The 72,089-nt window shown below is 43.3% G+C and overlaps 1 protein-coding gene across 2 annotated transcripts; it reads right to left on the reverse strand.

Moving 5' to 3' along the window:
* Positions 1–9,140: 9,140 nt before the first annotated feature.
* Positions 9,141–43,635, reverse strand: LANCL1 (LanC like glutathione S-transferase 1). Of its 2 annotated transcripts, none has more exons than XM_089477877.1 (10): positions 43,567–43,635; positions 36,549–36,639; positions 27,922–28,039; positions 20,913–21,120; positions 16,853–16,988; positions 15,984–16,130; positions 13,638–13,820; positions 13,003–13,179; positions 11,683–11,755; positions 9,141–10,694 (listed from the first exon to the last, which is right to left on the reverse strand). In XM_089477877.1, the coding sequence occupies exons 2-10, from the start codon at positions 36,627–36,629 to the stop codon at positions 10,618–10,620; spliced, it is 1,200 nt and encodes a 399-aa protein (XP_089334003.1). In that variant the 5' UTR covers positions 36,630–36,639; positions 43,567–43,635; the 3' UTR covers positions 9,141–10,617. The 2 variants fall into 2 exon arrangements, with proteins under 2 accessions (XP_089334003.1, XP_089334002.1); XM_089477876.1 differs by lacking the exon at positions 43,567–43,635 and adding an exon at positions 41,497–41,543.
* Between the last annotated feature and the right edge of the window lie 28,454 nt (positions 43,636–72,089).

The raw sequence follows: 72,089 nt of genomic DNA on the forward strand, positions 1-72,089 counted from the left end.
CCTTTCTATAAGTTTAACGTTCTTCTGTAAGCTTGATATCTAGAAATGGTGTCTATTCTTAAAAACAAATAAATTAAAAACTCTGAAGAGACCTTTCAAGCATCTGTTGCTCAAAATTTGTCCATTCATTCCTTAGAAAGACTGTGGTTTCTCACAATGACAGGCAATGGATGGGGTAAAGAGATATTGGCAACCTGATATGAAATGTGTATGTATGCTGCAGTTTAGCAAGAGAAACTGCACCTGCCTGCTCCTCTGATGACATAGAAAATCTGGCTTGAAATGTGAATGGAATAAAGAGTGACAGCATTCTTTTACTGTTTGCTTTTTTATTGTCATTTGAACCTTGGCTGCTTCATTTTTGAATTTTTAATGGCATCTCATTGTTGTTAACTGTCTGGTCTCTTTTTTGTGGGAAGGCATTTTCTTTTCTATTTTTTTTAAAGAAAGTATTGGAATGATGCTCACTCTTTATAGGTTTTTTTTTCTATTTGGAAGATCAATAATGTCAATATAAATGCTCAGATATCTTTATTTGGAATTGTCGATTTATAGAAAATGAATATATATTTGTAATATAGAAAGATGTACATATGTACATTGTTTTATATATATAGAAATATTGGAAAAGTCCCAGGTGGAGATGCTGTTGAGAAGGGTAAATTGCTAGGTATGGTAGAAGCATCACAGGGTTGAACTGTAAGGCTGAAGGACACCACACATGTTGGCATCCTTTCCTCCACCTAGCAGTTGCTTTAGCTCTTACGTGAACATCTGAGTCAGGAATGCAGGGCTGAGCTGAATCCAGTCCAGGCACCATCTTCTTTCCAGCCAATCACTGCCTCCAGGAGGAGGAAGAAAGTAGTGGTATGGATTCCTCACTCTCTAAATAAATGTACACTTCCCTTGATCAGTGGGAGAATGAACCTGCTCCTCTCTCCATCGTTCTTCATGGACATATCTGCTGATTGCCTACAATTTCTGGGAAATATGGGAATGGAACAATTCAGGTTTATAAACCTAAATCCAACAGCTAATCTCAGTTTGATCAAACTCTCTGGACTAATTGATGAATGCAAAGTCAACACTTATGTATATCTAGTTGATTCACTTATTCTACTCTAGTTGGGACTAACAATTGGATTTAGTCCCATGAACTGAAATGTTCCATAAGACTGAGTTTTTTTAAAATCCCCTTTCATTCCTTAACAGATGCCTGTTCTCATGTAGATCTAGTAGCCATCCTTAAATGCCCACTCCCTAATACCCAAGGCCTTATTTAGCAACAGAATCAAGTTGACATGAAGCTAAAGAATGTCATTCTGCTTCTCATGTGTCCCAGTGATCAGAGGTTGTTAGCAAGCAGTATATATCAGCTTCCAACGAAATACAGATCTATAAATCTTAGAGAATAGGGCAGCATTTCAGAACAGAATGAAGGCACTCATAGACTGGATCCAACAATAATTTTCACAACACTCCCCAACAGATTGACCATGTATTCAGTGTAAAAGGATGTATATCCCTTGCAGTAATTGTACTTATTTACTATAATGATTTTAGTTTATATATAATTGGATATGACTTCAAGTGGTTAGCAACATGTTAATTATCCTCTTCTAGTCTGAATAAAGTGGCTATTGGAAGGAACATACAATTTCTAGCGGAAACAATTCAAAAGTTGAAGAGCATCCACCAAAAACATTTCTCCTCAAGTCCTTATACTCTGCATTTGGTGCTTTGATGGTTTACTCAAGTGAACTTTACAGGCTCATATCAGTAGGCATTCTGGAACCTGCAAGTTTGTTAAAAACGTCTGCCAACCTCTAAACTCACTCATTTTAGCATGCCAGGTTTTGACTGTACCAGGAACATTTTTAGTGCACTACATCTCTTGAACAGTCAGCACCATTTTCGTAAGATTTCTTTTTTTTAGACTTTGTGATTCCTATTCACATTCTAGGAATTGAATCATATTTATTGCAGTAAAGTTAAAAGTTACTATTAAATGCGCTTAATAATGAATTGCCATAGTAGGTTAGGAAAATAGTCTGTTTACCTCTGTGCAAGTGGTGGACAACTTTTGACCTTTTACATGTCATTGACTACCTGTTCCATCATTCCTCACCATTGGCTAAACTACAGTCGGGGTGCTGAGGGTTACAGTCCAATAAAATCAGGAGAGCCAGAAGTTGCCCACCCCATTCCATACTAGCAATTACCAGAAAGTGGTTTAATGAAAACACATAACAAGGCCAGAATTGCTCTATCCATTCCAGAGATTAGATAAATTGCTTCTTTGAACCATACCTCCCAGCCAGTGGGAGACTATGGCATTTGTAACCCAAAGCCTAAATCCAATCTAGAGTTGGTGGAATGAAAATCCCTGCTAGTATAACTGTGCTAGATTCCAATTTTGCACAAACAGTTGTGCAGAAGAATTGCACAAGAGATTGTTCAATTAATTATGCAATGGGTTGCACACCCACTTGCGTATTAAAATTATATTGGACACCATTCTTCAGCTAACACTGAAAATAGGCAGCACCTACCACAACAGGCTCCAGTACAATGACATACATTTGGATTCAGGGCATGAGAAATACCTAGTCAATGTCATATTGCTACTCTTCAGAACCCACTAAGTAGCTGTACATTTTGCTGCTATGTCTAAAATGGCAATTTTCTTTGCATATTTATAATTCAGAGGACAACACACTGCCACTGACCAATGAGAGCAAGGTTTAGCTTCACATTTCAATGCATCCTTGGAATGGCATTTAATGCTTGTGATACGAATAAGATTACCAGTTATACTGCATGTTTAATGGCAAGGTAACTAAATAAAGTAACTACGTGCTTAATTCAAACAAATCACCTACAAAGCCTATTTGTATTCACTCCTGTGGTTTTAATTCCGTTTGCCTTTCACCTCCAAATAATTTTATAGCATGCACCATAAAGGCACACTGGGGAGTAATTCCAGAATAAATCCAAGGCAAATGTGGGCAGTGTTTTGTATCAGAGGTTCCTAAGATAATTTTAAACTTGGAATAGTATGCTATTCTATTGGACTAGTAAAGTATTTCCTGTGGAACTAATTTTTGTTGAAGAGTGAAAAAATTGAAAAAGGCTCAGAATGGTTAAAAATCTTTATAATATAGTAATGATAATGTGAAATATTGAAAAGGCCAACACCTTTCAGTTGATGACATCTTCAGGGACACATCAGCAAGTCTCTCCTGTCAAGATAAGATACTGGGATTTTCCTTGTTTTACAAGGACCATTACTATTGGATACTCGTTTTTCATTACAATTTTTAGGGTTTGTTCTTGTGTGCATGAGTATGGGCGCCTGTCTTTTGGTGCATCTGTTAAGAGAGCCAGTGTTGGACTAGGAATCTGGAGACCTAGTTTTAAATCACCACTTGGACATGGAGACCCATTGGGTGAGCTTGGGCAAGTCACACTTTCTCAGTTCAGAGGAAGGCAAATCTTGCCACCATCAAACACCCCCCCGCCGCCAATAATAGGTTTGCCTTAGTGTTGCCGTAATTTTCCTTCTGTGACAAATCTGACTCATTATGATTTATATATATCTGACAAAAAAAAGATGCTAAAATGAGATGCTTTTTCTTGTGAGAGACTTCTGTTATCGTTATAGGTCGCACAGCTTAAAGGTAAAAATATTCTTCCTTTCCTATTAATTTCTCTGTCTTTGGTGACATAATACTGTCATGTGTTTTATGTTGGACATGCTTCCCAGTATCCCAACATCCCCTTCTCAGCAGTGTGCTATAAACCAGTACTTCTTAAGCCGTCTGATATGAGGGATTCTTTTCCAACAAGTCAGGGACTGGTGTCATATTTGTGCCCATTGGCTACAATTGCTTATTTCTCCCTGGAAAATTCACCAGGGATGAAGGCAATGGCTCATGGACTCTTACCAGTCCATGGACCACTACTTTGAATAGGATGCCCTAAACCACATCTTCTCAAGCTTAATCAGAATTCAGTCTTTGGTCTCTGCCAGAAGCTTCCATAGTTTTCGTTAGATTTCTGTGACATGATTTGAAGTGACTTTCTCGTTTACTTCAAATTTATAATTGGGCAAGATATTGTTATCTGCCTTCAAATCATTTCCAATTTATGGTGACCCTAAGGGTTGTCACAAGGTTTTCTTGGCATGTTTCTTCAGAGGGGGTTTGCCATTGCCATCCTCTAGGGCTGAGAGAGTGTGACTAGCCCAGGATCACCCAGTGAGTTTCCATGGTGAAGCCAGGATTATAGTCCAGTGCTCAAATCACTACACCACACTGATATATAATATAATATAATATAATATAATATAATATAATATAATATAATAATATAATGTGTGTGTGTGTGTGTGTGTGTGTATGAAAATGATGCAGCCACTCAACGCTTTTGAGGCAAGATGATTAAAATCCTAATGAAAGTATTATAGTAAAATCCTATTTACCCAAAAGGACTACCTATTGTGCTCAGTGAGCTTTTGTTGTTGTTGTTGTACTTGTGTGCCTTCCTATTGTTTCCAACTAATGGAGACCGTAAGATGAATCTATCATGGGGTTTTCTTGGCAATTTTCTTAGAGGGAGATTGTCATTGCCATCCTCTGAGGCTCAGAGAGTGTGACTTGCCCAAGGTCACCCATTGGGTTTACATGACCAAACAAGGATCTGAACCCTGGTCTCCCGAGTCATAGTCCAATGCTCAAACCACTGTATCACACTGGCTCAGCAAGGCTTACTCCTAAGTAAATGTGCAGAGCATTACAAACCTTAGCCATTAATTCTTTAATACAGATAATCGCTGCTGCGATTGAAACCTTGATAATAATAAACATTAAATTTTGGACAGATCCAATAAATCAGAACTAGCATATGCAAACTTTTGGGGAGTCTTTTGCTTAATGGAGAATTCTGTGCCACTCAAGCTGTGTACTGGGATGCCTATACAAATGGGACCAATTAAAAGATATCACCTTGCCTGCTAAGTATATATATTAATTTCAGAGAGGGAGCAAGTGAGGTCACACTGCCTCTTCCAGGCTCATAAAGCTTCTCTGCAGGGATGTCTGGAAAGCTCACTTTCTGACGCACAAGAACTTGTCCTATAGTCTTCAAGTGTCGTCATTGACCTGGTGATGGACAAGTATTCTGCACATGTTCAGAGGCACTTGTTGATTCCAAGGGTTGAACATTGATAAGGGAAGTAGGTGTGGAAAGCAAACATGCTGTATCAAACGCAGGACAATGTCACTGTAAAAAGAAGCAGTGCTTGGGGCGAACCCCTATTAAATTAAAAATCCCCACAATGGAATGCATTTGGTGTAGGGAATTATGCAGCAGAAATGATGTTCTCTCCCCACTCCCACTGCCCAAGGCTACTTGACAGAAAGTGTTTGGAGACGATAATAAAATGAAGCCAATTGCTGGAAATATGATAAATGACTCAATTAATCAGATTAGAGCCAACAGTCGTTATGTGAAACACATGTTCCAGTTCTGCATTCTCTTGCCTGCTGAAGGGCAACTATTTATGGGCCTGGCTCCAATTTGGATTTACGGATGAGGAGGAGGGTGAACCACCCTGGCTTTAGTTACAGGGACCACAAGAATGGCGACAAAACTGGCTGCTGTGAACCACTAGCGCAAACGCTGCCCAATCAAAATTTCTGCCCCTAGCCTGAAATTTCCGAGCCACTTTGGCAGAAAACCTGGGTCTCCTGCCTTTGCTCTGCCCAACCACAAGAAACTTCCTTAGCGATAAAGGAGACTCCTGACACTTTGTTCCTACTGTTTCACTGATCCTTAAGGTGAATTAAGGTCCAAACAGCCAAGCTAAGGTCAGAGTCCCTCGTTCAGAGGTGAAATGGCTACCTCATAGACTCATCATTTTAGCCGGCTGGACCAGTGTTATGGCTCTTCATTTTACCTTAGATGTTTAAATTGAAATTATCCTTATTGTAGTATATGCTATTATTTTCAGGTGGCTTTCAATATACTGTGCTGCAATCCTCTTGGGGAATGAAGACATAGTTTCTCTCTATATATTTAAAAAAAAAAAAGGAGTCAATAAGCATAATGGGAAAAGTTGTGGCAAGGACTGTTCAATTTACCTCTAAGTATGTTGCAGCTTAAGGTTAAAAAGACATGCAAGATACCAAGCTCCATGAGAGCATGTGAGAGCATTCTGGTATAAATTAATTTTTTTGTCTAAAAAAAGCAGCAGATGATAACTTTAGAAACTGCCATGTATGGGAAACTGCTGCCAGTTTTTGCTCTGTCTTTGCAGCTGTTGGTAATAAGCACTTGCAGTACGAGGGGAATGTGGAGTGCTCAATAGGCCACACAAACCATCTCAGCCTCCTGAGGTTTAATAGGGGTGGGAGGTAAAAGATTTTCTTTAAAAAGCTGGTTGAAAGGGGTATTAAGGCATAACAGCTGTTAGGAGACAAAGGGTTAACTAAGCCAGTTAAAACAGCTGAAGACAGGCGTCTCTTACAAGCACCAGCTCTTTGTGTGTGTGTGTTTTTTAATAATGCCTCATACTTTATTGGGGTGCAGTATGGTGTAGCTGCTTGAGTGTTGGACAACAGCTCTGGAGATCAGGTTTCAATTCCCAGCTCAGCCATGAAACCCACTGTGCAACCTTGGGCTTGTCACACTCTCTCAGGAGTTTATCACACAGGAGGCAAAGTGTCCAAATCCCATGCATAAACGGGGTTTAAATTCTGTGAAAATCCCGCAAAAGCAAGATTGTTTTCACACACATTGGGCTCATGGAGCATTAACACGATATTAACATGTGCAGAAAGTGGGGAAAATCACACTGCTTTTTACTTTTGGGATTTTCCTGGATATAAACCCCATTTTTGCATGGGATTTGGCTGCTTCCCTCCCACGTGATAAACTCCTCAACCTCAGGGGAAGGCAATGGCAAACCTCCTCTGAACAAATCTTGCCAAGCAAACCCCATGATAGGTTTGCCTTAGGGTCTCTGTAGGTCAGAAACAATGTGAAGTCACACAACACACACATTGGGAGGGTGGGCTTCCCCTTGGCTACTGTAACATAAGACAAGAAGAATCTCACTCTAAATATCAGTGTGATAATGGCCAAAGTCTCCAAAAGAGTGCCACATCCCACTAGGAGTGGCTGGTGTTCCTACATAAGTCTCTCAAATGACTGAACTCCTTGCACATTCCAGCAGCCACCAGGAGCCCACGTTTTGAGGAATGATGCTTTTCAGCATCAGCAGCTATACAACTTTATGAATGTACATTGTGAACTCCAGTTGTGTTTTCCACCTACCTATGAAGGACTTCTACTGGCAAAAACAATAGTGCCTTCTGCTCTTCCTCCATCCCCACTGTCCTGTTTCAGAACCTTTCAAACTGTTACACAGAAATGGAGCAGATTTTCCTGTCCTTCAATCAAAAGCTTCACTTTTGACTTTTAAAAATTTTCTTTATGCCAGACTGTCCCTAAACACAGAGAAACAGGAAGATTTGTTTTAAAGAATGACAGCAGTAAAAAACCAAAACCAGGGAGCTTTGACATTCTGAAAGGGACAGGATCATTGAAAGACAAATGGCTTCATTGTCACATGTCTGAAGAACTTTGCAGGAGGTGCTATATGCCAATTTTTACTATAATGGACAATGAGAACTGGAATCTAGCAGCTTTACCAATTTACATCGTTCTTGATCAGCATTCTAGAGGTTGCCTATAACTTAAAAGCCATTGAACTTCACTGCCACCTGCTGGAGGGGAAGCCTCTCTTTCCTATAATTATTCCAGCAAATATTTTAACATGGGACACCATTTAATGGTACACTAAATCTATAACAAATAACAAATGCAGCAACTCAGAGAAAGAATAATTTATCCCAAACATCATGCTATTAGCCTGTAAAAGGTTTGACACCTTAATGGAGAGCTGTAAATCCAAGGTGTGTTTCAAATTTACTAGTTTTATGATTGAAACTAAAATACAAATTTTATTTTGCCTTTTCTTGTTTATTAATTGGTAGTCTGTTGACACAGAATGTTTTATATCTCACTAAGTACTGCATTAAGCACTCACAGCTTAAAAGCTACGTACTATTTCTACCTGCCATTTTCAAACATATTTAAAATGCATGCTGACACAAATGGTTTTGTATGAGAGTAGTTGTAGCTTCATCTTAATTAAAAAAAAGAGTCCTAATGATAAAGTATGGCACAGACTGTAAAAAGCAGATATAGGGCCTGTACAGACAAGCCAAAATAAAGCTGCTTCAGGTCTTTTTTGGAGGTATGCTGTTTAAATGATGCATGCGTCCAAACAGGTCAGAAGCTGCGCCAAAGCTGCACTCCAGTCCTTAGGACTGGAGCATGGCTTTGGCACGGCTTCTGGCCTCTTAGGACGCATGCATCATTTAAACAGCATACTTCCAAAGTGACCCGAAGCAGCTTTATTTTGGCCTGTCTGTATAGGCCTACAGTTATCTTCTCTGGCTAAAGAAGGTGATGACCCTATCATGGGGTTTTCTTGGCAACTTTCTTCAAAGGGGCTTTGCCATTGCCATCCTCTGAGGCTGACAGAATGTGACTTGCCCAAGGTCACCCAGTCAGTTTATATGGTTGAGACAGTGTTCGAACTCTGGTCTCAAGAGTCATACTCCAGTGTTCAAAGCACTACACCATGTGGTAACTGAAGAGAAGTATGAACTAGCAGTGCTTGTTCACATTGTGAGACATCATGAAAGAGACCCAAGGATGTGTCCATCCCCACCCTCCAAAACACTGAAAGCACTATTTACTTACCCTGGAACAACTGCATTTGAAGATGATGAAAGTATATCTCACCAAGGCTCATACTGGGACAGAAGAGGGAACCACTCCCCTTAGCAATTTTCTGTGTCTTTCTAGGCAAGTTCCACTTCATACTTTGGAAATAATGACCTTTTATGTTTAAAGGTGAGATGCAAACCAACACACTGCAGGATTAATTTACACAGCACATTCTCACCCTGGATGTTAACCCTTGCATTCTCTATCCCTCAAAGCAACACTGATGTTTATTGACCACATGTATAGTGCAGAGGAAATAAAAAAAGTAAAACCAAGTATTTGTCCAAAGCAGGTTTAATTGCTACAATCATAACATTTGGTAAGGTAGATTAGCCACACTGTATTTCAAGGGCTTCACGTTAATCGTCCAAACAATGAATGCTGAAATATTTTGTCAATGACACTGCAACACTTTCATAGTGCCTGCCTCATACAGCATATACTCAGTGTTTAATGTTGCTGTCTAAAAGACATGGTTTACATTCTGGTAGCAGTGTCCTTTTTGTAGCTGCTCATTATAAAAAAAACACTGGAAAATCTAAAGTCACTTCTGCTGAAATGGGATTGGGGAAACTGCAAAACTAATAGTGCCTTCTGGTAATAAAGGAGCAGAGCAGTCAGTTGCCAAGGCCATTTAGGTCTGGATATAACTAACTAACTTGTCCTGAATCATGTCTGGTGCCTGTATAAACAGGCATGAGAAGGATATGTTCAAGTTTTCGGTCATATTCAGAACATCTGCAGCCTGGGTTAAGTTAACATCAGGCTGCTGACAAACAGGGAATGATGGATAGCCATTTACCACAACATCCCACAGTACACTGCTGTGCTAGGGAGGATGCAGCTGTTTTGCAGATAAAAGAGCACAGGGTGATAAGTCAGGATGCCCCATAGGCTTGTTGCATATGGGTTGCCACAGAGCTTGGAGTATTTGTTCAAGAAACACAGTAGTTCAAGTGTGAGAAGCTTGCTTAGTCCAGTTGCTGAAGCAAGCACTAGTTCAGTGGAACTTTTGCATAGAAAGCAAGACGATTAGAGATTAAGATAAGACTTTGGTACATTCCTGTCAAAGTGGCTGTTGCAGTCTTTTGAAGAGACAACGAGGGAAGCATTCTGTTGAGATCTATAAGTTTCCTAAGGTGAATATGTTCTATAGCTACTACTAAATAAAGCCAAAACAACCGGACTCCCATTTATTTCGCCTTTGTACCTTCCACTCCTTTCCCCCAAATTAACCAAACCAGAGCTATGAAAGTGGCAGCACTAACAAAAATTGACAAAGCGGTATTTAATAGAAGAAAAAAACAAAAACACATACTTTTCATCCCTCAAATTCAGATACATAAAATAGCAATACTCTTGAGATTTTTTTTAAATGCTCCAACAAAATATAGTACATTTCCCTGTGAGAAGAGCCCGTTTCTTCTTCTGTACACCATGAACAGAAATTCTGAGACCCTCCAGATAGTGCTGCAAATCTCACTGATAATTTTGCTAGGTATCAGGATGCTGGAATTTGCAATCCAACACTACCTAGAGGGTCATGTGATTCCCACCTCTCCTGTAACCTTAAACAACCCTTAGAAATAAAACAGAGGCTACTCACTTTTAATGGTACAATAAAACCAGAAACTAATGTAAAACAATGAGAACTCCAAAGATTTGGCTTTGCTAACTAAGACATGAGATGATGGCCCATTTCACTTGAAAGGTGAGGTGCAACAAGCTTCATGCCAGTAACTGTTGGTATGAAATTTATAGTTCAAAAGCTGGGAACTTGGCCTTGGTTGGTACCAGAAGGTCAGCAAGAAAATATATCGTTCCAGCCATTCCTAAGAGAGAGAAGGCAGAAAATAGAAACAGTGTACAGCAAAAGATGACTATATAGTTATCTCCATGGACTAAGAATAGCAGACAACATGGATCTGGCAAATTCTCTTTCTGTAGTCTTCCCCTTAACCTGGCCATAGATGAATAAAAGCAAACAAAAAGTCAAGCTGCTGCTCAAGACAGGAGGATGTTTACAGAAAACTCTAATAAAGGGCAATGTAACAGAGTGGCTAAGAGTTAACTGTAAAACAATCCCTGTCTTGTGCCACCCTTCTGCTATGAACTCACTAAACATGGCCTTTAGAAAAAACACTCTCTTTCAAATCTGCAGTGTGGGCGCCATAAGGGATGTTACAGGAAAGATAGCTGAGAGTCTATGTGTTTTATAATGTGGTAGCATTTGTGGTATAGTAAGAGAAATGGATTGGAAGACAAACCTAATCTAACCGTGTCAGATTAATACTCAGGAGAAGAACAAATGTTTACATCTGCCTTCCCCTGCTTATTTCAGCTCTGCATGAGTGTGAATTGAAGAGTCAAATGAATCTCTGAGGGATGCTTCAGCCTAAAGCAGTGGAGGAAATGAAGCTGGGCCTGCCGCAACTAAGGTTGACAGATGTTCTTGCTCTATAGCAGGGCTGGCAATCATACAACCCTTCAGTGTCTGTTGGACTGCAACACCCAGCATTTCTCGCTTCAGAACAAGCTGGCTATGGCTGCTGGGAGTTGCAGTCCAATAACGTCCTAATGGCCACATTTTGCTTATACCTGTTCTACAGTGTTTTGTATGAAGAACCATCCTGAATTACAGTTCTGCAACTGATGTGACCAGCCCCTCTGCATGTTTCTTTTCCATTCTCAGGAGCTGGTGCAGAATTTTCAGCTAGGAAAACGTATTCCACCTTTCCATTATTACTCATTTGTTGCCCAAGAGGAACATTCATATTCTTCAACAACACATCAACGAGGAGAAAGCAAAACAGAGATTACCTTCAAAGAGAGAAAATGGAGTATCTGGCGTTCGACATCCATGCTGTCCATAACTCAAACACCATTCTGCAAACTAAACAAGGGAAAAATGAAACAAAATTGTTGGACACATTATGAGAAGACTTCCTAAGGAAATTTACCTATAGATCCACAGATCACCATTCTTTATCATCCACTATTAGCTGTGTTCCATTTCATTAAGAAATATTTTAAGGGTAGTTCATTCCTCAGCTTCAAACTTTCAGGACAAACTGAGAAAATCTGAGGGGTAAGGTGATACTGAAGAGGTTCAAGCTGTATAACAATTTCCTCAGCTGCTGGCTTGTCACAGAAATATCTACAAATAAAATAACTCTGGAAGTCATCAAACAATGAGTGTCCAGACACTATCACTACTGCTGTGACATGGTGCCAACAGTCCAAGAAAAAAGATAATCCATTTTAATCCCCATGATCTGTATGTGAATGACATATTAACAGAGATGCTGAATGGAAATTTGGCAACATAAAAGTAGGCAACTTTCCCAATGTTATTTAAAACTCGGGAGATCACCCCAAAATAATAATAATAAAAAAAAAAAAAACAGGAAAAAACCCTAAAACCATCCCTAGAAAGTCCCAAACGTTCTTGATTTTGAAGAGAAAAAAGTATTATGGCTTTGATCCATAGCTTTCTGTATGGGCCAACTCAGACTCTGGATTCCATAGGAGAGGCTCCCCTTTCAGGCTCACTACCTTCATAGGTTTGGTTGGGAGGAGCTTGCAAGGAACCTCTGAGAGGAAGCCCCTAAATTTTGGAATTACTGTCCTAGAGAGGCTAGAATGCCTCCTTCTTGCTGTCCTTCCACCTGCAGCCACTTTTTCTTTTTTAAAATTAAGGCTTTTAAGGAAAGGGCTGTAAGAGCATACTGTATTGTTTACAACTGTACTGTTTTAGCTGTTTAATTTTTTTAAGAGTATGTTTTAAATTGTTTCAATATGGCTAATAAGTTTATTAATTATATTGTAATATTTAATTTTGTAAGATGCCTTGAGTCCCAGTTTGGGGGGAAAGGCCATGTGACAACAATAACAACTATTATTGTTGATGTTATTTTTGTTCTTATTATTATTCACATTTCACTTTTTCTATTATTATTATTATTATTATTATTATTATTAGTCATCTGCCACTTGCAATAATCAAAAATTTGTACCCAATATTTATTTTAATGACTTAAATGACTTATCAGAAAATAAAGCCTGTTCTGCACATTTCACACAAAGTTCTTCTTGCCTTTCTTAATGTGTGCTTCTCTCTCCCTCTCAGCTATTTCTCACCTTGCAAGCTCTGTAAAGATATTTCATGTCTTGAGTGAAGTTGTAGAGAGTCAGGAAGGCATATGCATTGCCAGCTGTACCATGACACAGACCGTAACCTTTCTTCAGCAACCCCCACTGCCATATCACTTCAGCACACTGCAAGGCATCGCTGAGGTACTTCTGTTCCCCAAATACCTGTAGGGAGAAGAAGCCCTGCTGTATTAACAACTGTCCCTTGCATCAGCAAAGGTTGGGACAGAGAAGTCTCAGGCATACTTTTGGTAATTAGCTCTTTTATCAAGGAGTGGCCTCTCTCCCTCACTTGGACAAGAACACAATGACTTTGCCATTTACCTTCAAAGATTTTTGGAGTGATAAATGGAAGGAGCACTGCCATTATTTAAGTCACAATGGGCTGTCACCATTAGTCAGCTGCCACAGAACAGGACACATGGCCAATTCTCTGAGCAATAAGAATGTCCCACACTCAGGATGCATGACGGGGACATCTTTGGGAATCATTTGTAAAAGTCTAATTTCCATTTTAGCTGGGGCGGATATTTAAATATTATAACCTCCTTGTAGGGACGGATAAGTGTTGCCTAGTTTTCTTTGCTGGGGCTACTCACCTCTGTCTTTGGTGAGCCACCTACCTTATAGGCCTGAAGGAGCATGTAGATAACACCAGGTGCACCATGGCACCAATGAACAAGCAGGTCTCTGTTGTCTCCAATACAAGGAGGGTAATTACCAGATGGGAACTTGAGCTGGCAGACATAATCCACGCTTGGCTTGACCATGTTATGCAGCTTTGCTTGACTTACACCAAGGCCTGGCTGAGAGAGAGAAATACATAGACACTCTATACAACAGTGATAAACTGATACTTTGCTCAACAATTGGGACTGGTTATAAAGATATCAAAGATGCCACTTCTTTCCCAACTCCTTCAGCCTTCAGACAATACCAGGCTGCTCCATACATTAAAGATGTTGAAATATAGTTTGCATGTACCATATGCCTACTTCTCAAAAATATTTATACATGACTTGTTAATTACAGGGATGTGTAAGGTACCTAACAAAGCCAACAAGTAAAACAATATTTTAGAAATTCAGAATTTCTAGAAATTCACTAGAAATTCAGAATTTAGCACTAGAAATTCAGAACAGTAGCATCGGAAGGCTAAAAATAAATTCTCAAACAAATTTCTAAGATGTCAGCAGCAGGGGAACCTGGTGAACAGAGAGTGTGGACATGCCACAACCAAGGAGTTCCTGCTCTTTGGTGTCAAGAACCTCACTCTAGAAAATGGCTGTATATTGAGCAGAGCATCTGAAAATTCTAAAGCAGGTATTTCAGGTACTCTGATCCATTCTGTATGTTGCATCTTCCTGTCTATCATATATAATTGCAAGTACCTCTAAAGTGACTGGAGGAAACTCAGTATCACCTGTAATTTGGCATAGTGTATTCTGGAAAAGGAAACTTTAGTGAAGATTGTTACAGAACTATAGAATGGATATTGCAGAATGGCTAGAAATATGGGATTCATCTATTCCACAGCCAGGAAGTAACTAGACCTGGTGTTAACTTGGTCTTAAAGTAGCGTGAGTGTTGAACCTGGAAGAACACCGAATTATCTGGAAATGAGAGCCAATAAAGAAACCAAATCCAGACAAGAGAGATGCACTGGTAGTGAATGGTTTATCCGCTGAAATGAGTGATGTTCATCCATTCCAGTTCAAATGAAATAACAGGTTAAAAGACTAAGGCCTGTTACAGACAGCCAAAATAAAGCTGCTTCGAGTCACAGTGGAGGTATGGTGTTTCAATGATGCATGCGTCCTAAGAGATCAGAAGCCACACCAAAGCCATGTTCCAGTCCATCATTGAAACACCATACCTCCACTGTGACTCAAAGCAGCTTTATTTTGGCTGTCTGTAACAGGCCAAAGGGTGTTCTTTGAGCCAAATTTGGCACTTAAGGTACAGTTGCTTCTGAGGATTATTGTCTTAATCTTAGGATGGTGTGTATAACCCATCTTGACCAGAAATACCTTGCTTCCAGTTATGAATGCTTTGGTACCAGATCAGACTACTCCAATGTATCATACATGAGGCTGAGCTAACTGCAGTCAATGCAAACACAGGCATAATGTTGCTAACTGGAAGGATATTATGATCTCAATAAACCAGTCCTTTGCCAATTTCATCAACATCCAGCCCATTTTGAGCCCTGGTGCTGGTTTGCTTGGGACCACAATAGCTGTAGGATAGTCTTTCTCCTCATATGTCTGGTACCCCACTCAGAGGCCCTTCCTCAAGACCTCCTGCTAACTGTGAAAGTGTCTTTCCAATAGTCTTGCATCAGTTGTGGAATTCTGTCCCCAAACTTAGAATCACAAAGTTGGAAGAGACCACAAGGGCCATCCAGTTGAACCCCCTGCCATGCAGGACTGCACAGTCAAAGCAGGTGGCCATCCAGCCCCTGTTTAAAACCTCCAAAGAAGGAGACTCCACAACAGAGGCAGCATATCCCACCATTGAACAGCTCTCACCATCAGGATGTTTTTCCTAATGCTTAAGTTTAATCTCTTTCCCTTGCTTGCCTCTTGCCTAAATTTATGCCATTTTGGCACCATGAGAAACCCTTTTCATTCCTGCCCTCCTTCCTGCCCAAGCTTTTTAGTCTAAATAGCAAAGTTATTCTGCAGTTCATTTTAGATGCTGGCTTTTGCTGTTTTATTCTAAACCTGTTTTAAAAGATTTTTATTGCACTTTTTGGTTTGGAGTTATAACCAGAACCTATCTGAAAGACAAGATATCAATTCCTAGAATATACCACAACATCTAGTTTGGATATGCAAATACTCATGTGATGCATACGGTCATATTGAAGGATTTGTGCCACCTTCATGTTCAGCTAAGAAACAGACATGAGACCTCCCACCCTCGCAGCTGAGTCAGAATGGAGCCTTCCCAGTTCAGCTCCTCACCTGCATGAGATAGTAATAAATCCCTGCCAGGCCATGGGCTGCTCCTACATAGTATTCCTGGTACCACTCATACATCAGTGGGCTCTTTGCTGTGAAGTTCCGCCTTTTAGCCAGGCTCTCACCAGATGCCAGAACTGCCTCACAGACCTGCAAAGCAGGAGGCAGAGATCAGAAACAACAATAACATTAGTTTATAATCCATCTTTTTTCTCAACACTGGGACTTAAGGTGGCTTACAAAGAATAAACCAAAAATCTGCATGGGAAAGTGGTAAAACTGAAATAAATGCCCCCTCTGAAGATCTAAGAGCCTAGGTAGGTTCATACAAGAAGATATAAATATGTTCCTTCAGCTAGCCAGGACATGATCCATATACATCTTTATGGATCATAACTAGCACCTTGATTTGTTCCAGAAATAAACTTTGGTGACAAAGGAGTTACATACTCCTTTTAACCAGTCTATGGCCCGGTACATACCGGTCTTTCAGGCGCCCTCATCACATGCAAGCTACTCGCTGGCTAGAACAGGAAATGCTGTGTTATGCATTCCCCTTCAAAGGTGTGAAGGATGTTTAGTGTAATTTTTAAAATGTATGCATATCCATAGTGCACTTGAGTCTTGCACAGATTTTAGCTCAGTGATTCCTACCACTCCTATGTAAGGGAAGTTCATATGTTCATTAAGTGGGCAGAAGCATAAAGGTATGGCATGTGGCATTAAGGCTGACCAGCAAGCTCATGGCTGAAACACTTTGGCTCACACTCTCCATTTTACATGCTCACTAGTACACTGTGTAGCAAACTAAAGGACACTGAGGATGGATAACCACAGTAGTTCAGTATACATGAAAAAAACTGGCACAGTACCTGTTGGATATAGTTCTGTGGGATCTTTTCCTCTCCAAAATGTTTATTCACAAAGAGCAAAGCATACAAGTACCCCATGCGTCCATACAGCATCTCATCAGGAACTCGCGGGTCAAGTTTGGGCAGGTGTAACAAGCTTGAAACAGAAACACGTATATGAGCCATGTGCGACTTCTAAAAAATGTGCTACAAATTCAGTGATAGGCGTGTTTTTCAATTTGTGGGTTTCTATCCTGAACCAAGAACTGTGAAATGCTAGAGTATGCTATCTAACCTTCAGCTAACTAATAAATTTGGGATCTGATCCACTTGGAGACAATTAAATTGGTACTGTCTGCATAGTCATGACTGCGCAATTCATAAGAGAGCCAAAAACAAAACAGAGCCACAAAAGAAAACCACGTTACTTTCAGTTTTCTTCAAGTGCTGAAGGACAGATGTGATCCCACTCCCCAACCCTGTTTCAAAGAGACAGCAATGTGGAGACCTTAAATGAGGAGGTAGCTTTGCTATAAGTTTAACAATTTTAAACAGAATACTGCAAGGACAGCTCTCAGCTACAGCTGTATGGGGAGGGAGAACACCTATGGGAAAAGAACCACACTTTTGAAAAATTTGTAAAATAGCATGGGAATGAGTGAGAAGTGGGAAGAAGTAGGTCCCTGTGGCATTCATTCATACAAGCATACTCCACACAAAAATGAACATACCACTGGGATGTTTTGTAAGATACTGAACACCTTCTGTCTCATGCATGCATTTTTCTATTGACATCTTACTTAAAATTGCATTTTGATGAAAATAGTTGTTTTTAAAAATCCCAAAATGTTGGTAAATCCGGTAGCTGCTAAGTCAAACCAGTCAAACTGGAAGCAGCGTGAAAGCTGGATGTAATTGAATATAACTCTGAACAACTGAGAGAAAGAGAAAGAACAAAGCAAGGTAGTCAAAATGGTAAATAATGTTCATAAGATAAAGATAACGTTTAAGATGAATGTCTAAAACTTTAGGTGATACTTAGAGTGACTCAATTGCTTGATTTATAACATATTAAGGTAATACACCATGAAGCTTCAGAGATGAAATGATTAAAAGTAGTAGAAAACTGACAACTCATATTGGAAAGAGACAGAGTAGTTGTGCAGGAATTTTATGGCCATCCAAATATTGTGCTGTAATTTCATCACACATAGCCAGCACTGTCAATGGAGAAAGATTATGGAGGTTGAAATCCAACCAGACGTTTTCAATTCCTGAGACAGAGAACTAGACATGCTTTGATTAGAAAAAGAGATTTAAAATTGAGGCCATAACAGCAGTTTTCACAATTGTAATAAATACAATTTATTACTCTCCAACACTGGAAAGTTAGAGAGACTGGAATGGGATAAGAGGTAACAAATACACACTGGATAAAATATATTTATGTGAATGTTAACAAACAGATGTCAAAAGAAGATAGACCAGTTTGTTCAATGATTTTTTTTCTTTCTTACGAGACTTTAAAGATTCGTATTGTAAGTGCCAGACCAAGATGGTTTAGGCCTCAGAAATTTTTACCTCTGTCAGTGCTGTATGCTCACAATACCCATTAGATGGCAGCATGAGATTAGGCTGACTTAGATTGTAGAAGAGAGATAGAGGGGAAGGAACAAAGGAATGATTTCCAAAATGAAACAAAGAATGAGATTGCTTCAGTAATATCAGGCTCATGCTTTTTGTAAAAAGCTAGATTCACATGAGCACAACAATATGCAAAGTGCCTTCTGATGTTCTTGCTGATATTAAGATGTGGTATTACAAGATGACAGACTGAATATACTTTATTGCAGACAAAAATAAACAGGGGAAGCTGGAGTTCCTGTTTTAAAAAAATATGGATAAATAAATTATACACTGGGAAATATTTAAATGTATGTGGATAACTGTAAAACAGGAAATATGAATGTGGGAAATACATAAAGAAGGTTCACAATACGTTGCCCAATTCGAAATCAATTCAAAGGGATGTTCAGGAACGTTTTATTTATAAAATGAATTGATTTTTGTAAAAGGCAGGAACACAATCAATGAAGTATAGCTACTATGCATCTTCTATTTTTACCAGTGATTCTTAGGCAAACCCTTTTATGCAAGTAAAATGAAAGTGCAGCAGTTGTATTTGGTGGGCTGTGGCCTAGCCTTGCAGCACATTACAAAAGCTCATGTTTGTATACTTATGGTCCATCTGGTATGAGCCCAGTTCAGAGAGGATAAATTAAAATTGTGGTTAGTTGAAACCACATGCACATAATCACAGCCAATTGCACAGCATCCCAATTGTGTATACTAAAAGGATAAGGAGTTCAAAGCACATGAGCAGCTAGAGGAAGAGGGAAGCACAGGAAGGTCCATCTTAGCAGCTTGGCTGACACCAACTACAATTTACATTATTCCTCTTTGAATTATACTCATTCCACCCAATCACTGTAACAGTTTTGTGGTGTTATATGACAACTGGTGACTCTAAATGTGTTCATTTTCCTTTACCTTCCAACCCCCCCCCCCCCCCCCCGCTTTCTTTCTATACCCTATTATGTCTGCTAGAGAGTGTGCCATTATTTTAAACCATACATTTGTTTTTCATTGTATAGAATCTGAAAATCCAAAATGTGCAAAATCCAAATGTCCTTTTCATGGCTGGCTGGGAGAGTGACACCATTGCATTCTGATGGTTCAATCTACATAGACTGGTTTCATGCACAATATTTTTAAAAATACTGTATAAAATTATCTTCAGGCTATGTGTGTAAGGTATATATGAAACATAAATGAATTTGTGTACATATTTGGGTCCCATTTCCAGAATGTCTCATTATCTATATATGCCAATATCCCCCCCCCCCAAAAAAAAAAAAAATCAACACACTTCTGGTCCCAAGCCTTTCAGATAAGGGATACTTGAACTGTAGTTACTGTCAAATCCACCTTATACCAACCCTATCATGGGGTTTTCTTGGTAAGATTTATTTCCTTCCTATAAGGTGGAAAGGGGGTGATTGGTTCAAGGTGACCCAGTACATTTCCATGGCTGAGGAAGGATTCAAACCCAGGTCTCCCAAAGTCCTAGTTCAACTCTCACACCACTACACCACACTGATTCTCCAATCATAAACTACTCTGAATATATTGTCAGAAAGGCAATATATAAAAGTAGTGAATGAATAGATCTATGCAGTATCTATATCTAACCAAATGGACAAAGATACCAAAGACACTTTAGGCATGGATATGATTTAAAAACAACAAAACAAAACACAATTTTTGCAATGCTTAGCTCAGCCCATCCCAGAATTGGCCATACAGTTTTTAAAAATGGGGACTTTGAAAGATATTTTACAACTGAGTATACATTCAGTTATACACTGGAAACTATAAATTACATTTTATATTTCCATGAATAAATTGCATTTGATAAATATAAACTATACATTTTGAGTGTATATTCAGTTATACACTGAAACTGTAAATTATATTTTATAGTTTCATAAATAAATTATATTTTACAAGTATACATTTATACAAATATAAAACTCAAAAGTGTTTTTAAAAATACGGCTCTCCACACCACAAATAAGCTTAGATGAGCATCAGCTACACAGGCAACAGAGTATATTGGGTTCCTTCCAAGCTGACACAACAGAATGCCGCATTGCCTACAAATGCCTGCGCTCCCTTGAAAACAGCATTATAGTGGCCTCTTTGTCTTCTTTCCAGATATTCACCATGCCTACCATGGATGAGATGCTGGCCTAAATCCAACACCACATGGATGCTGCAGCACCAGCTCAACTAATCTTTCTTCTCCTCCCTGCAGCTCTCCTTGCAACCCAAGAACTGACTACAGAGGCTTTTGGAGGAGGTCCTGAGGGATGGGGTGAATGGGGAGTGCAGAGGGAAGGAAAGACCACCTCCCCTCCAGATTTCTCTGATGGAACATGTTCCATCTGTGGATGTCCCCCAATGAGTTCACACGGCTAAATTTATAGTACAAAAAGCTCGCATATTCTGGAGACATTACCGAGCAATGCAATCTTCTGCTTGTTTGTCACTGTGCAGCTTGCGGTACACTACAGCAGCCACTGCCAAAGGTCCAGCATCCCCACATAAAAAGGTGATGGATCGCTTGGTCAGGCAGCTAAGGCTCTTCTTTACATACTCGTGAGCCATCTGAAGGTAGGATGAGTCGCCATATACATCATACAGGTGCAAGTATAGCAAAGCAATGCCTGCAAAGAGATTTAGGAAAAGAAAAAGACCATTCATATTGATATTTTACAACTTATTTAAATTGTTGTTGTTTTGTTGTTGTTGTTGTTATTTATTTCCCTCCCTTTCCCCAGATTGGGACTCAAGGCAGCTTACAACAATAAAAAAATTGTTAAAATCCACAAAATACAAAAGTTAAAACACCATTAAACAATCAGACAAATTAAAAATATATCATTATAAATCCTCGTGGAGACTTTACAAACAAGAACTGGGCTACAGAGAGAAACTCAGGCACACCCAAGAAACATAGGCATGCCCAACGGGATGCTTGACTTTGTTTCTCTAAATATCAGACTTTTACCACTTTACAAACATTGGTTCTGAGATGTTTCTTTAAACACCAGACTTTTACCCCTTTACAAACATTGATTCTGAGACGATCCTCACTTTCCAATTTCAGCTTCAGCCGTCAAACTGCTGGGTGACCTTGACTTCAAGGTTACATTTCAGAAATAAAATCACTGTTATTTTCATATACTACAAAAAATAATGAAAGTGCCATACAAAATTATATGTGATAAAACTCAAAAGTGCAGGATTTCTCTGGCCTGTTACAGACTGCCAAAATAAAGCTGCTTCGGGTCTCTTTGGAGGTATGCTATTTAAATGATGCATGCGTCCTAAGAGTCCGGAGGTCGCGCCAAAGCCACACTCCATTCCTAAGCACTGGAGGGCAGTTTTGGTGCAGCTTCCAGATTCTTAGGATGCATGCATCATTTAAATAGCATACTTCCAAGAAGACCTGAAGCAGCTTTATTTTGGCAGTCTGTTTTTTCAGCTAACAGCCCTTCTTGTGAGCCATGAATATGGCAATAGCCATACAGGAAAAGTTAACGGTAGCAGGAACTATGGCCTGAGATTTAAACTGTAATGTCGACACTAAGTTTAATTGTGCCAAAAATGGGTTCAGTACTAACATTTGGCTCAATCATGAGCTGAATGTATGACAAAACAATCATAGGATTATCAAAACCCTTCAAGATTTCACTGGCTTTATAGTTCCAGTATGGTGGCTTTATCGTATCAGTTTGGCGCAAGAGGAAAGACAGATCTAAATTCAAATCCTGTCTCTTGTTATGGACTGGATAGGCTTTGGGAAAGTTATCTTCCTCATCCTAATTAATGAGAAAGAAACACCGTATCCAGTTCTCTCCCCTGCCATCAGGAATCAGCCACAGGAAATGTAGCTCACAATTCATGGTATCATTCAATAGGGATTCTTAAAATATTCCCCAAAGCCCAGACAGGAACGTTGATTTACCTGGGGTGAGTATTAGAAAATAGGGACGATCCTTCGTAAATAGAGATAGCTGGAGCGTACATTATGTTCAGTCGAAAGGCCATTAGCATAACTTTATTCAAAATGTCTGTCACAGTAGACAAAGCATTGTCTGCTGGAAAACTGATCCAAAGACATCATTGAAAAGATGTGTGGTCTGGGGGCACCCTCAAAGAAGATCATGGAACCCAGTGGCCTGCATCATTTCCAGATTTCTCATTTTATCCCTTCAGTGCATTTCCATCTCATTAACCATTTCTAAGACGACACAGGTCTCTGTATTTAAGGCTAAATTAATAGAGTCAGTGTTGGCAGATTTCAATGCAGTTAAAAGAATGAAAGAAATCGGAGCAGCCTTCAAAATTACTTTCCACTGTACTGGGGGGAGTTTTAAATTTAGATCATTTTCTCATTTTGCATGGGTAATCTCCAAAGCTTCACACCACAGACAATTCAATTCTGCATGTATATTAAGGGCAAATTTCCATTTCCTGCTGAAGTTAATAACCTTGTCCATTCTCTAGGCATTTACAGTTTTAGCATTTCCAATGAGGGCAGTGCAGAGGCATGTTAGCATCAGCCACATCTTCAAGAGATGTGTACCTGAAACTATTTTTATGCAGAGAAAGCCTTATTGTAGATGGCAGCATTTCCCTAGCACTTGGTTAATACACACACTGCCATGCTGGAGTGTGTAAACAGACCAGAGGTCCACAGAAGATGATAACTGCTTGCACAGGAAGTGTGAGAATTGCTCTTGAGCAAATATATCTGTATTCAAATCACTTTTCCCAGCCAAAGCAAGTGCTATGGTGATGCTGCAATCACATTTCCTGGCACTTTAAAGAGACTGAGAGAAGAGAGTGTGATAAGTCTACACTTCCTTATAAGTAAAGACTGGGCCACAATCTCAGTGAACCTTCCCAACACTTTAAAAGAAGCAGTTATACTGGAGTGGTGTTTATGTCCTGGGCTCTGTGTGACTGATCATCAGCTGTGAAGAACACTCTCTTCCTTCTGTCTTAAAAGGTTTTGAAAAAGGTAACCAGAACAGCTCCATACAAGTCTACAAGCATGCATCTTGGGTTTTCTAAGAATATAAGAATAAAGATTAGGGATGTGGATTGGGACACAGAGGAAAATGGGGAGAAAGGAGATGTGTAAAGGCAGGGGAATAGAAAGAGGGACCCACAGAAAAGACTGAAAATGTTCACACACCTAATAAATGAAGTTGGTACACTGCCCAGAAACTCTGGTTAGCAGGTTTTAACCGTGTAATAACTAATGCCTTGCATAACATCCATAAAGTTATTCAGCCTCCAGCAGCGCATAAGGTATTGTGCTTGACTTTTCTTAAGAGAACAGTGTGTTTCCTTTCCCAGGTTGCTTGTTTGTTGTTGTTTTTTGTATGGGAATATATGCATAGACATTTTGGTTATTTGTTATACATGTGCACAGTGATATTGTCCAGCTAATTTTTGGGCTTTCCTGTTTTAAAACTGAACCTTGCACATAAAAATGAAATAAATAATATATTCACCTCAATTTTCTCCTGTTTTCAGAGTCAGCAGCTGAAACCTTTTGGGCTTTTCTTTGAAAAGCACAAAGGCTAAAAACTCTATTTTAAAACGAAGGCTCAGATTTTATGATTCTACAGATGGCACTGCAAGCTGCACAAGAGTCAGTCAATCGTGACTACAGTCAAACTTTGTGAATTTTAATTGTGCCTGATTTAGTTGATAAGACATTACATACTGCCTTAGCAGTCCCAATAATTATGTTTAGGGACTTGATTTTTTCTATCCTATGTATTTAAACACCCTTGTTCTCTTGTTTTGGCATAGATCTATGCAGCATGCACACAAAAAGAACTACGTTGGATTTTCCCCACAGTAATAGCGTCAAAAGAGGACTTACCCAAATGTGCCTCTGCCCCCTTTGAGCAGAAGCTTACTAACTGGTTTAAGTCAAAAGTAGCATATATAAAAGGAGGTACAGTACACAATAATTTAGTGAAACACAGCAAGTTCCAGCTTTAATTTAATATTTTGCCAAGAGAAAAGAGCAACAGATAAAAATCACCACTTAATACAAGACACCAAGCATATCATTTAAGGTGCACTGCAAATAGGATTTGCAACCTTTGATCTTATTTTGGCAGCAAACCATGCAGAAGAAACAATTTTGTATGTAAATATTTGGGGTTTTGGGGTTTTTTTCAGGCTATGAAGCTGTGTTTTAGAAGAGTTTATTCCTGATGTTTCATATTTGGGTTTCTTCCCTAAAGTAAATCTTCAGTTTGCTGCTTTATATACAAAAAGTCATCTAGTCTAATAATTCCTGATCTTTGAAGAAAGCTATGATAATACAAGGTAATACAGCTTGTTTTACTGCAGCCAACAAAAAGAAAGGATCAGACATGGATCTTTTTACAACTACCTTCTTAGAGTCAGCATAGTTTGAGGCCTTAGATGTTTCAAGCATCTTAATTAAAAGAAAGATATGAGAGCAGATGTTCTTAGTAGACTACAGCTCAGTTCTTACAAGAGCCTCTTATCTTTCTTCTCTGGGACTAAAAGAAACTTGAGAAAGGGGAAGAGTGAAGGAAATTAGCGCCAAAGAAAAGAGGTAACAGAGAAACAGATGACTAAAGAAAACCAGGCCTTCCTGAAAAAAGGAAAGCAGATACAATTTTGGTCCTAGTTTTTCTTGGGTTTTTTTATTCTCAACAGCAATCTTAACTGGTGCGTGTCATGTGTATTTCTGCAACACACAGCTTAAACACATAGCTTCCTCCTTTACTGGTTAAGATCCTAAGGAGGGTGGACAGACTCAGTAAGCCAAAAGCCAAGGCTACTATCATTGGTTCTTCTTAGTGACAGATTCTCCCTTCAGCTAAGACCTGAACACTTAACAAGAAGGTAACAGGACTTTTCCAGCATGCAGGACACAACAAGACTGAGAAGCTAACAGACGCAGAAGTTGGTACTGCTTTACACCTCCATCATCAGAGTGTGGGAGAAGATACTTGCAAATGGTGAGGCATGCCTATCTGCACAAAGGATGGTAATATGAATCTTCTGTAGTTATGGCTGACAGCATGTGAGGACAAGGCACCCAAATGCCTGGTGCTGACAACAGTGCAAGTATAATGAAAGACTAAGCCAGAAGAAAACACACTTCCAAAACTCAACACCAGCAGACACCAAAACTTTACTATGATCCTTCAGCCTTGTAATGGAATTGCGAGGGAAAGAGCTGTGACCATTCCTTCCCAATTTCTCTTATTAGCTGCCACATGAGTGGCAATTGATTTCAGATTGCCAGGAGATTATCTACATGAGGAGATGCTCAACAAGCCTTTCCTGCAGAAGCAATTAAGATGGAATGCTGTTGCATTGGCCCGATTAATTTCTTCTAACCTGAAACACACTGAATAAATTAAGCAAGCTAGGATATAGAGGGGAGGGGAGGGGAGAAGGAGGCAAGTCCTGTAATAGCCGCACATCCCATTTCTCTGGCTGTGACCCAAAGAAATCCTTCAGGGACTTAGTCTCATTTTCCAGTCATGTAAGACAAGCTTGTAAAACCTGGAACTGATAAGGAAAGAATAAAAAAAAGGCAACATTTAGACACATTTCTGCCCCACATAAATAGGTTGAGGTTGAATTCTAGTTCTGCTAGGCAAACAATACCCTTACAGGAGATGCAACAGGTGTAGCAATCATTCTACGGGCTTTTTTCTAAATAAATAAATAAATAAATAAAATAACGAAGACCTATTCCATTCTAAAAATTCTGCCTTCAGAATTAGCTCTATACATAGGTACGTTTTGTTAACTTTGCACAGACTCCTCGAATTCATTTCACCCTATGATGTTTTAGAGGCCAGGTCTGTCTAATTTAAATTCCTTTTGACTGATTTAAAGAAAAAAGGATGACCAGCTAATTAAGAGACAGATGTTTAAAAATGATTTCAAATAGAAGGACTAACAATATTTTCATCCATATAAATTTATTTATGAGGTTTTAGCTAACTGTCTACAATTTAGAAAGAACTCCCTGTCGGTAAGTTTGACAGTGGAACACACTTCCACAGAGAGTGGTGGAGACTCCTTCCTTGGAGGTCTTTAAATAGAGGCTGGATGTCCATCTGTCACAGGGCGTGCTTTGACTGTGTATTACTGTATGGCAGGGGACTGGATGGCACTTGTGGTTTCTTCCAATTCTATGATTCTATGAAAATGGAGATAAGAATATCTTATGTTTTTAGGCCAGAGACAATCTATTTGTTATGTTCATGTTCAGCACAAGGAATTTTGTTGCCTATAGCAAAGAGCAAAAGTGTAACCCCATTCCGTGTACAAAAGTTGACTAGACTGGCCAAGACAATTCTTGGTAGTTTTGTTTCTCTCAAGTAGAACATATAACAGAATTCAACCCATATCTGTTTTAAATGCACCAAGGAAATCTACTTTCTGGAGGACAAGTGCTGTGCACTCTGAGCAAAGCCAAGCAGCATTTCTGAGCAGGTACATCTGTAAAATGAGGAAATCCTGCCCAAGATTTATAATGATATTCTACAGTACCTTTTAGAAGCTCAATACAACTTACTATTCCTGGGAACCTGGTGAAGCATAGAATATAAATCCTTTAATAAAATACATGGAGTCTTCCAGAGCAATGCCTGTCCAGGCATCAATGAGACCAAGAACATAACAAGACCCTGTGTCCTCTAACCATTACCTAGATCAAGGATGGCGAATGTGTGACTCTCTGGCAGTTGTTGGATTGCAACTCTCCTCTGCCCAATATTAAAGGATGGTATTGTTGTTGTTTTTGTTGTTAACTGACCTCAAGTTGATCTTGACCATGGCAATCCTGTGGGTGAGACATCTCCAAGATTCCCTGTCTTTTACTGCTCTGCTTACTTCCTGCAAACTCATACCTGTGACCTCCCTAATAGAGTCCATCCATCTAGCATGTGGCCTTCCTTTGGCTCTACTTGCCTCCACTTTCCTAGCATTATTGTTTTTTCCAATGAGTCGTGCCTTCTCATGATGTGTTTGAAATACAACAGCCTCAGTTTTGCCATCTTGGCTTCCAAGAAGATTTCTAGCTTGATCTGCTCTAGGACCCATTTGTTTTTCTTTTTAGCTGCCCATGGTATCCTCAGCACTCTTCTCCAGCACCACATCTGAAATGATTTGATTTTCCTCCTTTCTTTACTGTCCAGCTCCGACATCTATACATGGTAATAGGGAAAACAATGGCTTGCACGATTCTGACTTTTGTGCTCAGTTATATATCTTTGCATTTTAGAATCTTTTCTAGTTCTTTCATAGAACTAGAGGATGATGCAGCCCAACAACATCTGGAGGACCACAAATTCCCCATCACCGATCTAGATCTTTGCATGTGGTTTAGCTGAATGGCAGATGTATTAAATTCACACATTTTTGCAGATCTGCTGTCCTACCTGCCCAGCCAGTGTAGCCAGTGCAATCCCTGGGGTCTGCAGATTTGAGCCCCCTTTCCATCTGTTGGAGAAGCTCTCTGATTTTGTTGTTCAGGTGCTGAGTGAACTGAGGAGTCAGCTGTGGGTGGCAATGGAAACACCGTTATTATGCTTCAGATGACAACACAGTGCAGAAAAAGAGCCTGGTATACTCTGCTTCAAAACATTCAGCACTTTTAGAAAAGCAAGTTGGGTGTCCTTCAGATATCTCAAGAAAACAAAGAGTTGCTTGCTCAGGAAGAAATAACTGAAAGGGGGGAAAGAAATCACAATTCCTAATCCTGATTACCCTTAGTCAGGGCTCGAACCATAATTGATTTAAGTGAATTTTTCTTTCAGTTAACTATGTTTATGAACCGGATTTTAAAATATTTAAGGCTGCATTCCCTCCCCCAAGGGTACCCTGGTTATCTATACCTTTATTTCCCCCAGGCTACAGCACTGCTGTTCTTTTCCCTGAGGGGACCTCAGAGGCTACTCAAATTTTCAGTGGTAGTTTCTGCTAGTTGGCTGCAGTTTGACAAAAAGGATGGAAATAGCACATTACGATGCTACTTGACAGCCCATGCTGACTCACCAGAAATGTACTGCAAGATAAATCTACTGCAAGACAGAGGCATAATGGGGCACACCTGTGTTTGCTCTAGTAAATGTGGAAAGCTTTAAGAGTGTGTGTGTGTGTAGCGTGTCCAAATTCTGGCAAGCATGGCCCAAGGGACAGGGGCCTGCCACTGTGAAAGCTAACTAATATGTTTAAGTATTTAGGAACATTTTTCTGGTCTTCATACTATAAGTGTTTACCCTAGCAAACACCGAAGCAAACCTGTGCTGCTGTGTAAGATAGTTTGAAAAATAGACTTATCACTCTACAGGGGTTTAAAAGAGTGGGAGCTTCATGCAGAAACTGAAAGGGACAAGAGGTACCCAAAAGCCTGTTAGAGAGCTGCACTTAACAGAAAAACATTTGCAAAATGTTTTGAGAGGCATGGGGCACTGCAGATGCTTGGCTTCCCATCAGTACTAACTTTTAATTTCAAGGAGCACAGCTGATGTGGAAATAGATTGTCTGGATGGTCTAAATGCACACACATACACACACACACACACACACACCTTCCCAAAATGGAGAAAAGTCAAGCAAAAACCCACATCACATGCAGATGCCACAGCATGAAAGGCACCCTATGATCTGTATTAAAATCCACCTACCAGTTTGGGGATGCAGAGTTTGGCTGCTTTAACTTTCATGATTCCATCCTATGGAATCTTAGGATTTGTAGTTTGTTGTAGCACTAGAGCTCTCTGACAGAGAAGGCTGAATATCTTACAAAACTACAAATCCTAGAGTTCCACAGCAGTGAGCCATGACAGTTAAAGTTGTATCAAACTGCATTATTTCTGCAGTGTAGATGCAGACCTTGTCTAATTTAATAAGGAGACGCTGGAATTGAGCTGTTGATTAGACTACCAGGCCAAATCAATTGGATTCCTCAAGTCTTTATACAATGTCCCCAAGATCTGTTGTTGCTAGGTGCCTTCCAGCTGACTCCTATTCATGGTAACCATATCATAGGGTTTTCTTGTAAAGATTTATTCAGATGACCTCTTAAGACTGAGAGAGTGTGACTTGCCCAAGGGTTACCCAGTGGGATTCCATGGTTGAGTGGGATTTGAATTTGAATCCTGGTCTCCACATGTCCTAGTCCGACACTCAAACCACTATACCACACTGGCTCATCCCCAAGATGCCATCTTTCAAACTCAGGGCCATGTTTCAAATCACTATGATGTCCTGTACAGCTAAAACCATAATCTAATACAGTGATTATTAATTTAAAAAGTGTTTGGCAACAGCATATGATAAGTGTATTACCATCTATAAACTGTTGTTGTGTGCCTTTGAGCCATTTCTGACTTATGGCGACCCTAAAATGAAGTTATCATGGGGTTTTCTTAGCAAGATTTCTTCAGATGAGGGTTGCCATTGCCTTCCTTTGAGGCTGAGAGCATGTGACTTGCCCAGGGTCACCCAGTGGGTTTTATGGCCATCCTGGCAATCAAACCCTGGTCTCCAGAGTCACAGTCCAACACTCAAACCACTACACCACTCAGACTCTTTTGCTATTTAAACATACCATGGAACTTGGCTCCGATTTGCCTTTTACACTTTGCTTGAGCTCCCACATGGCATTTTGGGGAGTGGATGAAACCCTTTGTGCATATTGGAGACCATACTTTTTACATAATATGCAAGCAAAGTCAAGCTCTTTCAATATTATCTTGGAGAGCACTGGAGTCATTGGAGAGGCAGCACTGACTTGGGAAGACATCTTTTGGAGAGGGCCTCCTTGGTGGCTGCTCCTGGGGTATGAAACTCCCTCCCACTTCAGGCTTGGCTGGGCCCCTCTCTGCACTCCTTCTGCCAACACACAAATATCTTTTTGTTTATGCATGCTTTTTAGCTCTTAACTGTTTCCTGTGGAAGAATCTTTTAATGGAGGATTGATGAGTTGTAGACTTGCATCCATTGTTATCTTTCTAACACTTTTAAATTGTTTTAAATCAGTTCTGTTTTCCCCCCAGAGAGTTGTTTGTTTCCCAGGATAGTTTGTAATTAAAAAAATATTATGACTGGTTTTAGTTTTATTTTCTTTTAACTTATATTAGGCTAACATATGGTCCCACACCAAAAGAAAGGTAAGAGAGAATAAATAAATAATAAATCAGATTTAAAGTCGTGCCACTTTATTTAGGATTTCTGATAGTACTGGAGCGCATAAACAGAACACATTGCAGTAGTAGCTTCCACATTAGTAATACTGGAATAATACTTTGAAAAACTTAGTTGCTAAGTACTAAGCTAGATATAACTGGGACAGCGACATTTTTCTATTTTCCTTCGTCGCTTTTACATTGTGCATTATATATCACTTGGGTGGGAGTGGAAATGGGAATCCTACTTTTGATAAAAGGTATTTGGTGGAAGGGGGACTAAACCTGTCCCAACTTTGATTGATGTATTACTCCACCCCTTCATCATCCAGCTTTCTTTCTGGAATGGACCTGGCCTGGAGAAAAGTGCAGCAGAATGGCTTACAACAGTTCTACTTCCTTCAGTACACATATTTTGAGTGCTCCTTTATTTCGGCAGACATGTCTCAGCCTATCTCATTTGGCCCTTATGTGTTATATAAGAAGAACTTTATGTGTTTTGGGAAACACTGTGAAAAGGAGTGTGCATGGGTTTCCACACTGTGATTACTACAGAAACAATGACACTCTCCTTTGCATCCCAGTTTCTTATCTCCTGCACTTAATCCTATTGCCTGAGATTAGGCTATGTAACCATTTCATTTTACTTTACTTTCGAATAAAGTGGGTATTAATCAAGAGTTTGCCATGGTTTCGCCAGTTTATTACTTAAACCACTACGTTGTTTATTCCCCTATAGACACATTTAAATTGCTCTACAAAAAACAAACAAGTATGGCAATGAAGCTCATCAGCAGGAAATAAATTAATTTGCATGCTGGGGTAAGATGCTTTCAGACCATTCCATCCCAATGGCGTCATCCTCTCAGCTGCACCCTACTTAGGTAGCTCTGCAACCTGCTGGAGCAGACTACATACAAACTGTCAAAGCTGAGACTTTAAATTGGTACCTGTTACATATATTGCTAAGAGTTGATGGATTGGACCATCCTTGTAGTTGTTGCCTACCCTTCCAAAAATCTTTGGAGAATCCTCTGAGCTCCAGAGGTTCAATCTCTCTGAGAGCACATGGCCTCATCATTTTCTGTGTGTGTGTGTGTGTGTGTGTGTGTGTGTGTAGTGTACCTTCAAATCATTTTGGACTTGATCCTTAGACGAACCTATCACAGGGTTTTCTTGGGAGGTTTCTTCAGAGGGGGTTTCCCATTGCCATCCTCTGAGGCTGAGAGAGTGTAACTTGTCCAAGGTCACCCAGTAGGTTTTCATGGGCAACCTATTAGGAGGCACTGTTGTAGGAGAAAGCATGCATGTCATGTGTGAAAGTATGTTTGAATCTGACTTATATTAGGGATCAGATGCACTAATACTGTAAGGACACTTATGCTCAGCTAGAACAGATTTCCCATTCAACTCTAGTCTGCAAAATAAGAACTGCCCAAACCTAAGGGCTTCTTCTGCATCCACTTTCAGTGTCTGTTATATGTCAAGACACAGGATTCCTGGTCATTGATCCAACAACAATATGCCCAATGTGCAATGACCATTGGTCAAAAGCAATAAAATTTGATTTGATTTGAATATGCCCAATGAAAGTATTTCTCTATGGCTTTGGAATATGCGACGTCAAAATATGCCATTCCGCATAAAGAATATGCCACTCTGAATAAAGGCAATACAGTGCTGTCAAGCTGCATATGAGCGTACATGTGTGGGATTCATAAAGACTTAGCATGGCTATTTTTATAAATATTCACCGAGCCAAAAAGACATAAAATTATCTTAGGGGGAAAAATTGATGAGTGATACTGAACGCGTCTTGCCCTAGGGAAGATCCTAGCTTTCCTGGGTGTGTTTTTACACCACACCTTTCTCCAAAGAGAAAGGTGTGGCATAAAAGAAAGTGAAAGGTGTGGCATAAAAAACAAACCTCAGTTCTTTTCATCTTAGCTTTTTAGTCATTACTGTACACCTAAGATTCAAAAGTGAATAGTCCTTATGCTCAGATGGGCCTGTGGGCACTTCAACGAGGAAATGCTACTTTCCCCTGTTTTTCCCTAGTCTCATCACATTTTTGTGTGTGCATCTATTGGCATGAGATGGGAAGGGAGAGAAAAGGCTATTTTTATTTCCATGCAGTCCTAGGGAGCTATGGACAGGAGGAGTTTTAAGCAAAACTTCTCAATCCTACAGGAAAGCCGGGTCTGTGGCACTGCTTCTCAGGACCCTTCCACACTTCTCAATTGTAGCCCTATGATTCCACTTTAACTGTCATGGCAACATCCTATGGAATATGAAGTCTGGTGGTGTTGATGATGGTGGTGGGGTCCAAAGGCCCTTCCCTTCACTGGCAAGACCAGGTTGTTACCATAAAGTAGAATCAGAGTGGTATAAGAGAGTAGTGTGGAAGGGACTGCAGTAGGCAAACCTATCTTTTCCCTCTTTCCTTTACTTTCCCTTTAAAGTAGAGCATGGCCTGTTACAGACTGCCAAAATAAAGCTGCTTTGGGTCTCTTTGGAGGTATGCTATTTAAATGATGCATGCATCCTAAGAATCTGGAAGCTGCACCAAAGCTGCACTCTAGTGCTTAGGAATGGAGTGTGGCTTTGGCGCAACCTCCGGACTCTTAGGACCCATGCATCATTTAAATAGCATACCTCCAAAGAGACCCGAAGCAGCTTTATTTTGGTCGTCTGTAACAGGCCCATGCAACCAAAACACATGCAGAAATAATCCCATTTGAGACCGGTTTAATAGTCCTGGTTCAGTGCTAGAGAATCCCGGGAACTGTAGTTTATTGTGGCACCAGGGCTGTCTGGGAGAGAAAGCTAAATGTCTCACAAAACTACAGTTCCCAGAATGATTGAGCCAAGGCAGTTAAAGTGGTCTCGAACTGGATTATTTCTGCAGTGTGTTTTGGACCATAGAATTTCACTTCTCTCATCTAGCAGCTGAGCATTAGCTTCATTAACCAAAGAGGTCTTTGAGCTTAAGCCATGTATCTCACAATACTCCCTCGCCTCCTTCTACCTTGTGATGAATCCCATTTGGGGAGAAAGGTGGGATAAAAACTCTTAAATAAAATTTAAAAATAAATAAATTAAGAGTTTGAAAACTCTTTTCTGTCCATTTCTGAAGACACTGAGCATCCCCACTCTCTCTCCAAACGCAGATTGGGAGTTAAATGATGCTGGTGGTGGATAGAGATAGTCTCAGAAGGCAGGCAGATAGGCTTCCATTTCTAATATGAAGGAAACTGGGAAACCCATAGGGAAACCATATTTGCCCATAGAGAATCATTGGGGATACTTGCCCACAGAGATTCTTAGGAAAATACTTGACTATGGGGAAACATAGGGGAATACCTGGCCATAGAGATACACAGGAGAATACTTGGCCATAGGGAATAATAGAATACTTGCCCATAGAGATAACATATGGGAATACTTCACCATAGGGAAACATAGAGGAATACTTGCCCCTAGGCAATAATAGAATACTTGCCCATAGAAAATAACAGGAGAATGCTTGTCCATAAAGAATAATAGGGAATGCTTGCCCATAGAGAATAATAGTGCAGTGCTTGCCCATAGAGAATAATAGGGCAATGCTTGCCCATAGAGAATAATAGGGCAATGCTTGCCCATAGAGAATAATAGGGCAATGCTTGCCCATAGAGAATAATAGGGCAATGCTTGCCCATAGAGGATAATAGGGCAATGCTTGCCCATAGAGAATAATAGGGCAATGCTTGCCCATAGAGAATAATAGGGCAATGCTTGCCCATAGAGAATAATAGGGCAATGCTTGCCCATAGAGAATAATAGGGCAATGCTTGCCCATAGAGGATAATAGGGCAGTGCTTCCCCATAAAGAATAATAGGGCAATGCTTGCCCATAGAGAATAATAGTGCAGTGCTTCCCCATAGAGAATAATAGGGCAATGCTTGCCCATAGAGAATAATAGGGCAATGCTTGCCCATGGAGATACATGGGGGAATACTTGCCCATAGGGAAACATAGGGAAATATTTGGGCAAGTATTCTGTAATGTTTCCCTATAGGCAAATGTTCTCCAATGATTCTCTACTGGCAAGTATGTTTTCTCTGTGGGCAAGTCCTGTCATACGTTTTAGAATCTCCTCCTTAAAAACACAAAACCCAGGCTGGACATCCTTAGGGGCCTGTTTGCATAGATATCTCTCCACAGCATCCCAACACCAGCAATACCTTGACAAAATACAGGCCTGTGACTAACATCATCATGTTTTTATTTCTATTTTTTAATCCTGCATGCTTCTTTATAAACCCCTTTGCCTGATGCAGAAGCCTTTGAAAGCTTGCCACATTTATTCTGTGCATTCTTAGCTGTCCCAGGTATGACTATCTTGTGGATTTGGGGTGTTACCGTACTTTGATATAAGCCTTGGTAGAGAGACAATGTGGTGTAGTGGCTTGAGTGTTGGACTATGACTCCGGAGACCTGGGTTCGAATCTTGGCTCGGCCATGGAAACTCACTGGGCGGCCTTGGGCAAGCCACACTCTCTCAGCCTCGGAGGATGGCCATGGCGAACCTACTCTAAATGAGCCAAGGAAACCCCATGATAGGTTCACCTTAGGGTTGCCATAAATTGGAAGTGTCTTGAAGGAACACAACAACAACAACAACAACAACAACAGTAAACCTTGGATTATGAGCTTGGGTTTGAATCCTGGCTCAGCCATGAAACTTATGGGGTGACTACGGGCAAGTCACACACTCTCAGCCTCAGGATAAGGCAATGGCAAACCTCCTTTAAACCAGGATGAAACCTCCTCACCTGTCCTCCATTTCAGCCTTCTGTCCAGGAGGGATTCCAAAATGTCCTCCATTACATTTATATGGATGTGTTGTGGGTTTTTTTTTAAATTAAACCTTTTCTTTTGTAATGCCCTCCATTTTTCTTGACTATCATACATTTTGTGGTACCTGGTCTCCCTCTGTCTTTCAAACAGCCTGTCTATAACTCTGGGGACCCTGGGTTCGAATCCTGGCTCAGCCATAGAAACCCAGTGGGGTAAAGCTTGGCGTAGTGGTTTGCATGTTGGACTATGACTCTGGAGACCAGGGTTCAAATCCCTGCTCAGCCATGGAAAAGCCATTGGGTGACTTTGGGTAAGTCACACTCTCTCAGCCTCAGAGGGAGACAATGGCAAACCCCCTCTGAACAAATATTGCCAGGATAGGTTTACCTTAGTGTCGCCTAAATAACTGGAAGGCAGACGACAAACAAAACATGGCCAACACACAACAAACAACTAACAGCAAAACATGGCCAACACACAACACACAAACAAACATGGCCAACACACAACACACAAACAAACATGGCCAACACACAACACACAAACAAGCATGGCCAACACACAACACACAAACAAACATGGCCAACACACAACACACAAACAAGCATGGCCAACACACAACACACAAACAAACATGGCCAACACACAACACACAAACAAGCATGGCCAACACACAACACACAAACAAACATGGCCAACACACAACACACAAACAAGCATGGCCAACACACAACACACAAACAAGCATGGCCAACACACAACACACAAACAAGCATGGCCAACACACAACACACAAACAAGCATGGCCAACACACAACAAAACATGGGCAACACAGCTGTCCCCTGTGACAACCTGCCATGTTTGGAAACACTTCTGCATTTAGACAGATTACTTATTTCATTTCATTTGTAGGCCGCCTTTCTCCCAAGGCGGGACCCAAGGCGGCTTACAGATAGAAACAAGGCACTCAGAGAGTGGGAGGCTGGGCATTATAATGGAAGCCTTTACTGGGGGCCACTCATCACCACTCACCCTCCCGGCGGCGTCGAAGTATCCCGTGGCCAAGGACTTGTCATAGTCGGCGAAGGGGTTCGGGAAGGCCCGCTGGGCCATGGTGGCCAACCTGTCCGGGAAGAAAAGCCGGGGAGGAGGAGAATTAAAGGCCGCCGGGGAGGAAGCCCAGCCTGGAAAGAAGAGGCCACCCTCGACTCCTTCTCCTCCCGCTAGGTAGCAAAGGCCCAAACGCAGCCCGCCGTATCGCGTCCCGAAGAGACAAAGAGCCGTTTACTATGAAAGACTAGATACACTCGCGTCGTTGTAGCTCTATGGGCTCAACGTAGAGATAAGAAAGGGAAGAGATTGTTTGGAACGCAACGCCCGTCCATAGAGAGAGAGAGAGGAGGAGTGGCCCTTCTCCGCCCCTTTCCTTCCTACCACCTCAACCAATCCCTGCCTCGCCTCTCTCTCTTGGCACCGCCCCCTCGGCGCCTTAAAGGCACAGGCAGCGTTTGGACTTTTGCACAGCTATACGCACCTTTTGTGGGCGGCTGGGAAGCGATGATGATGATGATGATGATGATGATGATGATGATGATGATGATGATGATGATGATGATGATGATGGTGTGTTTTATATTATTATTATTATTATTATATACACTACATAATATATTTTATATGATACAATATGTATATAATAAATGATAATAATGTTAATAAATTAATAAAATAATAAATATTGCTATATGAAATAATAATAATATCTATAAAAATAAATATATAATATATATCTATAATATTATATAATATAATATAGGTAAGTAATAAATGATAATATTAATAAAATAATAAAAATAAATATTGTTATATGAAATAATAGTATCTATAATACTAAATATTATAGATATATATAAAATATATAATATATTTTGAATAATATGTGTATAATAAATGATAATAATCTCTATAAAAATATTATTTTATATATAATATATAATATATTTATATGATATATGTGTATAATAAATGATAATAATATTAATAAAATAATAAGGTAATAAATAATTATAATAATAATAATGTTTATTTATATACGGCTTTTACAAATATTGTTATATAAAAGAGTAATATCTACAATAATAAATATTATTTTGTTATTATTTTATATAATAATAAAATCTATAATAATAAATAAGCACCTTTTGTTGGCAGCTGGGAAGCGATGATGATGATGATGATAGTGTGTTTTACATTATTATTATTATTATTATTATTATATACACTACATAATATATTTTATATAATACAATATGTGTATAATAAAAGATAATAATATTAATAAATTAATAAAATAATAAATATTGCTATATGAAATAATAATATCTATGATAAATAATAACAATATATATAATAAAAATATAACAATAAATGTTATCTATAGTAATATTATTTTATTTTATTTTGTTTATATAATATATGATATATTTTTATATGTGTGTATAATAAATAATAATATTAATAAAATAATAAAATGATTAAAATTTGAAATAATAATACTATCTATAATAATTATTATTTTGTTATTATTTTATATATACACTATATAATATATTTTATATAATAAATCTGTATAACAAATGATAATAATAATAAAATAATAAATATTGTTATACTGTAGTAATACCTATAATAATAACTATTTTTATTATATATATATATAGCATATATAATATAGAATGCATAATATAAGATGATAAAATTAATAAATTAATAAATATTATTATAGAAAAGAACAATATCTATAATAATAAATATTATTATCATTATTATATTTTATATAATAATATTTATTATTATCATTATATATTTTATATAATAATATTTATTATTGTTACATTATTATATTATATTATATAAACATTATATTATATTATTATAATTAGGCCCTGCAAGCCCAGGCCCATGGCCTCCCTGACTGAGTCTATCCATTTGGCTTTTGGTCTTCCTCTCTTTCTGCTGCCCTCTATCTTTCCAAGCATTATTGGCCTGTTACAGACTGCCAAAATTAAGTTGCTTCGGGTCTCTTTGGAGGTATGCTGTTTAAATGATGCATGGGTCCTAAGAGTCCGGAGGTCGTACCAAAGCCACACTCCATTCCTAAGCACTGGAGGGCAGCTTTGGTGCAGCTTCCGGATTCTTAGGAGGCATGCATCATTTAAACAGCATACCTCCAAAGAGACCCAAAGCAGCTTTATTTTGGCAGTCTGTAACAGGCCATTGTCTTTTCTAATGAGTCATGCCTTCTCATGATATGACCAAAGCATGTATAATATATAAAATATAACAACAACAACAACATATAATAATAACATATAATATCATTATAATACAATAAATATCATTTATTATTATCTATTATATTATTTATTAAAGTTAGATAATAGCTTGTTCAAACATCGATCAGGAAGGAGGCTGCAGTCAAGAGATAAGAAGGAGACTAGGAATGGGAAGGGCTGCCATGAAAGAACTTGACAAGATCCTAAAGATATACAACTGAGCACTGGGGTTAGAATCGTCCAAGCCATTGCATTGTCCATCACTATGTACAGATGTCAGAGCTGGACAGTGAAGAAAGAAGATATGGAAAAAAAATCATCTGAGCTGTGGTGCTGGAGAAAGGTGCTGAGGATACCATGAACAGTACAAAACACAAAGAAGTGAGTCCTAGATCAGATCATGACTGAGCTCTCCCTGCAAACTGGGATGACTAAACTGAGGCTGTTGTACTTTGGCCACATTATGAGAAGACACAGCTCACTAGAACAGACAATACAGTAATGATAGGAGAGGAGGAGGGAAGCAGAAAGGGAGGAGGACCACATGCTAGATGGATGGATTCAGTCAAGGAGCCCATAGGCCTAAAATAACAGGACCTGAGCAGAGCAGTGGAGGACAGGGGATCTTAGAGGTGTCTCATCAAACTATAGCTGGATTAATATATGTATTAAGGGATGTTCAGAGGCTTACACAAGCTAGTTTAAGTTAAGTAGTCTGAAAACTCTTGAGATTCTCTTTTATTCTATAGAGTCAACTGTTGATGCCTTGTCCTGTCCTATCCTGAGTCCAGCTCAGAGCCATCAATCCCTTTATATTCTTTGTTTTGAAGTCTCATTACCTTTCATTTCAGATGCCTAGCGGCATCTATTGATTATGGGTCTTATTGTCAATAGTCCTGCAGTCTTACAGCTCCAAGATCAGCTTGAAGCTGTTCACCACCTACTGTAAATCTCTGGCCTTCCTCTGTTTCTCTTGTCATTTCCTACAGAGCAATGTAGATACCATGAACAGGCTTTGTTTTCAGGCCATCCATGTTTTGGCATAGTCCGTCGAAAGCTAGGGCAAGAGAAAAGATTCTGGGGCAAAGTGAGAACTTGATCACTGGGAATACAATAATAAAAATCTTACATCTTTGCCTTTGAAAGACATACTGAGACAAGAAGCTTATCTGATTCTTTGGCTAAAGTCCATAAGAGCACAAAAAAGAATGTGAAACATATCTAGTTGCCAGTGTCTCTTGTTCTGCAAAAACCAAGGCAACTGAGGGAGTACAAGAATCCTCCTTCTTAATGAAGAAATGACATGATGGAATGAGGTAGGTTCAGTGGCATTGCTCTAACAACACCACGGGGTTTCTTGATTTCAGAGGAGGTAAGATCTACACAGTGTATAATTCAGAGTGCAATGATCAAATGTGCATTGAATTTCCAATGTGGGTCAAGTAACTCAACTAGTATGTATAGAGTACTCAGTTCCATTTTTTGCTTTTGTTCTTTTTCTGAGACTTTTTGATGCGGTGGAATGCCATTACATTCTCTTGTGAACTAATTCCAGAGATTAACAGATAGTGTCAAATAAGTAAACAAAGAAATCAGTTCCCATGGCTGGCACATGGGAGGAACTAGAAGGCAGGGTGAAAATAGCATGTGGTTATATGACAGCCAGTGTGGCATAGTAGTTTGTGTTTAGGACTACAACTCAGGAGACTGAATCCCCACTCCGCCATGGAAATCTCTTAAGTGGCCTTGAACAATTCACAGTCTCTCAACTTCCGAAGATGGCAAGGCAAACCCCTCTTAACAAATCTTGCCAAGATAATCCCGTGATAGCGTCACCTTAGGGACACCATAGGTCAGAGATGACTTGAAGGCACCCAACAACAACATATAGAAACATGCAGTTTTGAACTGAGAGTTATGGTGAAGCCAAGCTTGGAAATGTTGCTACTATTGTCAAAATACAAGCTATTCTCCAGGTGTTTGGGCCCACATTGTGTGTGTGCCTGAAGCAAATTAGTTTCTATGCAATATTATAATATGTAAGAAAAGTGGTGTGGTATGTGCCACATCCTGCCACACTGGCATGCTTGGTGAGTATACAAAGGGGCTAAACATACCGCCCCTTTGGAATGGCCTGCTTCTGCCCCTTTCAGTGCCGGATCAGAGCTGTGACAACTACATGCTGCGGCCCTGATGAGGCCTTTCCCTGATGCTAAAAGCAGCAAAATGCAGCTCCTTTTCGCACCAGGAAAAAGGTGCATTTGCTGCCATGGCGGCACTGTCCGGCATTCCTTATGGTGCTGCATCATCTGGATGCAGCACCAAGAGAGCGCAGTGCTATGCGGTCAGGCGCATAGTGTGATGGCAGCATCAGGGAAACGCTGGGGCATGCATCATGCAGATGCTACGCCCCCCCCCCCCCGCCCCCCACTCTGCCCCGAGGCTGGTGTACAATGCTGGACTGTTGAGGCCCAAAGTCCTCATTAAAATTAAGTGACCTGATACATGCCAGTTGCAAAAGAATCCTTTCCAAACTTTTAGGAATGTGTTGAAGATCCCACTCTTGCCCACTATTTAAATAATTATCTCACAAAGACACATCTGGGCCTCCTAAGCCAGAAGATGAACAGCCCATTCCAACTAACCTTGATCCCATGGGGGAAAGGACTGAGGCTGCTTCACATTGAGAGGAGGAGCATTATTCCTGGATCGGAAGATGAGGCAGATCAGTGTCTCAGATGGTGCTGGCGGTTAAAAACAGAGTCCAAATTGATGGCTATTCAAAGGCGTACTTGGACTTTCCATAAATAAGGGCCTTCTCCTGAAGAAGGCTTCTGAAAAAGGGCATTCATCTTATCCCTGTGTGGAGAACTGGGGGCTCAGTTTTGCATACTTCCCATCCAGGCAATTAAGTTAATGGCAACAATGTCTACCAATGGCTCTCACTCTTTCCTTGGTACTAATTCCTGATCATGCTTAAACGTAGACTGCTTTTTACCTTTGCATTGAGCAATACACAGCAGAAATATATGATAGAGAATCTTATCAACTGTGATGACCCAGTTGTGAAATGACCTCCCCTTGGAAACCCAGTTGGCACCAACATTGGTGTCATTCCAGCACCACGCTAAAACTTGGATCTTTATAAAAGCCTTTGGGAACTACCATATATACTCTACTACTGTATAAAAGATCAACCTCATGTATAAGTTAAGGGGAGGTTTGGGGGGGCAAAATTATGAATTTTGATATGACCTGGGGATGTTAAGGGTAAAACTTAAGAGACATGAAATGAATGACGTAAAGGACAAAGCAAAGGAAGATGATGCCAGAGAACTTACAACATCCCAGTAGGCATAACTATTTGTGTTCATCCTAAAGGCTGGATGGATGAGGAGGGAACTATAGTAAATGGTGACTTTGTGATGTTTGGGGAAGGTGACCACGCACAGCTGGTGCTGAGAAAATGCACATATGCAAAAAAGGATGAAAAGGCAAGGCAAAGAAAATGGCAATTATGGGGTTTATTGCATGCACGTTTTGGTCTCTTCTGGGCCTGGGATGGGGACATGTGTGAGTGAGGCAAAATGGATTTTATCACACTTTAAACTGTCAGCAAGCCATTGCCATGCCATCACCTGACCATCACCTGTCCCCAAGCCAGGCTCAGCCGCCTAATTTTTCTCTTTCAGAAAGCTTCCGGCAGAGGAAAATTGGGCAGCTGAACCCAGTCCGGGAATGAGTGATGGTCAGGCAATGGCATGGCGATGGCTTGCCAATAGTTTAGTGGATGATAAAGTCTGTTTTCCCTTCACTCACGTGTGTCCCCACCCTATGCCCAGAATGGACAAAAAACTGCATGCGATAAACCCCTATGTTAGCAGTGCTTATAGCCTTTAACTTTAATGTGATTTTAACCCAGAAAACCTGGGTATCTTATTCAAGTCCAAGGCCTGGTTCCTCTTGGTGTTCATTTGAGAGGAAATGCAAAGAGCTGCCACTTCCACCACTTTCCTGCCTAGAAAAAGGCCCAAAATGGCATCATAGCAGACGTGTGTGTGTGTGTGTTTCTTTTAGGTGTTCCCTGGATGGACTAACCTGTTGCCTTTTGCCACTCTACTCAGAAGGTGATGGTTCTTTCTTTTTTTGGATAAAAGTTGAAGTACAGTACTTCCATTGACCCATGGATACGTTGACCCAGGTTTTGGGGCCAATTTTTGACTAAAATTTCTAGATTTATACATGAACATATACAGCAATGACTTCGCCAAATGTGTATACATACATGGTTTTATATTGTTTTAACTTAAACTTTTAAAAACTGCAATTGTTTCATGTGTTTTTAGAATGTCTATATTATTGTTTCCTCGGTTTTATTCTACATTTTAAATTGTTCATCTGATTTTTTATTTTATTTTTTTTGGAAAAAATATCTAAAGATTTTTAGATCTAAAAATGTAGGGTATGATAGATATACTCTAAACAAGCCAATAAAAATAAATAAAGGGATAGATAAAGTGAGTTACAGTTTCATGGATATCTTTGTTATTGTTGTTCACTGCTATCAAGTCAACTTTGATTTGTGGTGATTTATGAATGAGAGACCTCCTAGTCCCCCTGTTCTCAACAGTGCTGCTCATGTCTTGGAAACTGATCTCCTCCCACCCAAGTAATCCCTCTAACTATAGTTATATTCATAAAATCTTACTACTTACACACTCCAGGTGGTTGATGCAGACAAGAATCCTTTGAATGCCTTCCCAAGTGGATTTCTGTTGAAAGATACCACATCTGGCCCAACTGCCATGGAATCCAGTCTGTGCCTTCATTGAGAATTAAAGGAGACCTTTTGACTTGAATCCTTGTAAACCTTACTCAGTGGGCCTGATCAGTCTTTATTCTCCTTCAAATTCCACAGCACAGCTATAATTTTGCTGTTCTCCTTATTACCTAGTGCTCCTGCCTTTGGTGTGGAAATACAACCAATCTAGATTGTAAATCTGAGGGCAAGGAACTGTCTAGTTAACTATTTGTAAGCCACTCTGATGGAAGAGTTGAGTATGAATACTCTGAATGAATGTATGAATGAGAAAATAGCTTCTTTCTCTTCTACATGCGACCCCTTTCAGAAGGGAAGCAGGGAACTGCAGAGGTGCAAAGACCCAGGTGAAGCTGGCCCCATATCTAGGAAGTCTCAGGAGGTAGGGATGACCTCTCTACTGTCATTCTACCTCAACAGAGACAGTTCTTGTTTTACAGAAAGTGACTTGTTATTGTGTCCTCAGTCAATATACAGTCAGCCTTCTGTATCCGCAGATTTTTCATCCAAGGATTCAAGCATTCACGACTTGAAAATATTTTTTTTTCTTTCAACGGCTTGAATATATTTTAAATTCCAAAAAGCAAACCTTGATTTTGCCATTTTATATTTCACTATACTATTATACTTAATGGGACTTGACCATCCACTGATTTTGGTATCCACAGAGGTTCCTGGAACCAAACGCCAGCGGACACCAAGAGACCACTGTAATGACCCCTTGTTTACTCCCATCTCCCCATCTACACTAAAGTCAAGAGGGCCATTCATTCTGTCATTTTTGTGTCCCCCTCGTGTGTAGAGCAACCAACTCTGCTAAGTCTGGTCTTTTGTCCTTGTGAAATGAGTCACTTCTTGGCCTAGCTCCCATCCTCATCCTCCCCAGGTACTCTCCATTCCCTGCTCCATTTAATTCCTTTTTTTTGCCTTGCTGTCACCACATAGACAACCTCCTGATTCTCCCCTCTTATGGTTCTATGAAAAGCAACTCCGAAGTGCAGAACCAGTTCATAATTCCAGATCTTCCCTAAAAGTCACATGCATGCTCAGCTGAGAAGAAAAATAATATATAGAACGAGTCAGAGAGCTGCACCCAGTTCGTATTTCAACTCATCACAGTCTGAAGATGCACCGTGGGGGTGTTGCGTTTGCAGGATGAGGCAATTTCTGGTGTGAAACCTGAAGTAGCTACTCTTTAGTTGTTTCTAAAATGCTCATCAGTTTATGACAGTTGACATCTTATATTGATTAAGATGCAGCCTTTCTTCCACAGAACTGTGTTCCTGTGTCTCGTAGTTGTTATTGCTCCTTCCGTCCTCACTCTCTTCTGCGGAAGGTAGAGGCCCTAGGCTGGACTTAGAAAGAGCTGGTAAGATAAGCACTGGGAATATATATCATGTAGGCAGCTGGTATATGTATATTCCCAAATAAGGTAAACCACATAGGTGAGGGCACTGAAGCCTTGCTTCCCAAACTGTCAGGCTGGGAAGTTGGACAGGCTGTGGCAGAAACAGAATTAAAGAACTAGCAGCCTCCTCTTTCTTTCTTCTTCTTTCCACTCCTTTTGAGCACCTTGTATCCCCCTGGTGTTGTTAGATTGCTATTCCCATCAGCCCTATCAGCATAGGTCAGGATATAGGATGGTGGGACTGCAGTTGAAAAATGACTGGAAGGCAACACATTGCCTACATTTTCCTTAGTCCCCCCTTTCCATCTCAGATCTTCAAAGAAGTGACTGCAAGGGGAGATGGTTGTTGTTGTTGCTGTTGAGTGCCTTCAATTCATTTCCAACTTATGGCGACCCCAGGGTTAATAATAATAATAACAATAATAATAATAAATTTTATTTATATACCACTTTTCCAACAGATCAAAGCGGTTTACAAAGATGCATAAACAATAATAAATAATAATAATAAATCATTTATTTCTAGCCCACATTTCCAAAGATCAAGGCGGGTTACAACATCATAAAACAGAACAATATAATACAAAAAGCAAACATTAAAAACAGAATTAAAACATAGATTAAAAACCATACAAGGCTAGCCAAAGTTCAGGTGCAGAGAGGAGGGGGGGCAAGAGACGTTACGAAGGCCTGTTACAGACAGCCAAAATAAAGCTGCTTCGGGTCTCTTTGGAGGTATGCTGGTAAATGATGCATGGGTCCTAAGAGTCCGGAGGTCGTGCCAAAGCCACACTCCATTCCTAAGCACTGGAGTGAAGCTTTGGTGCAGCTTCTGGATTCTTAGGATGCATGCATCATTTAAACAGCATACCTCCAAAGAGACCTGAAGCAGCTTTATTTTGGCAGTCTGTAACAGGCCAAAGACTGGGGGAAAGCTTGTCCGAAGAGATAGGTTTTGAGACTCTTCCTAAATTGGTCGAGGGAGGGGGTCGAGCGGAGCTCTCCAGGAAGCGAGTTCCATAACTGCGGGGCTGAGATTGAGAACGCCTTCTGCGCAGTCACAGTGTGTTTCGAAGATGGAACTCTCAAAAGTTACTTCCTGGCTGACCTGAGTGTGCGGGGCGGACTATATGGGGAGAGGCGGTCCTCCAAGTACCCTGGGCCCAAGCCATTTAGGGCTTTATAGGTTATAACCAACACCTTGTATTGCGCCCGGAAGTGAATTGGCAGCCAATGTAGATCTTGCAGAACAGATGTTATATGGCTGGACCTGGAACAACCAGTGACCAGCCTGGCTGCCATGTTCTGCACTAGTTGAAGCTTCCGGGTTTGGTACAAGGGTTGCCCCATGTAGAGCGCATTACAGAAATCCAACCGAGAGGTTACCAGAGCGTGTACCACTGTTTCAAGGTGCCCCCGGCCCAGGTAGGGTCGCAGCTGGCGTATCAGCCGAAGCTGATAACAAGTACTCCTGACTGTCGCATCCACCTGAGATGTAAGATGGAGCGACAAGTCCAGGAGTACCCCCAGACTGCGAACAGAGTCCTTCAGGGGAAGCGTGACCCCATTCAGGACAAGTGGACAAATCTCCAAACCTGGACCCGGGGAACCTATCACAAGTACTTCCGTTTTCTCTGGATTCAGTCTGAGTCTGTTTTCCCTCATCCAGCCCATTACTGACTCCAAACAGGCATCTAGAGGAGAGATGCCATCCCTGGTCACTGCATCAGTCGGAGACACAGAGAAACATATTTGGGTGTCATCAGCGTATTGATAACACCGCGCCCCGTGTCTTCGGATGATCTCTCCCAGCGGTTTCATGTAAATGTTAAATAGCATGGGGGACAGAATGGCTCCTTGAGGGACACCAGATGTAAGTGCCCTCTTATCGGAGCACACGTCCCAATGACATAAATAATTACATTAGCAAATATACAACTAAAATTCGACCCCTTACCTTAACTAAATACAGTTAAATTAATCAAAATACAATTAAATTAATAATATTAAAATCTATTAATATATACTCTCAACTCAATATCAAATATACAAATACAATCACAGCAACAAAAACTCATTAAAATACAATAAAATATAAAATAGATAACAATTAAGAAAACTATCAAATATTATGTTGCATAGCAGCTTGTACAAAAAGGAGGCTGGACTTAGTAGTCACATCGTGGGAATATTGTATATAAGAAAACAAACACTGTTCTAGTGAATTCTGGGAGTTTGGAGTCTGAGAGTTGAAGATAGTGTGGTGTGACAGTAAGAATTTTTATATTGTAGTAATTAGCTCATGTTAGTTGGAAACAAAGAAATAAAGCCCTCTAAGGAGTGAACTGCTGGAGTCTGATTCTTTAATTAAACAGCTGTTTCACTAGGCATTGTTCCAGCAAGCTGCAAAGCCTGTTTTGGAGTTTTGCTTTGTTCCTGTTGGATCCATTGGACTCCAAATTTATCACTGGAAAATTTCTGTGCTGCCCCCTTCCCTTGATGATAATAACAAATAAAATAGTTTTTATTTCTTTCCCGCCTCTCCTCAAAGCTCCATGCTAGTTTTGCTTCTTGCTGAATCCATCCCTGGATCCTCCAGACTAGTGATTTCAAGCAATTTATAATGCATCTTGAAGCTTCTCCATCAAAATACTCCATCCTAACTTCAATAGAAAGCTGGCACATTTTGTTTATTTGTGAGTTTCTTGCTTGTGACATGAATTGTGACCATAGAGGCTGGTGTGAAACCATTTTCTTTCAGTTCCCCCAGATCTCTTTCCAGATTGTGGCACCACGTCTCCTTCTGCTTCTTTCCAAACACTTCCTTCTCACAGCTGGGCTGCTTTTGTTCCCTGAAATTATCAGAAACACACACAATTATCAAAACACGCACCACACACACATACAGACTATGTTGTCATGAGGTTCTTAGTGCACAAACCCTGTCTATTCATTAGAATGGAAGTATATGAAATAGGAAAAGATAGACAGAGGAGATGAAATACAACCTTCCTAGAGAGCTGTTCTTTCAGGTGAAAAAGGAAACCCGTGTGCTTTTCTTTGCAGTTTCCCCACTATCTCAGGGCTCCTGTGTCCCAAATCCCAGGGAATGTGGAAGGAGCACTGTCTGTGAAAGAGGAAAGGGCAGAAAGAGGAGAGGAGAAGAGAGCTGCATTGGGAGGAAAGCAGGGCTCCGCAGGGACTTGAACCCCGTCCTGGAAACCAGGAGTGCCAACCACCAGCACCTTTTGCTTTTTTTCTGGCAATGCAACAAGGAGAAAAGCAAAACCTGAGAGAACACAGAAGTGTTCTCTCAGGAAAAAGAAAACCTGACAGAGTTAAAACAAGAACATTTGAGCCATAAAGCTTCAAATGTTTCAGGTATTCACTTTTTGCAACCTAAAAACACTCATGAAATCTTGCAGAAACCTCCTTATTGTCATCATCACTGCCTTTAAGATGCATCCTAGAGATTGGTTTTGTTAGGGATCTCTTCCTAACATACTGTTGTTGGTATTTGTTGAGCCTTGCTCTTAAAATACAGAAAAGATAACTTACTTGATCATCCAACTGCAATGGGAACGGGTTTGGGATGATTTCGGACAAACAGTTGTGTGGATTCTTCATAGGAACTGCTATAACCCAAGAAAAGGAGAGAAAACCCCCATACAAACACACTGAGGATGCGTTCCCACTATGAAATAAAGCGAATCGCCAATCGGTTTAAATGACCATCATTCTCGTTTGAAACCGGTTCCTGTCGTAATGTGATTGTTTCCTGTCATGACACAGCGAGGCAAACTCAAAACACCCAGTTTTTCCTGACACTAGTTTCCAGCAATTCTTTTGGAAAGAATCGATTCTGGAGCATGTTCATCATGTGGAAATGATGTCGGATCTGAAATCGCATTATTCTGGAGAGGAGGGACAATAGCAGAGGGGCTGGCCAAGGAGTGTCACCCACCCAGCCTTCTTCTTGCTTGAAATACGCTATTTGTTCAAGTCTACCAAACGCGAGGCTTGGCTTCAATTTTCCCATCGGATCAGCTATAAGCTAATTGATGTGAACGCGGTGGGCATGAACGTTTCTCTACGTATTTCTAGAGGTAAGGCGACAGTGTGATCTTATTTGTGGGAGGTTGAATTTTTAAAATTTTAATAATATGATCGATTACACGTTTTTTCGATGTACAGCAAAAATAGCACAAGCGATCAAGGGCTCTCCATGGTAGAATTTCTTTGTCCTTTGGCAAGCATTAATCTTGGGTGCCTACAGTAGAAGGCGCGGGGGGAGGGGGCAAAGGTGTTATTTATAGATGTTTTCAGGGGGAGTGTTAATGACAGTATATGCGATACAGGGGCTAATGGGGAGATGGGCATAGAGACCATTTTGATCAGCCTTTTGTTCATTCCTACAGGAAGAGACGGTGTTACCAGCTGGGTAAGGGATGCTGATGTCTATAGTTACCTGTGCCCACCCACCTTTGTGCCCTTTGTGCCCTTCCCCAAACTCCTGGCATAGCACCATTTTTAAATGCATTCCACGCGAAGTGGGTTGTTGGATTTGTAGCCCAGGTGCAATTTAATTCTGAAGGGAGGCGCTATTTCTTCTTGGTCTGCTTTTCCATGGAGGAGACCAAAGATTTGGTAGCAATTAGAGTGAAGAGGTGGTGCAGATGCCACTCAATAAAAATCACCGCAATATAGATGTGTATGAAAGAATCGCAGCTAAGTTTTGAGCCAAAAGGCATGATAGGACAGGATCAGAAAGTTGAACAAATGCCAAAGCAATGAAGTAGAACTTTAAGAAGGCAAACCAGCTAGCAAACAGGAGATGGGCTGGACCAGTAACCGTGCCGTATTTTTTTTTTCAGCTGAAGGAGATCTTTGCTGGCTTTTCTAGTGTAGAAACAAAATGGGTAACTTCTGCAATGGATGTTGTGATAGTGTAGGGAGGTGCTGCTCCTCAGGACCCCTGCATGGTGCACTGACATTTGCAGCCAGCGGAGGGCTCCGAGGAGCTCTTTTCGGAAGGTACGTTTCACAAGGGAGGTCCTCCTCCACAGGAAAAAACTAGTTCTGGCCCCAGTGAAAAAGACCTACCTGGACCTGCAACGTTTGACGCACTGGAGAAACTATGTTGCAATGACAACAGTCTGCTCCTCCGATCATTTGCGGAAATCCCAGAGCTTCAAAACCAGCCATCATCTGCAAGGGCAGTGTAAAAGCGCAAAATGGTAATTAGTAATGTTCATTCTAAATCAATTACAATTACAATGCAGAAGAAGGCAGGAAAGCAAAGCAGTTATCATACAGATGAACAGATACTGAAAGTAACAATAAGAAAGCAACTAAATACAACTACAAAGTAACAAACAGCAAACTGAAACTGTGCAAGAAATAACAGGATGCTGTAAGGTCAAATGGCAGAAAATGGCATACCTTACTATAGTCTCCAAGGTAAACAGTTTTCTTCATGAACATCAATACCATGACATTAACCAGTTGTATTATGCCTTTGCAGGCTGTGGACTTCCCAACACCGAAAAATGTAGCAATAGTAGATAGGAGCCTCGTCTGCTTCTCGTCCTCATCCACTAATCTTTTTCTTTATCTCCGTCTGCTTCTCGTCCTCGTGCGCTGTCCTCGTTCTCCGTCCTCGTCTGCTTCTCGTCCTCGTCCGCTGTCCTCCTTCTCCGTCCTTGTCTGCTTCTCGTTCTCATCTGCTGATCTCTCTCTCTATCTCCATCTGCTTCTCGTCCTCATCCAATGTCCCCCTTCTCCGTCCTCATCTGCTTCTTGTCCTCGTCCGCTGATCTCCCTACCTACCTCCACCTGCTTCTCCTCCTCGTCTGCTATCTTCGTTCTCCATCCTCGTCTGCTTCTCGTCCTCGTCCGCTGATCTCCCTACCTACCTCCATCTGCTTCTCCTCCTCGTTAGCTATCTTCGTTCTCTGTCCTCGTCTGCTTCTTGTTCTCGTCCGCTGATCTCCCACTCTAGCTCCGTCTGCTTCTTGTCCTCGTCCGTTGTCCTCGTTCTCCATCCTCATCTGCTTCTTGTCCTCGTCCGCTGATATCTCTCTCTCTCTCTCTCTTTCTCTCTCTCTCTCACTCTGTCTGCAACTCATCTTGGTCCAGTGTTCTCGTTCTCCGTCCTCGTCTGCTTCTAATCCTCATCTGCTAATCTCCCTCTCTATCACCGTCTGCTGCTACTTTATCAGGGGGAACTTTTTAGCAAATTGCCATTTCAAACATTATTTTAATAAGACTAATAGGCTCCACAAACAGCGTCGCTGACCAGACACTTCTATGGTTTGTGGCTTTTCACTCCGCCATCTTACTGGACGTCTTTTGAGCCTGGATGCCCGTGACTCAGGAGTGTATTTGCACATCTTACAATTATCCGTCATCTGCATCCATTCCGTGAAACGTCAGATCAGCCTGGACTCCTTTCTGAGCGCGGATGGGCAAGTATCAGGAGTGCCCAGGACTGCATTTGAACATTTTACACTTATGTGCCATCTGCGTACGTTCCTTGAAATGTCAGATCTCCCTGGACTTCTCTCAGAGCCTGGACGCCCATGACTCAGAAGTTGACAGGAGCGCATTTGCACATGCTAAAATCATGTGCCATCTGAGTCCATTCCTTGAGACTTAAGATCTGCTGGGACTTCTCTCTGAGCCTGGATGCCCATGACTCAGCAGTTGCCAGGAGCGTATTTGCGCAACCTAAAATCATGTGCCATCTCAGTCCATTCCTTGAAACTGCAGATCTGACTGGACGTCTCTCTGAGCCTGGACTCCCATGGCTCAGTAGTTGCCAGGAGCGTATTTGCAAATCCTAAAATCATGTGCCGTCTGAGTCCATTCCATGAGACTTCAGATCTGACTGGACTTCTCTCTGAGCCTGGACGCCCATGACTCAGTAGTTGCCAGGAGCGTATTTGCGCATCGTAAAATCATGTGCCCTCTGAGTCCATTCCTTGAGACATCAGATCTGACTGGACTTCTCTCTGAGCCTGGACGCCCATGACTCAGTAGTTGCCAGGAGCGTATTTGCGCATCGTAAAATCATGTGCCCTCTGAGTCCATTGCTTGAGACTTCAGATCTGACTGGACTTCTCTCTGAGCCTGGACGCCCATGACTCGGTAGTTGCCAGGAGCGTATTTGCACATCGTAAAATCATGTGCCCTCTGAGTCCATTCCTTGAGACTTCAGATCTGACTGGACTTCTCTCTGAGCCTGGACGCCCATGACTCAGTAGTTGCCAGGAGCGTATTTGCGCATCCTAAAATCATGTGCCCTCTGAGTCCATTCCTTGAGACTTCAGATCTGACTGGACTTCTCTCTGAGCCTGGACGCCCATGACTCAGTAGTTGCCAGGAGCGTATTTGCGCATGGTAAAATCATGTGCCCTCTGAGTCCATTCCTTGAGACTTCAGATCTGACTGGACTTCTCTCTGAGCCTGGGCGCTCATGACTCAGTAGTTGCCAGGAGCGTATTTGCGCATCCTAAAATCATGTGCCCTCTGAGTCCATTCCTTGAGACTTCAGATCTGACTGGACTTCTCTCTGAGCCTGGACGCCCATGACTCAGTAGTTGCCAGGAGCGTATTTGCGCATCGTAAAATCATGTGCCCTCTGAGTCCATTCCTTGAGACTTCAGATCTGACTGGACTTCTCTCTGAGCCTGGACGCCCATGACTCAGTAGTTGCCAGGAGCGTATTTGCGCATCCTAAAATCATGTGCCCTCTGAGTCCATTCCTTGAGACTTCAGATCTGACTGGACTTCTCTCTGGGCCTGGACGCCCATGACTCAGTAGTTGCCAGGAGCGTATTTGCGCATGGTAAAATCATGTGCCCTCTGAGTCCATTCCTTGAGACTTCAGATCTGACTGGACTTCTCTCTGAGCCTGGGCGCTCATGACTCAGTAGTTGCCAGGAGCGTATTTGCGCATCCTAAAATCATGTGCCCTCTGAGTCCATTCCTTGAGACTTCAGATCTGACTGGACTTCTCTCTGAGCCTGGACGCCCATGACTCAGTAGTTGCCAGGATCGTATTTGCGCATCGTAAGATCATGTGCCCTCTGAGTCCATTCCTTGAGACTTCAGATCTGACTGGACTTCTCTCTGAGCCTGGACGCCCATGACTCAGTAGTTGCCAGGAGCGTATTTGCGCATCGTAAAATCATGTGCCCTCTGAGTCCATTCCTTGAGACTTCAGATCTTACTGGACTTCTCTCTGGGCCTGGACGCCCATGACTCAGTAGTTGCCAAGAGCGTATTTGTGCATGGTAAAATCATGTGCCCTCTGAGTCCATTCCTTGAGACTTCAGATCTGACTGGACTTCTCTCTGAGCCTGGGCGCTCATGACTCAGTAGTTGCCAGGAGCGTATTTGCGCATCCTAAAATCATGTGCCCTCTGAGTCCATTCCTTGAGACTTCAGATCTGACTGGACTTCTCTCTGAGCCTGGACGCCCATGACTCAGTAGTTGCCAGGATCGTATTTGCGCATCGTAAGATCATGTGCCCTCTGAGTCCATTCCTTGAGACTTCAGATCTGACTGGACTTCTCTCTGAGCCTGGACGCCCATGACTCAGTAGTTGCCAGGAGCGTATTTGCGCATCGTAAAATCATGTGCCCTCTGAGTCCATTCCTTGAGACTTCAGATCTTACTGGACTTCGCTCTGGGCCTGGACGCCCATGACTCAGTAGTTGCCAGGAGCGTATTTGCGCATGGTAAAATCATGTGCCCTCTGAGTCCATTCCTTGAGACTTCAGATCTGACTGGATTTCTCTCTGAGCCTGGGCGCTCATGACTCAGTAGTTGCCAGGAGCGTATTTGCGCATCCTAAAATCATGTGCCCTCTGAGTCCATTCCTTGAGACTTCAGATCTGACTGGACTTCTCTCTGGGCCTGGACGCCCATGACTCAGTACTTGCCAGGAGCGTATTTGCGCATGGTAAAATCATGTGCCCTCTGAGTCCATTCCTTGAGACTTCAGATCTGACTGGACTTCTCTCTGAGCCTGGGCGCTCATGACTCAGTAGTTGCCAGGAGCGTATTTGCGCATCCTAAAATCATGTGCCCTCTGAGTCCATTCCTTGAGACTTCAGATCTGACTGGACTTCTCTCTGAGCCTGGACGCCCATGACTCAGTAGTTGCCAGGATCGTATTTGCGCATCGTAAGATCATGTGCCCTCTGAGTCCATTCCTTGAGACTTCAGATCTGACTGGACTTCTCTCTGAGCCTGGACGCCCATGACTCAGTAGTTGCCAGGAGCGTATTTGCGCATCGTAAAATCATGTGCCCTCTGAGTCCATTCCTTGAGACTTCAGATCTTACTGGACTTCGCTCTGGGCCTGGACGCCCATGACTCAGTAGTTGCCAGGAGCGTATTTGCGCATCGTAAAATCATGTGCCCTCTGAGTTCATTCCTTGAGACTTCAGATCTGACTGGACTTCTCTCTGAGCCTGGACGCCCATGACTCAGTAGTTGCCAGGAGCGTATTTGCGCATCGTAAAATCATGTGCCCTCTGAGTCCATTCCTTGAGACTTCAGATCTGACTGGACTTCTCTCTGAGCCTGGACGCCCATGACTCAGTAGTTGCCAGGAGCGTATTTGCGCATCCTAAAATCATGTGCCCTCTGAGTCCATTCCTTGAAACTTCAGATCTGACTGGACTTATCTCTGAGCCTGGACGCCCATGACTCAGTAGTTGCCAGGATCGTATTTGCGCATCGTAAGATCATGTGCCCTCTGAGTCCATTCCTTGAGACTTCAGATCTGACTGGACTTCTCTCTGAGCCTGGGCGCTCATGACTCAGTAGTTGCCAGGAGCGTATTTGCGCATCCTAAAATCGTGTGCCCTCTGAGTCCATTCCTTGAGACTTCAGATCTGACTGGACTTCTCTCTGAGCCTGGACGCCCATGACTCAGTAGTTGCCAGGATCGTATTTGCGCATCGTAAGATCATGTGCCCTCTGAGTCCATTCCTTGAGACTTCAGATCTGACTGGACTTCTCTCTGAGCCTGGACGCCCATGACTCAGTAGTTGCCAGGAGCGTATTTGCGCATCGTTAAATCATGTGCCCTCTGAGTCCATTCCTTGAGACTTCAGATCTTACTGGACTTCGCTCTGGGCCTGGACGCCCATGACTCAGTAGTTGCCAGGAGCGTATTTGCGCATGGTAAAATCATGTGCCCTCTGAGTCCATTCCTTGAGACTTCAGATCTGACTGGATTTCTCTCTGAGCCTGGGCGCTCATGACTCAGTAGTTGCCAGGAGCGTATTTGCGCATCCTAAAATCATGTGCCCTCTGAGTCCATTCCTTGAGACTTCAGATCTGACTGGACTTCTCTCTGGGCCTGGACGCCCATGACTCAGTACTTGCCAGGAGCGTATTTGCGCATGGTAAAATCATGTGCCCTCTGAGTCCATTCCTTGAGACTTCAGATCTGACTGGACTTCTCTCTGAGCCTGGGCGCTCATGACTCAGTAGTTGCCAGGAGCGTATTTGCGCATCCTAAAATCATGTGCCCTCTGAGTCCATTCCTTGAGACTTCAGATCTGACTGGACTTCTCTCTGAGCCTGGACGCCCATGACTCAGCAGTTGCCAGGATCGTATTTGCGCATCGTAAGATCATGTGCCCTCTGAGTCCATTCCTTGAGACTTCAGATCTGACTGGACTTCTCTCTGAGCCTGGACGCCCATGACTCAGTAGTTGCCAGGAGCGTATTTGCGCATCGTAAAATCATGTGCCCTCTGAGTCCATTCCTTGAGACTTCAGATCTTACTGGACTTCGCTCTGGGCCTGGACGCCCATGACTCAGTAGTTGCCAGGAGCGTATTTGCGCATCGTAAAATCATGTGCCCTCTGAGTTCATTCCTTGAGACTTCAGATCTGACTGGACTTCTCTCTGAGCCTGGACGCCCATGACTCAGTAGTTGCCAGGAGCGTATTTGCGCATCCTAAAATCATGTGCCCTCTGAGTCCATTCCTTGAGACTTCAGATCTGACTGGACTTCTCTCTGAGCCTGGACGCCCATGACTCAGTAGTTGCCAGGAGCGTATTTGCGCATCCTAAAATCATGTGCCCTCTGAGTCCATTCCTTGAAACTTCAGATCTGACTGGACTTATCTCTGAGCCTGGACGCCCATGACTCAGTAGTTGCCAGGATCGTATTTGCGCATCGTAAGATCATGTGCCCTCTGAGTCCATTCCTTGAGACTTCAGATCTGACTGGACTTCTCTCTGAGCCTGGACGCCCATGACTCAGTAGTTGCCAGGAGCGTATTTGCGCATCGTAAAATCGTGTGCCCTCTGAGTCCATTCCTTGAGACTTCAGATCTTACTGGACTTCTCTCTCGGCCTGGACGCCCATGACTCAGTAGTTGCCAGGAGCGTATTTGCGCATCTTAAAATCATGTGCCCTCTGAGTCCATTCCTTGAGACTTCAGATCTGACTGGACTTCTCTCTGAGCCTGGACGCCCATGACTCAGTAGTTGCCAGGAGCGTATTTGCGCATCGTAAAATCATGTGCCCTCTGAATTCATTCCTTGAGACTTCAGATCTGACTGGACTTCTCTCTGAGCCTGGGCGCTCATGACTCAGTAGTTGCCAGGAGCGTATTTGCCCATCCTAAAATCATGTGCCCTCTGAGTCCATTCCTTGAGACTTCAGATCTGACTGGACTTCTTTCTGAGCCTGGACGCCCATGACTCTGTAGTTGCCAGGAGCGTATTTGCGCATCGTAAAATCATGTGCCCTCTGAGTCCATTCCTTGAGACTTCAGATCTGACTGGACTTCTCTGTGAGCCTGGACGCCCATGACTCTGTAGTTGCCAGGAGCGTATTTGCGCATCGTAAAATCATGTGCCCTCTGAGTCCATTCCTTGAGACTTCAGATCTGACTGGACTTCTCTCTGAGCCTGGACGCCCATGACTCAGTAGTTGCCAGGAGCGTATTTGCGCATCCTAAAATCATGTGCCCTCTGAGTCCATTCCTTGAGACTTCAGATCTGACTGGACTTCTCTCTGGGCCTGGACGCCCATGACTCAGTAGTTGCCAGGAGCGTATTTGTGCATCGTAAAATCATGTGCCCTCTGAGTTCATTCCTTGAGACTTCAGATCTGACTGGACTTCTCTCTGAGCCTGGACGCCCATGACTCAGTAGTTGCCAGGAGCGTATTTGCGCATCCTAAAATCATGTGCCCTCTGAGTTCATTCCTTGAGACTTCAGATCTGACTGGACTTCTCTCTGAGCCAGTACGCCCATGACTCAGTAGTTGCCAGGAGCGTATCTGCGCATCCTAAAATCATGTGCCCTCTGAGTCGATTGCTTGAGACTTCAGATCTGACTGGACTTCTCTCTGAGCCTGGACGCCCATGATTCAGTAGTTGCCAGGAGCGTATTTGCGCATCGTAAAATCATGTGCCCTCCGAGTCCATTCCTTGAGACTTCAGATCTGACTGGATTTCTCTCTGAGCCTGGACGCCCCTGACTCTGTAGTTGCCAGGAGCGTATTTGCGCATCGTAAAATCATGTGCCCTCTGAGTCTATTCCTTGAGACTTCAGATCTCACTGGACTTCTCTCTGAGCCTGGACGCCCATGACTCAGTAGTTGCCAGGAGCGTATTTGCGCATCGTAAAATCACGTGCCCTCTGAGTCCATTCCTTGAGACTTCAGATCTCACTGGACTTCTCTCTGTGCCTGGACGCCCATGACTCAGTAATTGCCAGTAGCGTATTTGCGCATCGTAAAATCATGTGCCCTCTGAGTCCATTCTTTGAGACTTCAGATCTGACTGGACTTCTCTCTGAGCCTGGATGCCCATAACTCAGTAGCTGCCAGGAGCATATTTGCGCATGGTAAAATCATGTGCCTCTGAGTCCATTCCTTGAGACTTCAGATCTGACTGGACTTCTCTCTGAGCCTGGATGCCCATGACTCAGTAGTTGCCAGGAGCGTATTTGCGCATCCTAAAATCATGTGCCCTCTGAGTCCATTCTTTGAGACTTCAGATCTGACTGGACTTCTCTCTGAGCCTGGACGCCCATGACTCAGTAGTTGCCAGGAGCGTATTTGCTCATCCTAAAATCATGTGCCCTCTGAGTCGATTGCTTGAGACTTCAGATCTGACTGGACTTCTCTCTGAGCCTGGACGCCCATGACTCAGTAGTTGCCAGGAGCGTATTTGCGCATCGTAAAATCATGTGCCCTCTGAGTCCATTCCTTGAGACTTCAGATCTGACTGGACTTCTCTCTGGGCCTGGACGCCCATGACTCAGTGGTTGCCAGGAGCGTATTTGCGCATCCTAAAATCATGTGCCCTCTGAGTTCATTCCTTGAGACTTCAGATCTGACTGGACTTCTCTCTGAGCCAGGACGCCCATGATTCAGTAGTTGCCAGGAGTGTATTTGCGCATCGTAAAATCATGTGCCCTCCGAGTCCATTCCTTGAGAGTTCAGATCTGACTGGATTTCTCCCTGAGCCTGGAGGCCCCTGACTCTGTAGTTGCCAGGAGCGTATTTGCGCATCGTAAAATCATGTGCCCTCTGAGTCCATTCCTTGAGACTTCAGATCTCACTGGACTTCTCTCTGAGCCTGGACGCCCATCACTCAGTAGTTGCCAGGAGCGTATTTGCGCATCGTAAAATCACGTGCCCTTTGAGTCCATTCCTTGAGACTTCAGATCTCACTGGACTTCTCTCTGTGCCTGGACGCCCATGACTCAGTAATTGCCAGGAGCATATTTGCGCATCGTAAAATCATGTGCCCTCTGAGTCCATTCCTTGAGACTTCAGATCTGACTGGACTTCTCTCTGAGCCTGGACGCCCATGACTCAGTAGTTGCCAGGAGCGTATTTGCGCATCGTAAAATCATGTGCCCTCTGAGTCCATTCCTTGAGACTTCAGATCTGACTGGACTTCTCTCTGAGCCTGGACGCCCATGATTCAGTAGTTGCCAGGAGCGTATTTGCGCATCGTAAAATCATGTGCCCTCCGAGTCCATTCCTTGAGACTTCAGATCTGACTGGATTTCTCTCTGAGCCTGGACGCCCCTGACTCTGTAGTTGCCAGGAGCGTATTTGCGCATCGTAAAATCATGTGCCCTCTGAGTCCATTCCTTGAGACTTCAGATCTCACTGGACTTCTCTCTGAGCCTGGACGCCCATGACTCAGTAGTTGCCAGGAGCGTATTTGCGCATCGTAAAATCACGTGCCCTCTGAGTCCATTCCTTGAGACTTCAGATCTCACTGGACTTCTCTCTGTGCCTGGACGCCCATGACTCAGTAATTGCCAGTAGCGTATTTGCGCATCGTAAAATCATGTGCCCTCTGAGTCCATTCTTTGAGACTTCAGATCTGACTGGACTTCTCTCTGAGCCTGGATGCCCATAACTCAGTAGCTGCCAGGAGCATATTTGCGCATGGTAAAATCATGTGCCTCTGAGTCCATTCCTTGAGACTTCAGATCTGACTGGACTTCTCTCTGAGCCTGGACGCCCATGACTCGGTAGTTGCCAGGAGCGTATTTGCGCATCCTAAAATCATGTGCCCTCTGAGTCCATTCTTTGAGACTTCAGATCTGACTGGACTTCTCTCTGAGCCTGGACGCCCATGACTCAGTAGTTGCCAGGAGCGTATTTGCTCATCCTAAAATCATGTGCCCTCTGAGTCGATTGCTTGAGACTTCAGATCTGACTGGACTTCTCTCTGAGCCTGGACGCCCATGACTCAGTAGTTGCCAGGAGCGTATTTGCGCATCGTAAAATCATGTGCCCTCTGAGTCCATTCCTTGAGACTTCAGATCTGACTGGACTTCTCTCTGGGCCTGGACGCCCATGACTCAGTGGTTGCCAGGAGCGTATTTGCGCATCCTAAAATCATGTGCCCTCTGAGTTCATTCCTTGAGACTTCAGATCTGACTGGACTTCTCTCTGAGCCAGGACGCCCATGATTCAGTAGTTGCCAGGAGTGTATTTGCGCATCGTAAAATCATGTGCCCTCCGAGTCCATTCCTTGAGACTTCAGATCTGACTGGATTTCTCTCTGAGCCTCGACGCCCCTGACTCTGTAGTTGCCAGGAGCGTATTTGCGCATCCTAAAATCATGTGCCCTCTGAGTCCATTCCTTGAGACTTCAGATCTCACTGGACTTCTCTCTGAGCCTGGACGCCCATCACTCAGTAGTTGCCAGGAGCGTATTTGCGCATCGTAAAATCACGTGCCCTTTGAGTCCATTCCTTGAGACTTCAGATCTCACTGGACTTCTCTCTGTGCCTGGACGCCCATGACTCAGTAATTGCCAGGAGCATATTTGCGCATCGTAAAATCATGTGCCCTCTGAGTCCATTCCTTGAGACTTCAGATCTGACTGGACTTCTCTCTGAGCCTGGACGCCCATGACTCAGTAGTTGCCAGGAGCGTATTTGCGCATCGTAAAATCATGTGCCCTCTGAGTCCATTCCTTGAGACTTCAGATCTGACTGGACTTCTCTCTGAGCCTGGACGCCCTTGACTCAGTAGTTGCCAGGAGCGTATTTGCGCATCCTAAAATCATGTGCCCTCTGAGTCCATTCCTTGAGACTTCAGATCTGACTGGACTTCTCTCTGAGCCTGGACGCCCATGACTCAGTAGTTGCCAGGATCGTATTTGCGCATCCTAAAATCATCTGCCCTCTGAGTCGATTGCTTGAGACTTCAGATCTGACTGGACTTCTCTCTGAGCCTGGACGCCCATGACTCAGTAGTTGCCAGGAGCGTATTTGCGCATCGTAAAATCATGTGCCCTCTGAGTCCATTCCTTGAGACTTCAGATCTGACTGGACTTCTCTGTGAGCCTGGACGCCCATGACTCTGTAGTTGCCAGGAGCGTATTTGCGCATCGTAAAATCATGTGCCCTCTGAGTCCATTCCTTGAGACTTCAGATCTGACTGGACTTCTCTCTGAGCCTGGACGCCCTTGACTCAGTAGTTGCCAGGAGCGTATTTGCGCAACCTAAAATCATGTGCCGTCTGAGTCCATTCCTTGAGACTTCAGATCTGACTGGACTTCTCTCTGAGCCTGGACGCCCATGACTCAGTAGTTGCCAGGAACGTATTTGCGCATCCTAAAATCATCTGCCCTCTGAGTCGATTGCTTGAGACTTCAGTTCTGACTGGACTTCTCTCTGAGCCTGGACGCCCATGACTCAGTAGTTGCCAGGAGCGTATTTGCGCATCGTAAAATCATGTGCCCTCTGAGTCCATTCCTTGAGACTTCAGATCTGACTGGACTTCTCTCTGAGCCTGGACGCCCATGACTCTGTAGTTGCCAGGAGCGTATTTGCGCATCGTAAAATCATGTGCCCTCTGAGTCCATTCCTTGAGACTTCAGATCTGACTGGACTTCTCTCTGGGCCTGGACGCCCATGACTCAGTAGTTGCCAGGAGCGTATTTGTGCATCGCAAAATCATGTGCCCTCTGAGTTCATTCCTTGAGACTTCAGATCTGACTGGACTTCTCTCTGAGCCTGGACGCCCATGACTCAGTAGTTGCCAGGAGCGTATTTGCGCATCCTAAAATCATGTGCCCTCTGAGTTCATTCCTTGAGACTTCAGATCTGACTGGACTTCTCTCTGAGCCAGGACGCCCATGACTCAGTAGTTGCCAGGAGCGTATTTGCGCATCATAAAATCATGTGCCCTCTGAGTCGATTGCTTGAGACTTCAGATCTGACTGGACTTCTCTCTGAGCCTGGACGCCCATGATTCAGTAGTTGCCAGGAGCGTATTTGCGCATCGTAAAATCATGTGCCCTCCGAGTCCATTCCTTGAGACTTCAGATCTGACTGGATTTCTCTCTGAGCCTGGACGCCCATGACTCAGTAGTTGCCAGGAGCGTATTTGCGCATCCTAAAATCATGTGCCCTCTGAGTCCATTCCTTGAGACTTCAGATCTGACTGGACTTCTCTCTGAGCCTGGACGCCCTTGACTCAGTAGTTGCCAGGAGCGTATTTGCGCATCCTAAAATCATGTGCCCTCTGAGTCCATTCCTTGAGACTTCAGATCTGACTGGACTTCTCTCTGAGCCTGGACGCCCATGACTCAGTAGTTGCCAGGATCGTATTTGCGCATCCTAAAATCATCTGCCCTCTGAGTCGATTGCTTGAGACTTCAGATCTGACTGGACTTCTCTCTGAGCCTGGACGCCCATGACTCAGTAGTTGCCAGGAGCGTATTTGCGCATCGTAAAATCATGTGCCCTCTGAGTCCATTCCTTGAGACTTCAGATCTGACTGGACTTCTCTGTGAGCCTGGACGCCCATGACTCTGTAGTTGCCAGGAGCGTATTTGCGCATCGTAAAATCATGTGCCCTCTGAGTCCATTCCTTGAGACTTCAGATCTGACTGGACTTCTCTCTGAGCCTGGACGCCCTTGACTCAGTAGTTGCCAGGAGCGTATTTGCGCAACCTAAAATCATGTGCCGTCTGAGTCCATTCCTTGAGACTTCAGATCTGACTGGACTTCTCTCTGAGCCTGGACGCCCATGACTCAGTAGTTGCCATGATCGTATTTGCGCATCCTAAAATCATCTGCCCTCTGAGTCGATTGCTTGAGACTTCAGATCTGACTGGACTTCTCTCTGAGCCTGGACGCCCATGACTCAGTAGTTGCCAGGAGCGTATTTGCGCATCGTAAATTCATGTGCCTTCTGAGTCCATTCCTTGAGACTTCAGATCTGACTGGACTTCTCTCTGAGCCTGGACGCCCATGACTCTGTAGTTGCCAGGAGCGTATTTGCGCATCGTAAAATCATGTGCCCTCTGAGTCCATTCCTTGAGACTTCAGATCTGACTGGACTTCTCTCTGGGCCTGGACGCCCATGACTCAGTAGTTGCCAGGAGCGTATTTGTGCATCGTAAAATCATGTGCCCTCTGAGTTCATTCCTTGAGACTTCAGATCTGACTGGACTTCTCTCTGAGCCTGGACGCCCATGACTCAGTAGTTGCCAGGAGCGTATTTGCGCATCCTAAAATCATGTGCCCTCTGAGTTCATTCCTTGAGACTTCAGATCTGACTGGACTTCTCTCTGAGCCAGGACGCCCATGACTCAGTAGTTGCCAGGAGCGTATTTGCGCATCATAAAATCATGTGCCCTCTGAGTCGATTGCTTGAGACTTCAGATCTGACTGGACTTCTCTCTGAGCCTGGACGCCCATGATTCAGTAGTTGCCAGGAGCATATTTGCGCATCGTAAAATCATGTGCCCTCCGAGTCCATTCCTTGAGACTTCAGATCTGACTGGATTTCTCTCTGAGCCTGGACGCCCATGACTCAGTAGTTGCCAGGAGCGTATTTGCGCATCCTAAAATCATGTGCCCTCTGAGTCCATTCCTTGAGACTTCAGATCTGACTGGACTTCTCTCTGGGCCTGGACGCCCATGACTCAGTAGTTGCCAGGAGCGTATTTGTGCATCGTAAAATCATGTGCCCTCTGAGTTCATTCCTTGAGACTTCAGATCTGACTGGACTTCTCTCTGAGCCTGGACGCCCATGACTCAGTAGTTGCCAGGAGCGTATTTGCGCATCCTAAAATCATGTGCCCTCTGAGTTCATTCCTTGAGACTTCAGATCTGACTGGACTTGTCTCTGAGCCAGGACGCCCATGACTCAGTAGTTGCCAGGAGCGTATTTGCGCATCCTAAAATCATGTGCCCTCTGAGTCGATTGCTTGAGACTTCAGATCTGACTGGACTTCTCTCTGGGCCTGGACGCCCATGACTCAGTAGTTGCCAGGAGCGTATTTGCGCATCCTAAAATCATGTGCCCTCTGAGTTCATTCCTTGAGACTTCAGATCTGACTGGACTTCTCTCTGAGCCAGGACGCCCATGATTCAGTAGTTGCCAGGAGCGTATTTGCGCATCGTAAAATCATGTGCCCTCCGAGTCCATTCCTTGAGACTTCAGATCTGACTGGATTTCTCTCTGAGCCTGGACGCCCCTGACTCTGTAGTTGCCAGGAGCGTATTTGCGCATCGTAAAATCATGTGCCCTCTGAGTCCATTCCTTGAGACTTCAGATCTCACTGGACTTCTCTCTGAGCCTGGACGCCCATGACTCTGTAGTTGCCAGGAGCGTATTTGCGCATCGTAAAATCTTGTGCCCTCTGAGTCCATTCCTTGAGACTTCAGATCTGACTGGACTTCTCTCTGAGCCTGGACGCACATGACTCAGTAGTTGCCAGGAGCGTATTTGCGCATCGTAAAATCATGTGCCCTCTGAGTCCATTCCTTGAGACTTCAGATCTGACTGGACTTCTCTCTGAGCCTGGATGCCCTTGACTCAGTAGTTGCCAGGAGCGTATTTGCGCATCCTAAAATCATGTGCCCTCTGAGTCCATTCCTTGAGACTTCAGATCTGACTGGACTTCTCTCTGAGCCTGGACGCCCATGACTCAGTAGTTGCCAGGATCGTATTTGCGCATCCTAAAATCATCTGCCCTCTGAGTCGATTGCTTGAGACTTCAGATCTGACTGGACTTCTCTCTGAGCCTGGACGCCCATGACTCAGTAGTTGCCAGGAGCGTATTTGCGCATCGTAAAATCATGTGCCCTCTGAGTCCATTCCTTGAGACTTCAGATCTGACTGGACTTCTCTCTGAGCCTGGACGCCCATGACTCTGTAGTTGCCAGGAGCGTATTTGCGCATCCTAAAATCATGTGCCCTCTGAGTCCATTCCTTGAGACTTCAGATCTGACTGGACTTCTCTCTGAGCCTGGACGCCCATGACTCAGTAGTTGCCAGGAGCGTATTTGCGCATCGTAAAATCATGTGCCCTCTGAGTCCATTCCTTGAGACGTCAGATCTGACTGTACTTCTCTCTGAGCCTGGGCGCTCATGACTCAGTAGTTGCCAGGAGCGTATTTGCGCATCCTAAAATCATGTGCCCTCTGAGTCCATTGCTTGAGATTTCAGATCTGACTGGACTTCTCTCTGAGCCTGGACGCCCATGACTCAGTAGTTGCCAAGAGCGTATTTGCGCATCGTAAAATCATGTGCCCTCTGAGTCCATTCCTTGAGACTTCAGATCTGACTGGACTTCTCTGTGAGCCTGGACGCCCATGACTCTGTAGTTGCCAGGAGCGTATTTGCGCATCGTAAAATCATGTGCCCTCTGAGTCCATTCCTTGAGACTTCAGATCTGACTGGACTTCTCTCTGAGCCTGGACGCCCATGACTCAGTAGTTGCCAGGAGCGTATTTGCGCATCGTAAAATCATGTGCCCTCTGAGTCCATTCCTTGAGACTTCAGATCTGACTGGACTTCTCTGTGGGCCTGGACGCCCATGACTCAGTAGTTGCCAGGAGCGTATTTGTGCATCGTAAAATCATGTGCCCTCTGAGTTCATTCCTTGAGACTTCAGATCTGACTGGACTTCTCTCTGAGCCTGGACGCCCATGACTCAGTAGTTGCCAGGAGCGTATTTGCGCATCCTAAAATCATGTGCCTTCTGAGTTCATTCCTTGAGACTTCAGATCTGACTGGACTTCTCTCTGAGCCAGGACGCCCATGACTCAGTAGTTGCCAGGAGCGTATTTGCGCATCATAAAATCATGTGCCCTCTGAGTCGATTGCTTGAGACTTCAGATCTGACTGGACTTCTCTCTGAGCCTGGACGCCCATGATTCAGTAGTTGCCAGGAGCGTATTTGCGCATCGTAAAATCATGTGCCCTCCGAGTCCATTCCTTGAGACTTCAGATCTGACTGGATTTCTCTCTGAGCCTGGACGCCCATGACTCAGTAGTTGCCAGGAGCGTATTTGCGCATCCTAAAATCATGTGCCCTCTGAGTCCATTCCTTGAGACTTCAGATCTGACTGGACTTCTCTCTGGGCCTGGACGCCCATGACTCAGTAGTTGCCAGGAGCGTATTTGTGCATCGTAAAATCATGTGCCCTCTGAGTTCATTCCTTGAGACTTCAGATCTGACTGGACTTCTCTCTGAGCCTGGACGCCCATGACTCAGTAGTTGCCAGGAGCGTATTTGCGCATCCTAAAATCATGTGCCCTCTGAGTTCATTCCTTGAGACTTCAGATCTGACTGGACTTGTCTCTGAGCCAGGACGCCCATGACTCAGTAGTTGCCAGGAGCGTATTTGCGCATCCTAAAATCATGTGCCCTCTGAGTCGATTGCTTGAGACTTCAGATCTGACTGGACTTCTCTCTGGGCCTGGACGCCCATGACTCAGTAGTTGCCAGGAGCGTATTTGCGCATCCTAAAATCATGTGCCCTCTGAGTTCATTCCTTGAGACTTCAGATCTGACTGGACTTCTCTCTGAGCCAGGACGCCCATGATTCAGTAGTTGCCAGGAGCGTATTTGCGCATCGTAAAATCATGTGCCCTCCGAGTCCATTCCTTGAGACTTCAGATCTGACTGGATTTCTCTCTGAGCCTGGACGCCCCTGACTCTGTAGTTGCCAGGAGCGTATTTGCGCATCGTAAAATCATGTGCCCTCTGAGTCCATTCCTTGAGACTTCAGATCTCACTGGACTTCTCTCTGAGCCTGGACGCCCATGACTCAGTAGTTGCCAGGAGCGTATTTGCGCATCGTAAAATCACGTGCCCTTTGAGTCCATTCCTTGAGACTTCAGATCTCACTGGACTTCTCTCTGTGCCTGGACGCCCAAGTCTCATAGTTGCCAGGAGCGTATTTGCGCATCGTAAAATCATGTGCCCTCTGAGTCCATTCCTTGAGACTTCAGATCTGACTGGACTTCTCTCTGAGCCTGGACGCCCATGACTCAGTAGTTGCCAGGAGCGTATTTGCGCATCGTAAAATCATGTGCCCTCTGAGTCCATTCCTTGAGACTTCAGATCTGACTGGACTTCTCTCTGAGCCTGGACGCCCATGACTCAGTAGTTGCCAGGAGCGTATTTGCGCATCCTAAAATCATGTGCCCTCTGAGTCCATTCCTTGAGACTTCAGATCTGACTGGACTTCTCTCTGAGCCTGGACGCCCATGACTCAGTAGTTGCCAGGATCGTATTTGCGCATCCTTAATTCATCTGCCCTCTGAGTCGATTGCTTGAGACTTCAGATCTGACTGGACTTCTCTCTGAGCCTGGACGCCCATGACTCAGTAGTTGCCAGGAGCGTATTTGCGCATCGTAAAATCATGTGCCCTCTGAGTCCATTCCTTGAGACTTCAGATCTGACTGGACTTCTCTCTGAGCCTGGACGCCCATGACTCTGTAGTTGCCAGGAGCGTATTTGCGCATCGTAAAATCATGTGCCCTCTGAGTCCATTCCTTGAGACTTCAGATCTGACTGGACTTCTCTCTGAGCCTGGACGCCCATGACTCAGTAGTTGCCAGGAGCGTATTTGCGCATCTTAAAATCATGTGCCCTCTGAGTCCATTGCTTGAGACTTCAGATCTGACTTGACTTCTCTCTGAGCCTGGACGCCCATGACTCAGTAGTTGCCAGGAGCGTATTTGCGCATCGTAAAATCATGTGCCCTCTGAGTCCATTCCTTGAGACTTCAGATCTGACTGGACTTCTCTGTGAGCCTGGACGCCCATGACTCTGTAGTTGCCAGGAGCGTATTTGCGCATCGTAAAATCTTGTGCCCTCTGAGTCCATTCCTTGAGACTTCAGATCTGACTGGACTTCTCTCTGAGCCTGGACGCACATGACTCAGTAGTTGCCAGGAGCGTATTTGCGCATCGTAAAATCATGTGCCCTCTGAGTCCATTCCTTGAGACTTCAGATCTGACTGGACTTCTCTCTGAGCCTGGACGCCCTTGACTCAGTAGTTGCCAGGAGCGTATTTGCGCATCCTAAAATCATGTGCCCTCTGAGTCCATTCCTTGAGACTTCAGATCTGACTGGACTTCTCTCTGAGCCTGGACGCCCATGACTCAGTAGTTGCCAGGATCGTATTTGCGCATCCTAAAATCATCTGCCCTCTAAGTCGATTGCTTGAGACTTCAGATCTGACTGGACGTCTCTCTGACCCTGGACGCCCATGACTCAGTAGTTGCCAGGAGCGTATTTGCGCATCGTAAAATCATGTGCCCTCTGAGTCCATTCCTTGAGACTTCAGATCTGACTGGACTTCTCTCTGAGCCTGGACGCCCATGACTCTGTAGTTGCCAGGAGCGTATTTGCGCATCCTAAAATCATGTGCCCTCTGAGTCCATTCCTTGAGACTTCAGATCTGACTGGACTTCTCTCTGAGCCTGGACGCCCATGACTCAGTAGTTGCCAGGAGCGTATTTGCGCATCGTAAAATCATGTGCCCTCTGAGTCCATTCCTTGAGACGTCAGATCTGACTGTACTTCTCTCTGAGCCTGGGCGCTCATGACTCAGTAGTTGCCAGGAGCGTATTTGCGCATCGTAAAATCATGTGCCCTCTGAGTCCATTGCTTGAGACTTCAGATCTGACTGGACTTCTCTCTGAGCCTGGACGCCCATGACTCAGTAGTTGCCAAGAGCGTATTTGCGCATCGTAAAATCATGTGCCCTCTGAGTCCATTCCTTGAGACTTCAGATCTGACTGGACTTCTCTGTGAGCCTGGACGCCCATGACTCTGTAGTTGCCAGGAGCGTATTTGCGCATCGTAAAATCATGTGCCCTCTGAGTCCATTCCTTGAGACTTCAGATCTGACTGGACTTCTCTCTGAGCCTGGACGCCCATGACTCAGTAGTTGCCAGGAGCGTATTTGCGCATCGTAAAATCATGTGCCCTCTGAGTCCATTCCTTGAGACTTCAGATCTGACTGGACTTCTCTGTGGGCCTGGACGCCCATGACTCAGTAGTTGCCAGGAGCGTATTTGCGCATAGTAAAATCATGTGCCCTCTGAGTCCATTCCTTGAGACTTCAGATCTGACTGGACTTCTCTCTGAGCCTGGACGCCCATGACTCTGTAGTTGCCAGGAGCGTATTTGCGCATCGTAAAATCATGTGCCCTCTGAGTCCATTCCTTGAGACTTCTGATCTGACTGGACTTCTCTCTGAGCCCGGACGCCCATGACTCAGTAGTTGCCAGGAGCGTATTTGCGCATCGTAAAATCATGTGCCCTCTGAGTCCATTCCTTGAGACGTCAGATTTGACTGTACTTCTCTCTGAGCCTGGGCGCTCATGACTCAGTAGTTGGCAGGAGCGTATTTGCGCATCCTAAAATCATGTGCCCTCTGAGTCCATTCCTTGAGACTTCAGATCTGACTGGACTTCTCTCTGAGCCTGGACGCCCATGACTCAGTACTTGCCAGGAGCGTATTTGCTCATCTTAAAATCATGTGCCCTCTGAGTCCATTGCTTGAGACTTCAGATCTGACTGGACTTCTCTCTGAGCCTGGATGCCCATGACTCAGTAGTTGCCAGGAGCGTATTTGCGCATCCTAAAATCATCTGCCCTCTGAGTCCATTGCTTGAGACTTCAGATCTGACTGGACTTCTCTCTGAGCCTGGACGCCCATGACTCAGTAGTTGCCAGGAGCGTATTTGCGCATCGTAAAATCATGTGCCCTCTGAGTCCATTCGTTGAGACTTCAGATCTGACTGGACTTCTCTCTGAGCCTGGACGCCCATGACTCTGTAGTTGCCAGGAGAGTATTTGCGCATCCTAAAATCATGTGCCCTCTGAGTCCATTCCTTGAGACTTCAGATCTGACTGGACTTCTCTCTGAGCCTGGACGCCCTTGACTCAGTAGTTGCCAGGAGCGTATTTGCGCATCGTAAAATCATGTGCCCTCTGAGTCCATTCCTTGAGACGTCAGATCTGACTGTACTTCTCTCTGAGCCTGGGCGCTCATGACCAGGAGCGTATTTGCGCATCCTAAAGTCATGTGCCCTCTGAGTCCATTGCTTGAGACTTCAGATCTGACTGGACTTCTCTCTGAGCCTGGACGCCCATGACTCAGTAGTTGCCAGGAGCGTATTTGCGCATCGTAAAATCATGTGCCCTCTGAGTCCATTCCTTGAGACGTCAGATCTGACTGTACTTCTCTCTGAGCCTGGGCGCTCATGACCAGGAGCGTATTTGCGCATCCTAAAGTAATGTGCCCTCTGAGTCCATTGCTTGAGACTTCAGATCTGACTGGACTTCTCTCTGAGCCTGGACGCCCATGACTCAGTAGTTGCCAGGAGCGTATTTGCGCATCCTAAAGTCATGTGCCCTCTGAGTCCATTGCTTGAGACTTCAGATCTGACTGGACTTCTCTCTGAGCCTGGACGCCCATGACTCAGTAGTTGCCAGGAGCGTATTTGCGCATCGTAAAATCATGTGCCCTCTGAGTCCATTCCTTGAGACTTCAGATCTGACTGGACTTCTCTCTGAGCCTGGACGCCCATGACTCAGTAGTTGCCAGGAGCGTATTTGCGCATCGTAAAATCATGTGCCCTCTGAGTCCATTCCTTGAGACTTCAGATCTGACTGGACTTCTCTCTGAGCCTGGACCCCCATGACTCTGTAGTTGCCATGAGAGTATTTGCGCATCCTAAAATCATGTGCCCTCTGAGTCCATTCCTTGAGACTTCAGATCTGACTGGACTTCTCTCTGAGCCTGGACGCCCATGACTCAGTAGTTGCCAGGAGCGTATTTGCGCATCGTAAAATCATGTGCCCTCTGAGTCCATTCCTTGAGACGTCAGATCTGACTGTACTTCTCTCTGAGCCTGGGCGCTCATGACTCAGTAGTTGCCAGGAGCGTATTTGCGCATCGTAAAATCATGTGCCCTCTGAGTCCATTGCTTGAGACTTCAGATCTGACTGGACTTCTCTCTGAGCCTGGACGCCCATGACTCAGTAGTTGCCAGGAGCGTATTTGCGCATCGTAAAATCATGTGCCCTCTGAGTCCATTCCTTGAGACTTCAGATCTGACTGGACTTCTCTGTGAGCCTGGACGCCCATGACTCTGTGGTTGCCAGGAGCGTATTTGCGCATCGTAAAATCATGTGCCCTCTGAGTCCATTCCTTGAGACTTCAGATCTGACTGGACTTCTCTCTGAGCCTGGACGCCCATGACTCAGTAGTTGCCAGGAGCGTATTTGCGCATCGTAAAATCATGTGCCCTCTGAGTCCATTCCTTGAGACTTCAGATCTGACTGGACTTCTCTCTGAGCCTGGACCCCCATGACTCTGTAGTTGCCATGAGAGTATTTGCGCATCCTAAAATCATGTGCCCTCTGAGTCCATTCCTTGAGACTTCAGATCTGACTGGACTTCTCTCTGAGCCTGGACGCCCATGACTCAGTAGTTGCCAGGAGCGTATTTGCGCATCGTAAAATCATGTGCCCTCTGAGTCCATTCCTTGAGACGTCAGATCTGACTGTACTTCTCTCTGAGCCTGGGCGCTCATGACTCAGTAGTTGCCAGGAGCGTATTTGCGCATCCTAAAATCATGTGCCCTCTGAGTCCATTGCTTGAGACTTCAGATCTGACTGGACTTCTCTCTGAGCCTGGACGCCCATGACTCAGTAGTTGCCAGGAGCGTATTTGCGCATCGTAAAATCATGTGCCCTCTGAGTCCATTCCTTGAGACTTCAGATCTGACTGGACTTCTCTGTGAGCCTGGACGCCCATGACTCTGTGGTTGCCAGGAGCGTATTTGCGCATCGTAAAATCATGTGCCCTCTGAGTCCATTCCTTGAGACTTCAGATCTGACTGGACTTCTCTCTGAGCCTGGACGCCCATGAGTCACTAGTTGCCAGGAGTGTATTTGCGCATCCTAAAATCATGTGCCCTCTGAGTCCATTCCTTCAGACTTCAGATCTGACTGGACTTCTCTCTGGGCCTGGACGCCCATGACTCAGTAGTTGCCAGGAGCGTATTTGTGCATCGTAAAATCATGTGCCCTCTGAGTTCATTCCTTGAGACTTCAGATCTGACTGGACTTCTCTCTGAGCCTGGACGCCCATGACTCAGTAGTTGCCAGGAGCGCATTTGCCCATCCTAAAATCATGTGCCCTCTGAGTTCATTCCTTGAG

The sequence above is a fragment of the Sceloporus occidentalis genome, unplaced genomic scaffold (genome assembly GCF_023333645.1).
Source record: "Sceloporus occidentalis isolate IW3139 unplaced genomic scaffold, rSceOcc1.0.p SCAF_12, whole genome shotgun sequence".
NCBI classification, from domain to species: Eukaryota; Metazoa; Chordata; class Lepidosauria; order Squamata; family Phrynosomatidae; genus Sceloporus; species Sceloporus occidentalis.

What these genes read in the sequence shown, in the direction of transcription:
- LANCL1 (XM_089477876.1), bottom strand. An exon ending in ACTTCGACGCCGCCGGGAGG is followed by an intron (nt 28,040 to 36,548) that starts GTGAGTGGTGAT and finishes TGCCACCCACAG; the next exon opens with CTGACTCCTCAGTTCACTCA. An exon ending in ATCTTTACAGAGCTTGCAAG is followed by an intron (nt 11,756 to 13,002) that starts GTGAGAAATAGC and finishes TCCCTTGTTTAG; the next exon opens with TTTGCAGAATGGTGTTTGAG.